The sequence below is a fragment of the Chionomys nivalis genome, chromosome 8 (genome assembly GCF_950005125.1).
Source record: "Chionomys nivalis chromosome 8, mChiNiv1.1, whole genome shotgun sequence".
Taxonomy (NCBI): domain Eukaryota; kingdom Metazoa; phylum Chordata; class Mammalia; order Rodentia; family Cricetidae; genus Chionomys; species Chionomys nivalis.
The window spans coordinates 92,021,439-92,093,527 of record NC_080093.1 but is presented as its reverse complement, the minus strand read 5'-3'; the positions used below and the strand labels follow the sequence as shown (position 1 = coordinate 92,093,527).

Sequence of the window (72,089 nt, the reverse complement as noted above, 5' to 3'; positions counted from 1 at the left end):
CTCTAATTATTATGTGCTCTAGAGACAGACACAGCATCTGGAAGAAATCCTTTGTGTTTGGAAGGGGTTTTAAACTTTTGTCTTCTAAAGGGTCTTCAAAAGATGCAGTTTTTGTTTTGTAGCAAGCAAAATTAAAAGATTTTGGTAAGCATTTAGACTGGCTTAGCTGAAAAGATAATGAATTTTATTCTGCCTGACAGGCTCTCTGGGGGTTACACCTAGAGAGTTTTCTTTTCTTATTTTTCTATTTTATTTCTTTGTATTTAGTGCTGTATCCCTATTTCTCCATTGTATTCTTTTTTTTTTGTCATCTGGGAGAATTCCTCTATGCTTGGACTTCTTTGAAATTCGTCTCACACCACTAACTAACTGTGCTTTCTCATGGCCCTAAATCATATCTGCCCTCAAGGTAACCAAGGTAACCCAAACACCATTCTTCAAGATTCCACCCCCAGGGTTTGTTCCAATACTGAATGACTGACTTCATGTTATCAAGAATAGCCTGCCTTTCTTTCCTATCTAAAATGCACCAGGGGTTTCTCATTCTGGCTAGCCTCTCCATAAATGGTAACTCATGCCATTCCATACATTTTCCTTCATAATTTACCCATATTCTACCAAATCTCCTATCATGGGCTCTTTCTGTTCTAGGGTATCTATAAATTCCCCTAGAGAGCGAGCTGGAGTTTTAATCATAACATTAATGGCCTGAATCAAAGGAGGGAACTAACGCATCAGTTCCTCCGTATTCAAGGAGCTGTTGGAAATGCTTCCTGGTTCCTTGAACAGATTAAGTTTTTGTAAAGAGAAAAATAGAACAGAAGCAGAGTCAATGCAAGAAACCATCGCCAGGAACAAAGTGAACGAGATCGTTGAGGCTGATCAGGCACCTCAACTCGAGCAGACTGCCAGGGAACCGCCGGGGGCCAAGCTCCAGGAAGCACGAGCCCCTCATTTTGAGACGGCCACCACCTGAGAGGCATTTTGTCACACAGGCGGGACAGCCGTGGATGTGGCACAAACAAGATTGCTGGGCAAAAGTTGGGAGCATGGAGGTGAGGTAGGAGTGGGGTAGGGGTTGGAAGAAGGGGAAAGGGGGAGAGAGAAGAGAGAAAGGAAAGACTGGAGTGAGCTTTGCAGAGTGGGAAGGTGGAGATGGAGGAAGGGCGGATATAGGAGCAGGGAAGAAGATATCTACATTAAGGGAGCCATTCCAAGGTGTCAATGGGGATGTCCCCAGCTAGGTCCTTGGGCAGCAGAGGAGAGGGTGCCTGAACTGGTCTTGCCCCACTGTCACACTGATGATTATCTCAAATATCACCATAAAATCTTCTTCTAGTGATGGAGGGAGATAGAGACAGAGACCCTCATCAGAACAACAGACTGAGCTCCTAAGGTCCAGTTGAAGAGTAGAAGGAGGAAGAAGATGAGCAAGGGAGTTAGGACCATGAGGGGTTGGTCCACCCACTGAGACATTGTGCCTGTTCTAATGGGAGCTCATCAAATCCAGCTGGACCGGGACTGAATGAGCATGCAATCAAACTGGACTCTGAATGTGGCTGAAAATGGGGGCTGACTGAGAAGTCATTGATAAAGGCACTGGGATTTGTTTATACTGCATGTAACGGCTTTTCTGGAGCCTAGTCTATTTGGATGCAAAGCTTTCTAGGCCTGGATGTAGGGGGGAGGGCCTTGGACTTCCCACAGGGCAGGGTTCCCTGCCTTTCTTAAGGAGGGAGGGGAAGGGAGATGGGGGAGTGGGGGAGCTGGAGGGGAATGGGAGGAGGGGAGGAAGTGTAAATTTTTGAATGGAAAAATAAAATAAAATAAACCAAAATACACACACACATACACGCATATGTGTATATGAACATATACATAATATAGTAGCTTCCCAACTTTACTAAGCATATTAATGAAGGAGCTATACCCTCAAAAAATGTTTAATTCCCAAATATTTTCTCTTTTATAGTTCAGGACTATGGCCACACCCAGTGCAAATGCCTATGCAAATCAGGTATGGTTTATGCAAAACAACTCTGAAGTTGGAACTACATGGGATTCATTTACCTGAAGGCATATCCATTTCCCAAGGTGTCTTAAGCTTGGGTTTTCATTGTAACAGAAATGTAAAAACATATCAGATAAAGAAAGAATGAGTAGACCTGTCATTAGAAGACTTTGCTTCTATCTTTGGCATGACTTCAGATGAGGGACTGTGGAATTCAACCCTGGTTTACTAGATATCAGAATAGGAAATCAAAGTGCCCAGAGGCAGCATTCCTTTCAGGAGGATATTTTTTTTTGTCAAGATTATTGGGTACATACTGGTTTAAGCCCTTAGGATCTTATCATCTCTACACTCAAGACCGCTTGACTTATGGCTTCCATTTGCTAACATTTTGTAATTTAGATATATGAATATAATGATGAACACATACATTCTTAAAATAAAAACATGCTCACATCTATGATATACTGTATTTATCCTATTGAGTTTATGGTCAAATTGGAGAATATTTGCCCATTTTGACCACAGTTTAAGTCTACTGTTTTTCCTAATACACACTCAGGAAACAGAGGCAGAAAGATTTCTATCTGTTCTCTGCAAGCCTGGCCCACATAAAGAGTTCAGGCCTAGCCAGGGATATCTGGTGAGACCCTATGTGTGAGAGAGGAGGGAGAGAAAGAAGGAGAGTAGGGTAAGGGTATGGGTGAGTAGGAAGTAAAGATGGGCAGGGAGAAGAGAAGAAAAGAAAGATTGGGAAGAGTAGGGGACGTGGAGGTAGAGATCAGGGGAGTAGGTATGGGAAAGGATTGATGTAAAAATGGAAGAGGGTAGGCAGGGGAGAGGGAAGGGGAGAGGCAGGGTGAGTGGGATGAGGACAAGGTAATGGGGAATCTATGTCAGTCAATGTTCTTTAAGAGGTGGGACCAGGTTAGGGAATGATCATTGGGTACCGGGTGAAAAACGCTGGGCCACCCAAGGTTCACTTTCTCTCTGTACTACACAGTTGAGCTTGGACTTCTTGTTCTTGTTTTGTGTGTTTGCCCCTTATAATAATAATAAAGAAAAATATAATTTGTTTATCTTAGAATTAGCCTGGTATTTTTTGACCCTTATTATTTCAACAGTTGGCACCAAATCATTCAGCTTGGGTCCCCCATGGCTTCAGCCAGCCACCACCAGGCTTGTCATGGTGAATTTGGGCATTTGGGTAGCATCCCTGAGTGTCAGCCCTGAGTAGCCATTCTGTAAAAGCCTCTGGTCTAGGCAGCATCTTGGAGCTGCTTAGGGGGTCCCCAAACACCTGCGCCACCATTGAATTACATGACTGACTGCGGCAGGGTGGCTTGTAAATCCAGCTTTCCTGGCACACCACAGAAACTCAGGCGGGGTGTGGGCTTTCCCGGGGATCTTTGTTGACATTGCTGCCTTGCCATCCCTGCATGCTGCTGACTAGTCAGGGATCTCTGTGGAAGGCACAGTCTGTGATATACACTGAATAACTGCTTTTAATTTGGGCATATTTTTCAGTATCTAATATGCTAAAACCTATTTGAACTGATCCAGTAATGGTTATTGCACCTACTCTGACTCATTACAGGTGAGATGTATAGGATGTATAATTATCAAACTTATAATTTATGAGGTCAAGATGGCAGATAATTTAACAATACAAGAGTTCTACAAAGGGATTAGCTTTGTCCTTCATATTTTCTCTTTAAAACGTGGGTTTTAAACATGGTAGAATAGGACTTCCGAGAAGGGCTTGTAGACAAGGAATGTCTAGGAATAGTAGCTCCTCTGGTAATGATGAGAATAGAAGGACTCACCCTTCAGGTGTATGCAGCAGGTATGGCAACGGTCAGCATTGGACCAATGAATGTAGGTCAACAAAAGACAGACAAGGCAACCTGATACCATTGGAAAACTCCTTGTGGGGGTGCTCTTGCAGGCTCCTATGTTGAACATAACAATCACTTCCAGTTACTGTAGAGAACATGTCTCACCAGGAAAATTAAAAATCCAGTACCTACAGTAAAAAAAAAACATGCTGGTCTGGGTGATGGAATAGACATGGAGGATGCAGCCCTGCCTTTAAATTGGTTAACTGAAAAACAAATATGGGTTAAACAGTGTCCTCTAACAGAAGAAAACTTGCAGGCTTTAGAATAGCTAGTACAGGAGCAACTAGATGCTCACCATATTGAAGACTCTACCAGCCCTTGGAATTGTTCTGTATTTGTTGTTGAAAAGAAATCTGGAAAATGGAGAATGGTGACAGTGTTGAGGGAGTTCCTTCAGCCAATAGCCACTGAGATACCAGCCCACTGGGGCGTGGTCTCTCTCCCTTTAAAAAAGCGGCCACTTCCCTCCGCTTGCTCTCTGACTTCCGGCTCTGCTTCCGGCAACTAGGTTCCCTTCCTGATTGAGCAGAGGGCTGTTGTCTGTGACGGTGATCTGTAAGTTTTCCCCCTTAAATAAATAACCATTCTATTAATCATAATTCCAAACTGTTATGGGATTGTTTGTGACTTATGCATTCATAACAGATCTTAGAGCTGCAAGGTTATTCAATCTATGGGCGCTCTAAAATCTAGAATTCCTCTGCCTTCTCTGTCACCATAAGGATAGCCTCAAATAGTCATTTTAAAGGATTCTTTCTTCACTCTGTGTTTACAAGAAAGGAATAGAGAAAAATTTGCTTTCATGGTGCCTACTTATAATAATTCTCAGCCTACTAGGAAATACTACTTGACCATCCCCTCACAGGGAATTCTCAATAGCCCTACCCTGACAAATTTCCAATACTTTGTCAGTCAGCCATTGGAAATAATATGCAAGCAATTTACTAAGTCTATAATCTACCATTACATGTATGACATTTTGTTATCTGATTCAAATGCAGATACTTTAGAAAGAATGTTTGAAGAAGTAAAGAAAATTTTGCCTAAATGAGGATTACAAATTGCTCCTCAAAAGATTCAAAGAAAAAATTATGTCCATTACCTAGGTTACAAAATAGGTTTACAAAAAATTAAAACACAAAAGACACAAATTAGGAGAGACCAGTTGTGGACACTTAATGACCTTCAAAGATTGTTAGATTTTTCCATCTATGGCTGGCTGTTGGGATAACATCTGATCTAATAATTCATATTTAAAAAACTTATATGGTGACAAAGACTTAAATAGTCCCAGAGAATTAACAGCTGAAGTGGAAAAGGAATTGGCAATCATTGAGGAAAAATTACAGGAGGAACATGTGGATAGGGTGAATCCAAGTATTAATTATAGTCTAGTCCAACTGCCTTCCAGAATTTCTTCTACAGGAATTTTGAAGCAGAAGGAAGATATTATCTTAGAATGCATCTTTTTTTACTGTATAAACCAAGTAAAAAATTAAAAATTTATGTGGAAAAAGTATTTGAATTAATTATAAAAGGAAAATTGAGACTTTGTCAACTAGCAGGTATTGGCCCAGCAGAACCAAACCTTTTAACTATTGATGAAATAAAAAATGTTTTGGGAAGACAATGAACCGTGGCAAAGAGCTTGTACTAATTTGTGGAGAGAAATTAATAACAATAATTCCAAAAGCGATAGACTTAATAAGAGAACTACTTGAATTCTTCCCCAAATTGTATGTGACGCTCCACCTGGAGCTTGTACATTCTATACTGCTGCAAATAAATCAGGGAAGGCAAATTACAAATCAGAAAAATTAAGTAAGGTGGAACAAAGACCTTATAATTCTGTTCAGAAGGCACAGTTATATGCTATTCTCCTGGTGCTAAGGGATTTTAAAGAACCTCTCAGTATAGTTACTAATTCAGAAAGAGTTGTCTTACATATTGAAACCACTGAATTTATACCAGGTGATACAGAATTGACTTCATTGTTCATTCAGGTGTAAGACACAATCAAGAGTATGCTTTGTTTCATATGCATAATGCACACCCAATCCCATATGGATCTGCCAGATCCTCTAGCACAAGGTAATGCAGAAATTGATGGATTATTGATTAGAAGTGTGCTGAAGGCCTCAAAATTTCGTGGAAAACATAATGTCAAAAGCAAAGGTTTAAAGAAAGAGGTTCCTATTACATGGCAACAAGCTAATGAGATTATAAAGAGATGTCCTACTTGCTCTTTCTATAACCAAATATTATTACCCGCAGGGAGTAACCCAAAGGGTACTCAAAGGAATGAGATCTGGCAGATGGATGTGTTCCATTTTACAGATTTTGTAAAATTAAAATCTATGTACCACACCATAGAAACTTCTTCAGGTTTTCAATGGGCAAGAGTCTTGAGCTCAGAAAAGGCTGATTCAATAATCACACATTTATTAGAAGTTATGGCCATCATGGATATTCCTGCAGAAATAAAGACAGACAATGGTCCAGCATATGTATCTAAGAAAATAGAATAGTTTTTTTTGCTTATTATAATATAAAGCATATTACAGTATACCAAATAATCCTACAGGTCAGGCTATTTTAGAATGTCAAAATGAACTATAAATGATATACTGAACAAACAGAAAAGAATGGAAAATACCTCCAGAAATAGATTGCATAATTGTAGATGGAGCTGTGGGCAGGCCTGCTTTTCATCCCTCCAGGCTCCCGCACGGCTAGCTTAATACCTGAAATAACAACACATAAATTGTATTCTTTTAAACACTGCCTGGCCCATTAGTTTCAGCCTCTTATTGGCTAATTCTCACATCTTGACTAACCCATTTCTAATAATCTGTGTGGCACCATGAGGTGATGGCTTACCAGGAAAGATTCAGCAAGTCTGACCTAGCAGCTGGCTCCATTGCATCTGCCTGACTCTGCTTCTTTCTCCCAGCATTCTGTTCTGTTTACTCTGCCTGCCTAATTTTCTATCCTATCAAAGAGCCAAGGCAGTTTCTTTATGAACCAATGAAAGTAACACATAACAGAAGACTCTCCCATATCACATAATCCTCATTAATCTTGAATTTTCTTAATGATAATGAGAAAGAAAAAACAGCAGCAGAGATAACTTGGATAATAGTAAGAACTTCTGAATTAAATAAGCTGGTATATTTCAAGAATGTATTCACCTCACAATGGAAACCAGGAGATGTGCTACGTTAGGGAAGGGGTTTTGCTCTTTTCCAAAGGAGAAGAAAAGCCATGGATAACATCAAAATTAATAAGGATTTGGTTTGAAAAAGAGAAACTTCTTGAGAAAGAGAAATGATGGTTCATCCACAAAGGTGACATCCATACAGGTTGTAAGGAAATCATATAGGTTGGGGCAGGGTTCTATTCTTGTCTTTACAGGAAAATATACATCTTCAAAAATTCATGAAACCCTGGATGTTTGGATACAGAAAGAGGGAAAATAACTTTCCAGTAAGGATCACCAAGAAAAAGAAATATGACTTATGAGGACAGGCAATCAAAATATGTACATATACATACATACATACATATACACACATATGCACACACACACACACACACATATATGGAGTTGGACAAGGAAGGGCTCTGTCCTTCTTTAAATCCAAGCATGTGGTTAAAAGAAAAATTTGGAGTTTCTGTCTCATGTCGGGAGTCATCTTGTATGTGAGAAAAAGAAGAAAGAATTTGGAAAAAAATTATCTTTTTCCATGCCTATTTATTCTATATTATATTTTTCATTGAATATATGTCTATATGAATAATATTTAAGTTTCCCACAATGAACAGTAGATTTTCCTACAGATCCTTTTCCTGCAGTAATCTTTGAAGGTTCCAGGAAGAAGATGGGACCCTACAGCAACAACTCTACCTGGTTGAGATGACATCATGATGCTGATAGTGCTACTATAAGACCGGTTTTTAGGTACTAGCTGCTGAAATGGTGCACCTTCTCACAACGTTCTGGCCAGAACTCTGTAGGCCCATATTTTTACATTGAATGGCAGTCAGATTTCCAGATCATACTTTGTACCTGCCACACAGGAGGTGGTCACCTCCTTAACAAAGGGTCAGGATATGCTAATGTTGTTCTGCTCCCTTATTCATAATTTGGAGGAAGCCTGAAAAGAGATATTAATTTGACCTACATGACAGAGCTGGCATAGGTAGATGTGGACATGCCGATAACCATTCACCTGGTTACCTAGGAAATAGAATGCTAATCAATCTCCCCCTCAGTTTATGTTTTGGTATATGAGGCTGTTTGGAGAATAAACACAGAGGAATTTCAGGATGTGAACTCAGAATCTCATGAGGGATCACTGAGAATCTCCCTCCCGATAAAGCCATGTGAGATGTGTCTTTAATCCCACACCTCCCCTCTGGTTCAGAGAAATAATTTAGGGTCCAGGCTGGCACCAGACCCAGACATAATGGTGCCCGGATGTGGAGCTGATCCTCGAACCCCCAAAAACATGGAAGAAGTGACCCGACGTACAGAGGAGAACATGAGGAACCCGTGAGAAAAAAAAAAAATGTACCACAGTTGGAAACGTGAGCAATGGGTGTATGAGTGTTCAGAAATAGAGACTAGAATTTAGAGAAGTATAGAGAAGTGGAAAGTTTAAATCGGGAGTAAAAATCAGTAATATATATATATATATATATATTATAAAGGAAAGAGTATTCATATATATATATATATATATATATATATACATGTTGATAGCTGAAGGAAGTTAAAAAGTGGAGCAGAAACAAAGGCAGAATATTTAGAACCTGTAAGCGATATGATCGCAGAGATGAGCTTTTTCACTACCAAACAGGTAGGAAAATTAAAGGAAATGTAGCTTTTTCACTAGCAATCATCTAGGATACAGCTGAGATCACAGCAGTTACACGCATATGCTCTGTAGCTGAGTTTGACTGGCCCACAGTAGCCGGCTGAATCTAATCCTGTGAGGACCCAGAAGGAAAGCAGGAGTAAGTTTTGAGTCCAAATTTTACCACGCAGTCAGGAGCCCAGAGTCAGTCAATAGAACAGAGGAGAGGGTTCAGAAATTCTCCTAATTTTATGATTACAAGTTAAAATAAAAAAGAGAGTTAAAAATCAGTGGCATGTCCTACCCCTTGCCGTGTGGCCCAGCTTCAGCTAGAAGCTGGACAGGCAAGTTTGCAGAAAAGGTAGCCTCGGGGAACTGCAGCTTCAGGACAATTAAAAATAAATAAGCAGGTTAAATATGCTTCCTCTTTACATTTCACAATTTTGCTTCTTTGCCAAAAATCTGTAGTTAGTAGGTGTGTGGATTGATATCAGTTCCTTTGATCCTCATGTCTATTTTCAATCTGTCTTCAGTACTATGGCTCTGTAGTGAAGGGATTGTGATGCATTCAGAAGTTCCTTGATTGTACAGTATTTTAAGATTGTTTAGGCTAACCTGAGTTTTCTTTCTACTTATGAAATTGTTCTTTCAAGGTCTGTAAAGAATTTTACTACAATTTTAATGGGCATTTGCATTGAATCTGTAGGTTGCTTTCAGTAAGATTGTCATTTTTGTTGTGTTGGTTCTACCTTCACGAGAGAATAGGAGATCTTTCCATTTTCTGATGCCTTAAATTTCTTTCTTCAAGATTTAAAGTTCTTATCATACAGGTTTTTCCATTTGTTTGGTTAAAGTTACTCCAAAATATCCAAAATATCTTATGGTATTTATGGCTATTGTAAAGGATGATGTCTCTCATTTATCATATGTATAGAAGAGGTGCATTTTGGGTTGTTTTCAGATTCTGTCTATGGCAAAATAATTCTGCTGTGAACATAGTTGAGCACATGTCCTTATGGTTTGGTTGACCATCTTTCTTTGTATAGACCCCAAACTGGTATTATTGAATTTTAAGTTATGAGTGTTGCCTAATTTTCTGAAAAATCACCATACTAAGATCCAAAGTAGCTGTGCCAATTTGCACTCCCTCCAGCTATGAGGGAGTTTTTACTTTACACCACATTCTCGTCAGCATAAGTTGTCATAAGTGTTTTTAATCTTGGTCATTCTTACAGGGATAAGATGAAATATCATAGTTTTGATTTGTATTTTTTCTGATGGCTAAGGATGTTGAGCATTTTTAAAGTATCTTTCAGTCATTTTAAGTTCATCTGCTGAGAGTTTTCAGTTTAGGTCTGTACCATATATTTTTATTGGATTATTTGTTCTTTTGATGACTAATTTCCTGAGCTCTTTGTATGTTTTTGGAGTGGATAAGTAAAGATTTTCCCCATTCTATAGGCTGATTTTGTGTCTTGTTAACTATGTTCTTTGATATACAGAAGCTTTTAAGTTCAGGAGATCTCATTTATTGTTTCTCTCAATGTCTGTACCACTAAGGCTGTGTTTGAGATGTACCAATGTCTTCAAATGTACTTTTAACTTTTTCTTCTGTGAGGTTCAATGTGGTTGGTTTTATGTTGAGGTCTTTGATTTATTTGGATTTCATTTTTGTGCATAGAGATAAATATGGATCTGTTTTCATTCTTCTACATGTTGATGTCTAATTAGGCTAGCATCATTAGTTGAATATGCTTTCTTTTTTGATTTTATTAGCAGTTGACAGTCTTGCAAGTTATAAGGAAGATAGCTACAAACTTTTAATTAGATATTCAATGGCTAAAGCCCTAATTATAGTATTCTTGTCGGAGATCTTAAGCCACTAAGTAAAATTGTTAAAGGGAGCAATGAACCTATTTTTAGTTGAGAGCTTATAGAAGCTGCCAAACAGGTATTCAAGCAGGTGGAGTATAGATCAGGTAGAATATACAATAATCATCAAGTACAGTATATTAATTATGATTCAGCTATGGCAAGTGTGTATGTTAAGTACAAAACTTATTCTATAGCAGTTTTATGAAAAAAACAGAATGCACCTTTGAATTTTTGCCAGTTAAGATATTAAAATCTTAATTTAAAGCAGTAACTTGTCTAATACAAAAAAGGGATGGAATCTAGGAGATATTTTAGCAGAGTACTGACTATGATCAATGTTTCTTATTCTAAGCAATAAATTAATTGATAATTTTAAGATAGTGATTCTTGGACAATAGTGTTTGCTCGATTTAAAGGTCAGAGTAATAATCTTTTCCTGGATGATTGTTGCTGCAATTTGCAGAACTGTATTTTGCTAATGTTATAGCTAAAGATCCATTAAAGGATGTTATGCAGAATTTTTCAAATGGCTCTTCCAATAGAAGAACTGCATATATGGTTAATAATGAAAAAGAATTTTGGAGCGTGATATAGCTCCTTGAAAACAACTAAGAGGATAAAAGTTGCAGGTAGATGTTGGAGGAGAGAGTTGTTTGTTGGTTCCTGGCAGCCTGGCTAGTTTAGCCCTAACATAATCACACAGAAACAGTATTAATTAAATCACTGCTTGGTCCATTAGCTCTAGCTTTTTATTAGCTAACTCTTATATATTAATTTAACCTATTTCTATTAATCTGTGTATTGCCATGTGGCAGTGGCTTACTGGCAAAGTTTCAACATGTCTGACTCTGGCAGCAGCTCCATGGCGTCCCTCAGACTCCGCCCTTCTTTCTCTCAGCATACAGCCTAACATTCCTTGACTAGTTCTGTTCTTCCCTGCAGTTTTTTATTAATTAACCAATAAAAGCAACACACAGACAGAAGGACCTCCTATACCACACAGATCTGCTACAGACAGATCTGGCATGATGGCACCAAGGTGACCTTTGTTAAGGCAAGATGAAAAAGCCCTTGCAATGAATTATGAAAAGGTCCAGCCTATATAAATTTGGGGTCCAGGATGTGTTTTCTTTTTTCACAGAGAGAAAATAAAGTTGGATGAGAAGACTGCATATACAGTAAAGGAGTGGCAGACCTGATGACATCATAGCTGCAAAGGTACCCATATAGGAGTTGGAGAAAGGAGTTGAAGAGGAGTCCTTGGTCCAGTTTTCCCTGCCCCCACGGAGAGGAGTACCTGATCCATGGACCACCACTTTGCACTGTAGGGTGCTGTGCTGCACTGAAGGACAGATGCTGAGCTGCCTCCAAACATCCCAGACACAGACACAGATGCCCTGCTGAGATGACCTGCTGCATGATGACCACAAGTATTGGCAGTTTACATCCTGTTTGCTTTGGAGATGAACTAGAAATGCAGACTGAAAATCTGACTGTTTTAATCTTTGGGACACAGAACTCATTTTCATTAAAATATTGGACCTGAGAACTAAGACCCAAGCTTTCCCCCTTACAGAAAGAAAGACTCAAAATATGAATGACTAAAACCCCTCTTCACTTAAGAAGGCTGTCTCAGGGTTTAACTGCTGTTCAGAGACTGGAGCTGGTATTTGATAACAGCAATATCATTGTACTCTCATCCATCAGAAAAGCTTTTCTTGTCTTTTGATTAATATGGATTTAAGAAAATTGTGACATGTTTAATTGTGGATTGTTAATTCCCATCCTAGATTTACTGTCCTGATAATGTTTATAACTGTTTATAAGATGTTAAGAAAATTTTGATGTGCTCTACAAATGTTTGGATTTAATTGTGGATTTATTATTGATTATGGTATTGACATGATAATGTTTGTAACTGCTTATAAGATGTTGAGAAAGGTTGACATACCCTGTAAATGTTTGAACTTAATGCATATGTTAAGTATTTTAGATTTTGATACAATGTAAAAGATTTAAGAGGTGCTCTAAACTAGCCGAAGAAAGACTATAGCTTTATGATTATTCATAAAACATGATTGGATTAAAATCTGTTCTGCCTTCAAGACCTGCTAGGACAATGGTGGGTCAGAATTGTAGGGGTGGACAACTAACAACTGGTCTAACCTGTGGTCCATGCCAAGAGGAGCCCATGCACAACACTGCATGGATAACCAGAAACCAGAGACTAGATAACCCAAGACCTAAGGTCAAATCAAACACAACTGACAAAACAAACAAACAAATATATAAATGGTGATTTGAATAAATAAACAAGTAGATAAATAAATGATTTATATTCAGTTTTTCTGCTGTATTTAGTTCCTACCCTTTTCTCTTGTAACTGATGGGAGAAGATGCAGAGAACCAAAGCCAAGCCTGACATTAGACAGAGCTCAGGGAATCTTGCAGAAGAGCAGAAGGAATGACTGTAGGAGGAAGAGATCATGGTCCACGGAATCAACTAAGCAAGGCTCAAAGGGAGCAAACAGAGAATGAAGCAGAATCAAGAAGCCTCCATGGGTGTGAGCTGCATATATGTTACCCCTGCATATATGCTATGGCTGTTTAGCTCTGTGATTTTTGAGAGACTCCTAACAGTGGGAGTGGGGGGTCTCTGACTCTTTTGCCTGACCTTGGGTCCCTTCTCCTCCTACTGTGTTGCCTCATTCAGACTTGATATGAGGGTTTGACTTGGTCTTACTGTGTCTTGTTATGCACTGTTAGGTTGATATCCTTGGGAGGCGTGTTCTTTTCTGGAGGGAAATAAAGGAGGATTGGATGTGGGGGAGAGGTGATGTGTGAGAGTAACAGGGGAAAGAGGAAGGAGAGGAGACTCTAGCCTGGGTGTATTGTATGAGAGAAGAGGTAGGTAGGAAAGTATGAAAAAAGGGAGGGAAGGAGAGGAAGGAGGGAGGGAGGGAGGGAGGGAGGGAAGGAGAGGAGGGAGGGAGGAAGGAAGAGAGGGAGGGAGGGAGGGAGGGAGGGAGGGAGGGAGGGAGGGAGGGAGGGAGAAAAGATGACTTAAGTGAAATGCTGTCACTCTCACACGGGAATTTAATCAGTGAGCTATTGATCCGACCTATGAAGAAAAAACTTACCACCCTAATTAAGTCAATTAAGCAAGCTTTATTAACTCTGCCTAGGACTGACTCTACAATATGAGATTTGAAAATACAGACAGTGTTAACATTTCAGGTCCTCTCCTAGGGAAAAATATAAAATGGGGATTTTGCAACATAAGAAATTTGCAGAATTTTACAGAAACAGATTTGACTGTTTGACAAACCGTCTTGGCAGAACACCTGGTGTTACTGGGTGGAGCATGTGTGAATTAAACCTGAGTTTTGTAGCAAAAGAAACAAATTATTCTGACCTTATAAGAAAAATGACTTTTTCCACTAATATGGAATCAGGTTGTGCGAACAGGATGCCATATTTATACAAAAACAATCCTAAATTTATCTCTTCCTTCCTTTCTTTTTTCCTTTCTTTCTTTTTTCTCTATGTAGCCTTTGCAGTCCTAGAACTAGCTCTGTAGCCCAGGCTGTTCTGCAACTCACAGAGATCCTCCTGCTTCTGCCACTTAAGTGCTGCTGGATTAAAGGTGTGTGCCACCTAAAGTCTCTAACCACACTTTTTAAGCAAAATCTGATAAAGGAATCACACCTGAGGTCCAGCTTTCTCACATTGGTCCATCAAGCAGGTTCTCTGAGCTGGAGAATCCAGTGCCTACACTGGACAGGATGCTACTTTCAGGAGGCTAGCTGAAACCATACAGTGACCATAGTCCTTTTGTGTGGTGCAGTCAAGGTCACTTGATCAAAGATGTTATCTAATCCCCCAAAAGACTGTTGTTTACTTTTAGAATGTCCACATTGAAAAAAAAAAAAAAAAACCCTGAACGTATATTCTGTTTCCTGAATAAGGAAGGGACCTCACATTTGAGGCACTTTACCAGGCATATTAATATAGCAGTTATACCTTCATACCCTCAACAAATTCTCTAATTATTGACAAAAAACATTTTAAGAAGCCCCGAGGCCCCTGCTATAAAACTACTGTGCAGGTGATTCAGTTACCCACCTAATCCCATCCTGTTGACGCCATAACACTGGATTTCATTCCCTGTTGAAGCAATAAAACCAGATTACTGTTTTTCTAGTCCTAAGCAGAGTAAATGCTTCTAATATTCTTCAGTATTGATTTGCATCAAGGCCAAAAAGAAAAGACCAACAAACAGTGTGAAGTAACAGGATTTATTTGCTGAAGTACAATGAATAAAAAAGCCCTTCCAGTGTGTTGTATATAGTCGAGCCAAAGAAAGACCTTATAGGAAACAGCTACAAAAAGTACACTGAATAAAAAAGTCCCTCCGGTATCAGATACATAGCAAACCCTAAAGAAAGATTTTTACAAGAAATAGTTAAAGAAGGCAGTTTGGCCAGCACCTTGCAGGCTTAGCAGAAATCCTGCATCAAAGCCTGTGAGTGGTAAATTAGCCTCTGCCCTGATCAGAGTCCCTGATTACCAGTAGAGGCCTCGGGAGATGTCCCCTAGGAACCCAGAAGCTTTCAGGAGTTTAATTCATATTAGGAACCTGGAGAGTTACTTCCACATCCAGTCTTGCTAGAGACTCAGCAAGGCCAGGCAAGGGCACAGAGGAAGGGTGATAATTCACACTTCCTAGGGGCACAGATGCAAGTCTCTTGTTTCCAGGGACTCCTCAAGTTCACGGTGTGTCCACAGGAGCCAGGGTCAGCAATTGGAGTGAGCACTATTAAACAACCAGAGACCTCCACCTTTGCTTGTTCTTCTTGATTCTGGATCTTCCTCCCTGAGGGCCCACGTCTCTCTGAGCAGGCAGGAACCTGGCTGAAGTGCGACATGGGTAATTCTCCTTGTTGGGACCAATCGTGTCCCAGTGCCCTCTGTGTCTGGGCTGGTGAATAACAACCGCATCAGCTGGCAGAGTGGACTCAGTTTTCCTGAGGTTCAGCACAGGTTTCGAGTAGTTGTGTTCCAGAAGTGCTTTCCACTGGTCTAAGGATATTTCTTTGGCTGCAGCGCTCTCCACGGGCCTGTGTGGCTCTGCAGCTCCCACACAAGATCCTCTGTTGAGCTTTCTCTGTCGGTCTTGGCCAACTGTGCCTACCGGCCCAGTGACGCTGTCCTTTTCGAGTTCAGTCTCCCGAACGTAGAGAAGCACATAGGCTGGCTCACTCAGGACAGAAGTCACATCACACCTGGCGACTTTGGAGTCGTCCATCTTATACCACTTCCCATTGCCAGCTCTGACATAACAGAAGTAATGTCCACTGTGGCACGTCAAACCGGCATGGACCAGAACAGCATAGAGTACATAGACCAGTGGTCCTCCATTAGGCTGAGTCATGTATGGCCGCAGGTCAAGGGACTCAGGGTAGCTCACTTTTCTGTCGACTTTGTTGCCCGTGAAAACTGAGAAGCGATTCAAGACCAGCATGAGAACCTTCGGGGCAGTTTGAACCATCAGGGTCTTCGAAGCTGTCGTCTTCCCCTGGCAATGGTCACAGTGGTAGGCATTTTCTCCACACAGCACTTCGGCCTGCACTAAATCCTCCAAGGCTTGCTTCACACTCTGAGCCGCGTGGATATCCAGGGATATGTCCAGGAACGGGTTAAAGGAATCTGAGGTGCCCTGGCAGTGAAGACACTTGATCTGAGATCTCCATGAGCCTCCAAATATCGCGTGGATAGGGGTGCTGTTCTCAGTTGGGGCTCCTGAGTTCTTGCTCCCTCGAAGGCAGGATTCGTGCATGGCATTCAAGGTGAACATCAGAAACTCGTGGGCATCCTCCTGCTTGTGCTTGTGGAAGGCGCCAGTCAGCTTCTTTGAAGGCTGCATGACCTCCCCGGAGTGGCAGAAACTCTGGGTCACATGAGCTTCCATGGCACACATTGAGCAGCCTCCCTGGTGACCGCAGCTCTGAGAGTGCTCCCGGGAGAGCATGTACTTGGCAAGAGGTGGCGTGTGCGTCAGACACTGCAAGGCTGCATTAAGGTAGCAACTGTTTCCAGTGTTCTGGAGACCCGCACCCACGCTGTGGAACCTCTCCCAACTCATTCTGGGCTTGGCCCTGGCAGCCAGCTCTGCTGCCACTAGCCCTTCATCTGGACGCAGGTCTGGGGCAGCAGGAGCTAACATGGCTAAAAGTGCTGAAGGATAAGAACACAAAGATACCTCAGGATCAACAGTGTTGGTCGAGGACGTAGGAGCTGGAAAGGCCTTGCTCTGAGATTCACCTTCTGAGAGCCACTGGGCTGCCTCCATGTCTCCAGATGCCACTTCCAAACACCGTGCTGGGGTCTTCTCAGGGAGAACAAAGGTGATGTGTTTCCTTCTGAAAAGCTCTCCAAATGAGGAAGGCATCCAAAGGCTCAGCTTTTAAATTCAATCCTCTGACCACACCCACTAGTCCCTGCTGAATCAGCCAATCCCCTACAAGCCTCTAATTGCCTAGAGCAATTTAGGGTGTAGTTTATGCAAAGCAGTACTGGAATCTTATCTCTTTGGAGTCCATTTTCCTAGGTGTCTTAAACTTGGGTTTTCCTTGTAACAAAACCATAAAACCTCAGCAGATAAAGCAAGGATGAATAGGCCTACTGTACAAGAGTCTCCTTTATGTTGTCAGTCCCACCAAATGCTAGTGTAGACTACCAACCCGAATTGGTTCTGGACCAATTAAGTAGGCTTTACGTCTGTGCACAACAGGGGCGGTTCTGCCTACTTCACCCACCATCCGCATCTCTGTGTGTGTTTGGGGGGGGGGGTGCTTGCTCAGGAGATCAGCAGCAAATTTTCTTTCCGGACTCCTTTTAGAGGGAAAAAGTCTGTGGGTTTCATGTAGCACAAATTCTAATTGTTCTTAATAAAAACCAAAGTCAGATATTATGGGGTGAAAGGTGAGACATAAGAGAAACCTAGCGGCCAGCCGCTAGAAAGAACTTTTATCTCTACTGTTGCTAAAGGGGCGATCCTGTATTCAGACTGCATCTCTGACTCTATCTCCAGACAGCATCTGTCTCTACCAGACCTCAGACTGCACTGAGCTCCTGTGTCTTTCTGCCTTAGATTCCACTCTCTGCAGTAGGATCAAAAACCCACTGCCATTGTTCTTGAGGTCTCAATAGTCCTCATTGTCTGCTATGTTCAGCGAGTCCGGTTTTATTCCATGATTTTTCAGACCCAGGCCAGCTGGCCTTGGTGAGTTCCCGATAGAACATCCCCATTGTCTCAGTGTGTGGTTGCACCCCTCGCGGTCCTGAGTTCCTTGCTCGTGCTCTCTCTCCTTCTGCTCCTGATTTGGACCTTGAGATTTCAGTCCGGTGCTCCAATGTGGGTCTCTGTCTCTTTCTCCTTTCATCGCCTGATGAAGGTTAATATTCAGGAGGATGCCTGTATGTTTTTCTTTGGGTTCACCTTCTTATTTAGCTTCTCTAAGATCACGAATTATAGGCTCAATGTCCTTTATTTATGGCTAGAAACCAAATATGAGCGAATACATCCCATGTTCCTCTTTTTGGGTCTGACTTACCTCACTCAGGATAGTGTTTTCTATTTCCGTCCATTTGTATGCAAAATTCAAGAAGTCATTGTTTTTTACTGCTGAGTAGTACTCTAATATGTATGTATTCTATACTTTCTTCATCCATTATTCCATTGAAGGGCATCTAGGTTGTTTCCAGGTTCTGGCTATTACAAACAATGCTGCTATAAACATAGTTGAGCCTATAGTTTTGTTGTATGATAAGGCATCTCTTGGGTATATTCCCAAGTGTGATATTGCTGGGTCCAGAGGTAGATTGATCCCGAATTTCCTGAGAAACCGCCACACTGCTTTCCAAAGTGGTTGCACAAGTTTGCATTCCCACCAGCAATGGCTATTGCTCTTACTGGCTTTGTGGGAGCCTAGGCAGTTTGGAAGTTCACCATACTAGACCAAGATGGAGGTGGGTGGTCCTTGGACTTTCCACAGGGCAGGGAACCCTGATTGCTCTTCGGGCAGACGAGGCAGGGGGACTTGATTGGGGGAAGGGGAGGGAAATGGTAGGTGGTGGTGGGGAGGAGGCAGAAATCTTTAATAAATAAAAAAATTTAAAAATAAATAAAAAAATAAAATTATACTAATCAGAAAAAAAAAAGATTCCACTCTCTGCCCAGCCATATCACTCCTGTCTCCATCTCCCTAGTGCTGGGATTAAAGTTGTGGTATCCCAATTCCTGGCTGGGATCACCTTTGTGTGAGCTCCGTTTCTCTTTTAGACAGATTCAATCTCTTGTGAATCTCTCTAATTCAACCAAGGGTGGCCTTGATCCAAATGCCTCTCTTTGCCTAGGATTAATCCTGGGATTAAAGGTGTGTGCCACCTCTCCCTGGGCTTAGTGGTTTAGATCTGCACTCAGCTCTTCAGGCAAGCTTTATTCGTCAAAACACAAACAAAATATCACTACATCTTCAGAGGCTCAAGAGATCATCAGCAACTTAACTTTTTGTTTGTTTGTTGCTGTTGCTTTTTGGGATTTTTTTGTCGTAGTTTTTTCAAGACATGGTTTCTCTGTAGCTTTAGAGTCTGTCGTGGAACTCTCTCTTGTAGACTAGGCTGACCTCAAACTCACATAGATCTGCTTCTCTCTGTCTCCCAAATGATGGGATTAAAGGTGTGTGCAACCACCACTCGGCACAGCTTAACTTTCTAAACTCCTTTTATAAGGTAACGTCTGGGTGTCAGCAGAAGTAAATTTGCCAGCATAGGAACTTTGCAAGTAAAAGAAAAAGAATTAGCATTATGAGACTATTTAACAGGATACCTTGTGAGGGTTTTGTAATTTGAAGTGGGAGAATCAACTTCTGATCTGAATCTTTGGGGTATCAAAACATATCTCTAAAACATGGAAACCTTGGGAGAGGGTTAAAGGGGAGAGGAAAGGCATGGAGGAGAGCAGAGAAAAATGTAGAGCTCAATAAAAATCAATTTAAAAAAACAAAAATATTCATGTCTTTCATCCAGACCTAATCTGGGCAAAAGCTTCTGCTGGTAGCCTATCTCAGGACCAGGAAGAAGGCAGCTCTTGCTCTTTGCCTGCTTGCTCTTGATTTGATAGCAAGTTCATTTATTCCGTGGCAGTAGAGCCCACTTCTTAGAGATTCCGGCATATGTTGAAAACCAGCTAAGAAGTTCAGTCTTCTGTCCTGGGCAACTACTGCATTTTGGACTTTCCGTGTGTGCCAGCTATTGTTGGCTAAGTCAATATTCAGAGTAGCCTGTAAAGTCCGTCACTCTAGAGAACCCTGACAAAATTGCTGCACACTTTGTTCACCCCTTTTACTCAATCACCCAGGATCTCATCCTCTACACTCAAGGTGAAAGACCCCCCGAAGGATGTCTTTTTTTTGGGGAGACCCCCTACCCAAGGACCAGTCGAGACCACTCGTGCGGATGCAAACAGCAAGAGGATTTTTTTATTCAGTCATGACAGGGTCCTTCAGGTTCGGGATATGAAGGACATCCACAGCTGTTACAGCCCATCTTTTAAAGCAAAAAGCCACAGAGACGGGGGGTGGGGGGGGGACACCTGTAACTTATTGGATTGGCTTATTCAAAAAGGCTATTACCAATAATTAGCTGGAGAGTGATTGCCAGATCAGATGAGGTAAAGGGAAACTTCTGAAGATCACTTTGCCCCTTCCCAGGGACTAAGTCAAAACATCAGTAACTGAGTCAACACCTAAGGGTTATCATGCCCCTATTCAGGGAGATGGAAAGTTTCCAACATCTCAGTACGTGCATGCATAGCTGTTATGTCCTTGGTTTCCAGGGGAGGTGGGAAAGTAATGAGAGTCATCAAAAATGGCTTTAAATTTTTTTTAAAGTTTTACATTTTCTTAGGGTTGAGGGGGCTTACAAGTGCATTTAGAGTCTTTCAAAGGTCTTTTAACCTAATGGCTTCTTTGTTAACAATCTGTGATTTACATACTCATGGACCATGGTGAACACATACTTTTTAAAGTAAAAGCATGCTTTAGTGATTCTGGATTTATGTTAAAGACTTCGATTCACTTGGACTTGAGTTTTGTACATGGTGAAAATTATGAATCAATTTGCATTCTTCTACATGCCTACACTCAGTTATACCAGCACTATCTGTTGAAGATGCTTTCTTTTTCCCATTGTATTATCTTTGGCTTCCGTGTTGAAAATCAGCTCTTCTTAGGTGTGTGGATTTACATCTGGTTCTTTGATCTGAATTTTTTATTCCACTTCTCTATTTTCCACCAATATCATGTGGTTTTTATTACTATGGCTCTGGAATAGAGCTTGAAATCAGGGATGGCGATACCTCCAGGAGTTCGTTTATTGTACAGGATAGCTATCTTGGATTTTTGTTTTTCCATAGGAAGTTGAGTGTTGTTTTTTCAAGGTCTGTAAAGAGTCGTATTGCATTTTGATTGCGAAGAATTTTTATATTGCTTTTGGTAAGATGGTCATTTTTACTATGTTAAGTCTACCAATTTATGAGCACAGAATATCTTCCTATCTTCTGATATCTTCTTTAATTTCTTTTTTAAAGACATGAAATTCTTTTCATACAGGTGTTTTGCTTGCTTTGTTAGAGTTACACTGAGATATTTTATATTATTTGAGGCTATTGTAAGTAGTGTTGATGTTTTTATTTCTCTTTCAGCTCATCTATTATTGGAATTTAGAAGGGTATAATTTTTAAAATTAATCTGTATCCAGACATATGGCTAAAGGTATTTATCAGCTGTAGGAATTCCCTGGTAGAAATTTTGGGGTCCCTTATATATAATATCATCTGCCAATAACGATACTTTGACTTTTTCCGTTACAGTTTATATCCCCTTGATTTCCTTTTATTGTCTTATTCGTCTAGGTAGAACTTCAAGTATATATTAAATAGGTATGGAGATAGTGGACAACCTTGACTTCTTCCTGATTTTATTAGAATTGCTTTGAGTCTCTCTCCATTTAATTTGATGTTGGGAATCTGCTTGCTGTATATAGCTTTATTATGTTGCGATATATTCCTTGTATCCTTGATCTCACTAAGACTTTTATCATGAAGGGTTGTTGGATTTTGTCAAATGTTTTTTTTAGCATCTATGGAGATTATTTACTGTTTTTTTTTTCAATTTGTTTATATGATGGATTGCATTGACAAATTATCATATGTTGATACATCCCTGAATCTTTGGGACAAAACCTGCTTGGTCATGGTTGATTACCTTTGTAATGTGTTCTTGGATTTGGGCTGCCAGTATTATATTGAGTATTTTTGTATCTATGTTTATGACTAAAATTGATTTTACTCATAAACATAGATCTGTAATTCTCTCTCTCTCTTTCTCTCTCTCTCTCTCTCTCTCTCTCTCTCTCTCCCTCTCTCTTTCTTGGGTTTTGGGTTTTTGTCTGGTTTGAGTATCGGGGGACTGGGGACTCATCAAAAGAATTTGGCAATGTTACTTCTGTTTTTATTTTGTGGAATAATTTGAAGAATATTGGTATTAGCTCTTTTTTCAATGCCTTATAGAATTCTGAACTAACTTGGTCTGGCCATGAGGTTTCCTTGTTTGTTTTGTTTTTTGGTTTGGAGACTTTTAATGACTGCTTCTATTTCCTTGAGGGGTGTAGGTTGACCTAAATTGTTTATCTTGTCTTGATTTAACTTAGGTGAGTGGTATATATCATGAAACTTGCCTATTTTTTTTTTAAAGTTTGAAGTATGACCAAATGATTCTCTGTAGTTCCTCGGAGTCTACTGTTAATGTTTCCACTTTCCTTTCTGACTTTGTTGATTTGGGTATTCTTTCTCAGCCTTTTAGTTAGTTTGAAAAAGGGTTTATCTATTTGTTGATTTTCTTGAAGAAGCAACTCTCTGTTTCACTGATTCTTTGTATTGTTTTTTGTTGTTGTTGTTTCTTTATTATTGTTTTTAATCCTCATTTTTTTTTCCTGCTGTCTGTCCTCCTAGGTGGGTCTGCTTCTATTTGTTCTAGAACTTTCAGGCATGCTGTTAAGGCACTAGAATGAGATCTCTGAAATTCTTCATGGAATTTGTGCTATGTACTTTTCCTCTTAACACTGCTTTCATTGTGTCCTGTACATTTGGGTTTGTTGTGAATTCATTTCCACTGAATTCTAGAATGTTTTTAACTTCTTTCTTATTTCTTCCTTGACCATGGGTAACTTAGTAGTGAGTTGTTCAGTTTTCATGAGTTACTTTCTGTTGTTGAAATCCAGACTTAATTCTTGGTGATCTAATAAAATACAAAAAAAAATTTGAATATTTTTTTGTATCTGTTGAAACTTGTTTTGTGGCCAAGTGGGTTATTTTGGAGAAGGTTTCATTTAGTGCTGAGGAAAAGGTATCTGTTTTTGTTTGAGTGAAATGTTCTGTAGATATCTGTTAGGTCCACTTGACTCATAACATTTGTTAGTTCCATTATTTCTCTGTTTAGTTACTGTTATGTGTAATTTAAGTCTTGGTAAGTTTCTTTTCAAATGTGGGTGTCATTACATTCAAGGCATAGATTACAGAACTGAGATATCATCTTGGTGAATTTTTTCCTTTGATGGATATGAAAAGCTTTTCTCCATTTTTTTTATTAATTTGGGTTGGAATTCTAGTTTTTTGATATTGGAATAGCTACACCAGATTACTTCTTAGGTCTAATTGATTGGAAAATCTTTTTCCAGCCCTTTACTATGAGGTAATGTTTCTCTTTGATGTTGAACTGTGTTTCTTATATGCAGTAAAATGTTAGATCCTCCTTTTTTTATCTAATCCATTAGCTTGTGTCTCTTTACTGAAGAATTGAGTTCATTGATATTGAGGGATATTAAGGACAAATGATTGTTAACTTTTGTTATTTTATTATTGGTGGTGGTAGTGTATGTGTGTGTTTCCTATTTTGAATTCTGCTGGTAGAAAATTTTCTATTGCCCATGCTTTTGTGGGTATAGTTAGATTCCTTGGGTTGGAGATTTTATTCTAGTACATTCTGTAGGACTGGGTTTGTGGATAGATAATGTTTAAATTTGACCTTGTCATAAAATATCATGTTTTCTCCATCTATGGTGATTGACAGTTTAATTGAGTTTAGTAGTTTGGGCTGACATCTGTGGTCACTTACGTCTACAAGACATCAGTCCAGAATCTTCTGGATTTTAAGGTCTCTGTTGAGAAGTCAGGGTGTTTGTGCCTTGCCAGTTTTAATCTTCTTTCTTTATTCTGTATGTTTAGTGTTTGGGTCATTATATAATGGAGGGATTTTCTTTTCTGATCCCATCTATTTGGCATTCTGTAAGTTTTTTGTACCTTTAAAGGCATATTCTTATTTAGGCTAGAATTTTTTTATACTTTTGTTAAATATATTTTCTGGTGTTTTGAGCTGAATTTATTCTCCTATTCCTATTATTCTTAGGTTTTGTCTTTTCATTATGCCTCAAATTTTCTGGATGTTTAGTGTTAAGAATTTTAGATTCAGCATTTTGTTTTGTTTGTTTTTGTTTTTGTTTTTGACCAATGAATCTGTTTCCTCTATTGTGTCTTCAATGCCTGAGATTTTCCCTTCCATCTCTTGCATTCTGTTGGTGATGCTGGGTTGTGATGTATTCCTGTGGTGTGATGTGTTCCTGTTCGATTACCCAGATTTCCCATTTCCAGGATTCCTTCCATTTTTGTTTTTTCTTTATTGCTTCTATTTCCATCTTCAAGTCTTGAGCAGTTTTCTCTACCAGTTTGTTTGTTTGTTTTTTCTTGGTTATCTCTTAGGGATGTATTAATTTCTTCCATTTTTCTTTTGTCTTTTCCTCAAATTCCTCATATCCTCTTTAAGGACCTCTATCATAATCATAAAGTAATGTTTAAGGTCATTTTCTCATGCTTCAGCTGTGTTGGATGGTTTTTGTCTTGCTGTTGTAAGATACTGGGCTCTGGTGATAACATACTGTCTTTTCTGTTATTGACTGTGTTCTTAAATTGGCATTTAGGCATCTGGATTTGGGATGATTTTAGGTCTAGGTGTCAATTCCTGCATTTGTCTTTGTTAAACAGGTGTTTGTTCTTTGGTTTCTTTTTTCTTTCTGGTCTTCTTGCCTAAATGGCCAAGGATTTTTGTGACAAGCATGTCTTCAGGTTCAGGAGGGTATTCCCTCTGAGGTAGAGAGGCTATGGGTCCCTAGATCCATAGGACTGAAGTCCTCTTCTAAAGTTGTAGGCCAGATGTGGGGGTGCAGAGTGGGGTCCTTGGATCTGATATCACCTCTGGGGTCCCTAGAACAAAGTAGTAGGCCAGAATATGAAACCTAGGGTTGGGGATACAGTCTGGGGCTGTTCAACAGCCTTAAAGTTTAGTGGGTGCAGGGAAGTATCTTTCCTGGGATCCCTAGAACTGTGTGGTCTTTGGTACAGCTGCCAGGAGGCTATGCATCCTAGGGTTGAGGCCAGAGGATCTTTGGCTTCTATTATTTATTATAATTTTGGAAAGCATACCCATTGTATACATCAATGGCTTGTTCCCTAACATCATGTAGTCTTCTGAATGTAATGCTTTGCTTAATCATTCACATATTGATAAATGTTTAACTTGGAGCAATTATAAGTATAGCTTCAATGAATATCTACATATAAATTTTTGCATGATAGATTTTTGTATTTTCTTATAAATTACTTGGAATTGATAGGCTTAGTCATATCACATGCCAATGGGGAAATTTTGTGAAAATAACCTTTTTACAATATCTTTCTCTTATTTTTAATTACTTCATATGATGTACTAGGATTCCAGTTTCTCTTTATATTTTCTAATATTTTGTAAGACTAATAATTTTAATTTTAGACATTTTAATAGATGTGAAATGCCATTTAATTGTAATTTCAGTTTGTATTATCCTGGTGAGTTTTAATGTGTTTATTTGTCACTCATCTCTTTAAGAAGCATCTTTTTGAAATTTGTCAAAATTTTCAAATTTTGGATGTTTGTTTTTTATTGGTCACTTATAAAAAGGTTTTGCACAATTGAGTTTCAAATATATTGTCTGATAAGAGTTCAAAGTCTCTTACTCCAGTGTTGGGTTATTTTTTTCATATTCTTAGTGTCATATTGTAATAAAGAAAATTAAAATATTTTAATTAATCAATATCAGAGTCAGGATTATGAAGGAGAGAGGATGAGTGAAGAGTTTGCTCAGTTGTCTCTCATCAATGCTTAGTGAATCCTTGGCCCATCTTCTAACTATTGTGTGTTCTAGAGACAGACACAGCATCTGGAAGAATCCCTTCATGTTTGGAAGGGGTTTTAAACTCTTTTCTATCTAAAGGGTCTTCAAAAGATGCAGTGTTTGTTTTGTAAGAAGATAATTAAGAAATTTTGATAAGCATTTGGACTGCCTTAGCTGAGAAGAAGATGAATTTCACTCTTTGCCTGACAGTCTCTCTGGGGTTTAGACTTAGAGAGTTTTCTTTTCTTATTTTTATTTGGTATTTCTCTTTATTTAGTACTGTTTCCATATTTCTTCATTGTATTCTTTTTGCCATCTGGGAGAATTCCTATATACTTGGACTTAAAATGAAGACTTCTGCATGTTTGACCCTGGGTAATTGCTGCAGTTGTGCTTTCCCCCCCAAAGATGTGAAAATAGATTACAAAGAGATGTGTCTTATTCTGTTCAATGTTTTCTTTCCCATTGTTATTCAATGACAAGATCTGACATTGCCATGAGGAAATTGGAATTGTGATTGATTTTTTGTTGTTCAGGACTAATGCTATCAATCCTAGTGCATCCATGATAAAGAATGGCATCATCAAACACCTGGAATCAATGGATTCTGCATAAAAGTATTGTGAACTGCTTGATCCTTCAAATAAGGCTCTAGTGTCCATTGTAAAAAACAAACACCATTTGTGATGCGATTATCTCATTCAGATTAGGAACAAATATTTATTACAAAATATTTGGTTGCTTCCATGAATACAAAAACATTGTGAGAGAACCCTTCTTCCTTCTGCCCCCTTCCTTCTTTGGGCACATAACACCACCTAGCTCAGCCTGTCTGGGCGCTGGGGGCGAATCCTCAGGGCAAACAGGCAGGCAGGAGTTCCTTTGTTTCACTGGCCTGCCTGCACCAAGCAAGGTAGGTGCTTTGTTTACGAACTACCAAACAAGCACGGAGATCTGAGCTTGGTACCAGGAGAACCATCATTGGGGTGAGTTTGTGACCCGCGGCAGCAGCCCCGGACAGGGAACTCAGAAGTTCCTCACCCCCCCATCCCTCCTGGGCTCCCTGCAGAGACCCTACTCCCCGCAGACTGCCTCTCTCTTCCTAGCCCACCCAGCTTGCATCCAGAACCCTTTTTCCTTCTGCCCCTTCCTTCTTTGGGCACATAACACCACCTAGCTCAGCCTGTCTGGGCGCTGGGGGCGAATCCTCAGGGCAAACAGGCGGGCGGGAGTTCCTTTGTTTCACTGGCCTGCCTGCACCAAGCAAGGTAGGTGCTTTGTGTAGGAACTACCCAACCAGCACGGAGATCTGAGCTCGGTACCAGGAGAGCCATCATTGGGCACGGAGATCTGATATTGTCACCAGGAGAGACATCACTTGAGCACCAGGAGAACCATCACTGGGGAGTACCATCACTGGGAAGGTACAACAGTAGGCAAGGAGACCTGATCCTGTAAAAGAAGTTCCATAGGAGAGCATTTGGAGGAAGAGATGGGCAGGCACCAATGCAAGAATTCACCCAACAATCTGAAAAATAATATGAAACCACCAGAACCCAGCGACCTCACAACAGGAGGACATGAACACCTTAATCATGAAGAAGTAGAAAAAATTGACTTTATGAAAGTGATTGACGCCCGTAAACAGCATGTAAAAAATGCCCTTATAGAAATGGATGAGAAGTATAACAGATGTTTGAAGAATTGAGTAAATCAGTGAATGATACCCTAGGAGACCAAGGAAAAACAATCAAACAGATAATGGAAACAGTTCAAGTCTTGAAAACTGAAATGGAGGCAAAGAAGAAAACACAAACAGAAGGCTGGCTGGACATGGAAAATCTAGGTAAACAAATAGAGTCTAGAGAAACAAGCATAAGCAACAGAATACAAGAGATAGAAGAAAGAATCTCAGATTCTGAAGATACCATAGAGAAAATAAACACGCTGATCAAAGAAAACAGCAAGGCCAACAAACTCTCATCACAAAACATTCAGGAAATATGGGACACAATAAAAAGACCAAACCTAAGAATAATAGGAGTAGAAGAAGGAGAAGAAGCGCAGCTCAACAGTCCAGAAAATATATTTAATAAAATTATAGAAGAAAACTTTCCCAACCTAAAGAAAGATATACCTGCAAAGGTTCAAGAAGCATACAGAACACCGAATAGGCTGGATCAAAAAAAAACATCCCCTCGCCACATAATAATCAAAACACAAAACATACAGAACAAAGAAAGAATATTAAGAGCTGCAAAGGAAAAAGGCCAAGTTACTTATAAAGGTAAACCTATCAGAATTACACCTGACTTCTCTATGGAAACCATGAAAGCCAGAAGGTCCTGGATAGATGTACTGCAGAAACTAAGAGACTGTGGATGCAAGCCCAGACTACTATACCCAGCCAAACTTTCGTTCACTATAAATGGAGAAAACGAAATTTTCCAGGATAAAAACGAATTTAAACAATACATAGCCACAAATCCAGCCTTACAGAAAGTAATAGAAGGAAAATCACTAACGAAGGAGTCCAACATTGACCACAATATCTCAGACAACTAGAGACCCTTAACCAGCGCAACTCGAAGAAGGGAAACACACAAAATTTACTACTAAAAAAATGACCGGAGTTAACAACCACTGGTCATTAATATCACTTAATGTCAATGGACTCAACTCACATATAAAAAGGCACAGACTAAGAGATTGGATACAAAAACAGGATCCAACATTCTGCTATTTACAAGAAACACACCTCAACCACAAAGACAGACACCTACTCAGAGTAAAGGGTTGGGATAGGGCTTATCAAGTAAATGGACCTAAGAAACAAGCAGGTGTGGCCATACTAATTTCTAACAAAGTTGACTTCAAACTGAAATCAATCAGAAGAGATGAAGAGGGACATTTTCTACTCATAACAGGAACAATTCATCAGGATGAAGTCTCAATCCTGAATATTTATGCCCCTAATATAAAAGCACCCATGTACATAAAAGAAACATTGCTAAAACTCAAGGCAGCAATCAAACCGCACACATTAATAGTAGGAGACTTTAACACTCCTCTCTCACCAATGGACAGGTCAATTAGACAGAAACCTAACAGAGAAATAAGAGAATTAATGGAGGTAATGAATCAAATGGACTTAACAGACATCTATAGAATATTCCACCCAAATAGGAAAGAATATACCTTCTTCTCTGCAGCTCATGGAACCTTCTCGAAAATTGACCACATACTCGGTAACAAAGCAAACATCCACAGTTACAAAAAATATATCTCTAACCACCTGTATCTTATCAGATCACCATGGATTAAAGCTAGAATTCAACAACAATGCTACCCCCAGAAAGCCTACAAACTCATGGAAACTGAACAGTCAACTACTGAACCATACCTGGATTAAGGAAGAAATAAAGAAAGAAATTAAAGTCTTCCTTGAATTCAATGAATATAAAGAAACAACATACTCAAACCTATGGGACACTATGAATGCATTCCTGAGAGGAAAGTTCATAGCACTAAGTGCCCACTTAAAGAAAACAGAGAAAGCAAACATTGGAGACCTAACAGCCCACCTGAACGCTCTAGAAAAAAAGAAGCAGACTCACCTAGAAGGAGTAGAAGACTGGAAATAATCAAACTAAGGGCTGAAATCAACAAAATAGAAACACAGAAAACAATTGAAAGAATCAATGAAACAAAAAGCTGGTTTCTGGAGAAAATCAACAAGATTGATAAACCCCTATCCAAACTAATCAAACGGCAGAGAGAGAATTTGCAAATTAATAAAATCAGAAATGAAAAGGGGGACATAACCATAGACACAGAGGAAATTCAGAGAATCATTAGATCTTACTACAAAAGCCTGTATGCCGCAAAACTGGAAAATGTGAAAGAAATGGACACTTTTTTAGATGAATACCATATACCAAAGTTAAACCAGGACCAGGTAAACAACCTAAATAGACCTGTGAGTCGCGAAGAATTAGAAGCTGTTATCAAAAACCTCCCTTCCAAAAAAAGTCCAGGACCAGATGGTTTCAATGCGGAATTCTACCAGAACTTCCAAGAAGACCTAATACCTATACTCCTAAATGTATTTCACAATATAGAAACAGAAGAGTCATTGCCAAATTCCTTCTATGAAGCTACAGTAACTCTGATACCTAAACCACACAAAGACTCAACCAAGAAAGAGACCTACAGGCCAATCTCACTCATGAACATCGATGCAAAAATCCTCAACAAAATACTGGCAAACCGAATCCAAGAACACATTAGAAAAATTATCCATTATGATCAAGTAGGCTTCATCCCAGAGATGCAAGACTGGTTTAACATACGCAAATCTATCAATGTAATCCATCATATAAATAAACTGAAAGAAAAAAACCATATGATAGTTTCATTGATGCTGAAAAAGCATTTGACAAAATTCAACATCCCTTCATGATAAAAGTCTTGGAGAGATTAGGGATACAAGGGTCATACCTAAATATAATTAAAGCTATTTACAGCAAGCCGACAGCTAACATCAAATGAAATGGAGAGAAACTTGAAGCCATCCCACTAAAATCAGGAACACACCAAGGATGTCCACTCTCTCCGTACCTCTTCAATATAGTCCTTGAAGTTTTAGCAATAGCAATAAGACAACATAAGGGGATCAAGGGAATTCGAATTGGAAAGGAAGAAGTTAAACTTGCGTTATTTGCAGATAATATGATAGTGTACTTAAGCGACCCCAAAAACTCCACCAAAGAACTTCTACAGCTGATAAATACCTTTAGTAATGTGGCAGGATACAAGATCAACTCCAAAAAATCAGTCGCCCTCTTATACACAAAGGATATGGAAGCAGAGAGGGAAATAAGAGAATCATCACCTTTCACGATAGCCACAAACAGCATAAAATATCTTGGGGTAACTCTAACCAAGGAAGTGAAAGATCTATTTGACAAGAACTTTAAGTCTTTGAAGAAAGAAATTGAAGAGGATACCAGAAAATGGAAGGATCTCCCTTGCTCTTGGATTGGGAGGATCAACATAGTAAAAATGGCAATTCTACCAAAGGCAATCTATAGATTCAATGCAATCCCCATCAAGGTCCCATCAAAATTCTTCACAGATCTTGAGAGGACAATAATCAACTTTATATGGAAAAACAAAAAACCCAGGATAACCAAAACAATCTTATACAATAAAGGAACTTCTGGAGGCATTACCATCCCTGACTTCAAACTCTATTACAGAGCTACAGTAATGAAAACAGCGTGGGACTGGCATAAAAACAGAGAAGTTGACCAATGGAATCATATAGAAGACTCGGATTTTAACCCACAAACCTATGAACACCTCATTTTCGATAAAGGCGCTAAAAGTGTACAATGGAAGAAAGAAAGCATCTTCAACAAATGGCACAACTGGATGTCAACCTGTAGAAGAATGAACATAGACCCATATCTATCACCATGCACAAAACTCAAGTCCAAATGGATCAAAGACCTCAATATCAATCTGAACACACTGAACCTGATAGAAGAGAAAATGGGAAGTACCCTACAACATATGGGCACAGGAGATTGCTTCCTATGTATAACCCCAGCAGCACAGACATTAAGGGCAACATTGAATCAATGGGACCTCCTGAAACTGAGAAGCTTCTGTAAAGCAAAGGACACTGTCACTAAGACAAAAAGGCACCCTACTGACTGGGAGAAGATCTTCACCAACCCCGCAACAGACAAAGGTCTGATCTCCAAAATATATAAAGAACTCAAGAAACTAGACGTTAAAATGATAATTAACCCAATTAAAAAATGGGGCACTGAAGTGAACAGAGAATTCTCAACAGAAGAAGTTCAAATGGCCAAAAGATACTTAAGGTCATGCTTAACCTCCTTAGTGATCAGAGAAATGCAAATCAAAACAACTTTGAGATATCATCTTACACCTGTCAGAATGGCTAAAATCAAAAACACCAAACATAGCCTTTGCTGGAGAGGTTGTGGAGAAATGGGTACCCTCATCCATTGCTGGTGGGACTGCAAACTTGTGCAACCACTCTGGATATCAGTGTGGTGGTTTCTCAGAAAAATTGGGATCAACCTACCCCTGGACCCAGCAATACCATTCTTGGGAATATACCCAAGAGATCCCTTATCATATGACAAAAGCATTTGTACAACTATGTTCATAGCAGCATTATTTGTAATAGCCAGAACCTGGAAGCATCCTAGGTGTCCTTCAATGGAAGAATGGATGAAGAAAGTGTGGAATATATACACATTAGAGTACTACTCTGCGGTAAAAAACAATGACTTCTCGAATTTTGCATGCAAATGGATGGAAATAGAAAATACTATCCTAAGTGAGGTAACCCAGACCCAAAAAGAAGATCATGGGATGTACTCTCTCATAGTTGGTTTCTAGCCATGGATAGGGGGCCACTGAGTCTATAATTTGTGGTCCTAAAGAAGCTAAACAAGAGGGCAAACCCAAGGAAAAACATATAGTTATCCTCCTGGTTATGGGAGGTAGACAAGATTTCCGGGCAAAAAATTGGAATCTTGGGGGTGGGGTGCGATGGGGGTAAGGGGAGATGGAGAGAGAAAAGTGTGAAGGAGAGGATGAGGGGAACTTGGGGAAACGGGATGATTGGGGATATAGGAAGGTTGGATAGGGGAGCAGGGAAACTCATATCTTAGTTAAGGGAGCCACCTAAGGGTTGGCAAGAGACTTGAACTTGGAGTGGCTACCAGATGCCCAGGGCAATGTCCCCAGTTAGTTCCTTGGGCACCTGACGATAGGGAACCTGAAATGAACCTATCCTATAGCCATACTGATGAATATCTTGCATATTACCATAGAACCTTCAACTAGCAATGGATGGAGATAGAGACAGAGACCCACAGAGGCCAGTTGGACTGTGACTGAAAAAGCATGGGATAAAACCGGACTCTCTGAACATGGCAGACAATGAGAGCTGACGAGAGGCCAAGGACAATGGCCCAGGGTTTTGATCCTACTTCAGGTTCTGGCTTTGTGGGAGCCTAGACAATTTGGATGTTCACCTTCCTAGATCTGGATGGAGGGTGGAGGACCTTGTACTTTCCACAGGGCAGGGAACTCTGACTGCTCCTGGGACTGGAGAGGGAGGAGAAGAGGAGTGGGGGGAGGGGGAGAGGGGCGGGAGGATGGGGAGGGAAATGGGATGCGGGGAGGAGGCGGAAAATTTTTTTTCAATTAAAAAAAAACATTGTGAGTTTAACAAAATATTCTGTAAAGCAATTGTTCTGTCTAATCTCACTCACACATAAGTTCTCCTCTATTAAGAATATGAAGGACAAAGATCAGAAGACTACAAATCAGCGGCTCACAGTCAAATTTCCTTACGAAAAAATATCACCACACGATCTCGAATCTGCTTGGATCTCACCCCATAAATGAGAGGGTTAAGAGCAGAGGGGATGATGACATATAAATCAGCAAGGAGGGTGTGGATATACTGTTTTTCTTGTAAGCCATTTTTAAAAATCCCTTTATATGTATAATCAGATATCCATCGTATAAAATCTGTCACTCTAGAGAACCCTAACTAAAACAGGTATGTACTCACTTTCACCCCTTCTATTCTTTAATCACCTTCAATATGCTCCTCTCCTCTCATGATTATTTGACCTACAGGCTTCTTTTGGCAACATATTTGTAATTTAAATATATATGTATAATAATGAACACATACATTTTTCAGATAAAAAGATTTTCACATTTATGATTTACGAATATCATCCTATTGATATTGTATTCAAATATGAGAAGAATATTTTCCCATTTCATCCACAATTTATGTCTCCTTTCTTTTTCCCCAATATACTCTTAGGAAGCAGTGCCAGGAAGATTTTTCTGTTTAACAGGCCAGTCTTGATAAACACAAAGTTCTCCAGGCTAGCCAGGGATATGTAGTGAGACCCTGTTTGTGACAGCAAAGGAAGAGGAAGAATGAACCTAAGGGTGAGGGGTTGAGGAGTAGGGAGTAAGGCTGAGGAGGGAGGAAAAGTGAGATAAAGAGGAGCAAGTTGAGGTGATATGGATGGGTGCCACGCCTGCAAGGACATCAGGTTTAAACACTCATACATCTCTCTAGTTGCTGGTAAAAGAAGTCCTTTATTGAACAGCACCACAGAGGTTTTATACCTAACACAGCCAAGTGGACAAATAGGTTTTTATACCTAATCCAGCCAGATGGGTCAACAGGTGAAGACCTCATCACCTGATCCTGGTCAAGACCAGGGCAAAGCATGCTCCGGAAACAGAGTTGGTAAACAACTTTGACACAACTCTCAGAAGCTCAAATCACTAGCAGGGAAGAGCAGCTGGAGGCCAGGACTCCAAACAGTTCCAACATCTCCCCTCTATATTCTTTATAAGACAGAAGACCCTACTGTCTTAGGACATCCTGCCCTCAGGTATTGCCAGTCCATGACTACCACTTATCCTGCATTTGCAGCCAAACTTGTGCAGATTCAGGCTGTGCAGCCATTGCTAGAAGTGCCTGTCGGGTGACACCCTGCTGATTCTGATATTGGAGGTAGAATCAACAGAGGATCCAGACACATAGTCCTAAACCAAGTATGCCCAAGACTGACAGCACCAAGAGCCAGACCAGCGCAGCAACCATCCCTCTACTTTAGCCATACAAGCCAATAATCATTGGCCTGGGCAGACTCAACCTGGGTGGAATTTACGACTTAATTAACATGCACTAACTGGGTGGCAAAATTAACAAAAGCAGCATTCCAAACCCTTCTCATATGATGGTTGAGTTCCATAACAGTAGCAGAAGCATGCAATACAGTGCCAGGAGCAACACACACAACATGATTAACTGTAGAATAGTCCAAAGATAGTCCATTTGCTCCTGAACCAGAGCTGCTTGGTTCAAGGTCAATATGTCCAATTGAATATATCCATTAAGAATATGAATGTCCAAAGCATTGCTGACTCTTTCAGCCAGCTGGTTGACAGTGAAAGCCTCTAAATGCATTTGTAAGCCCCCTCAACCCTAAGAAAATGTAAAATTTAAGAAAAATCTAAAGCCATTTCTGATGACTCTCAGTACTTCCCCACCTCCCCTGGGAACCAAGGACATAACAGCTATGCATGCACGTACTGAGATGTGAAACTTTCCATCTCCCTGAATAGGGGCATGATAACCCTTAGGTGTTGACTCAGTTACTGATGTTTTGACTTAGTCCCTGGGAAGGGGCAAAGTGACCTTCAGAAGTTTCCCTTTACCTCATCTGATCTGGTAATCACTCTCCAGCTAATTATTGGTAATAGCCTTTTAAAATAAGCCAATCCAATAAGTTAAAAAACAACCTACAGGTCCCCCCCCCCCCCCCGTCTCTGTGGCTTTTTGCTTTAAAAGATGGGCTGTAACAGCTGTGGATGTCCTTCATATCCCGAACCTGAGGGACCTTGTCATGACAGAACAAAAAATCCTCTTGCTGTTTGCATCCGCACGAGTGGTCTCGACTGGTCCTTGGGTAAGGGGTCTCTCCAGAAGAAAGACATCCTTCGGGGGGTCTTTCAACAGTCTCAATTGTCTGCACAGTCTGGGAGAGAGCAACTCTGACAGCAGTAGCTGTGGTGGCAGAGATAGCAAGCAATAACGGCAACTGTATACTTCTGACTTCACCACAGCGTTCCCCAGGCCAGGCACTGACTGGGCCAGGGCAAAGTGCCTTCAGAGCAGCCACCTATCAAAGGTCTGCTCCAGCTGCCTTCTGGCTAAAGCTGCACTCGCTCTGGGTTCAAACTGATGCATGGAGCAGAGCAGAACCGAGGGAAGCAGGCTCGCTGCTCCAGAAGTACTGAAGGGGCCCCACTTAAACAATCTTTTGGAAAATTTGGGCATCATCAACCTGTCTGGCTACTTCCTGGTGAGCGGAGGTGCTGCATTCTTGGGACTATTTTACTGTAACATTTTAGGGGGTCCCTCAGGTTATCATTCTCTGTGGAGATAAAAGCAGAACCTCTTTTCCAAAGTATCAAATCCTTAGGCCTGTACTTTAAAGCCAAAATACATTTCTTAGCAGTTCGCAGAATCAAATGTCTTTCTCCAGTTCAGAACACAAAAGACAACACAATCAATATAATAACATACCTCTGTACACATTTTATCTTTTTGAGGCCTTCAATTCACCCTTCCACCTCCTCTTTATTACTTCTCTACTGGCCAATGTTTCAGAGGACGTTTCTCGGAGTGTCTTTGGGGTTGAAAACACACATACTCCTTTTAATCTGACTTGGTTTGTTCCCAGTCTGGAACACTTAAAACTTACTGCTAGCAGTTTTCATCTTGATTCCCCAATACGTCCCCACTGGCCCAGGAAGACCCTGTCCACTTATCCCTCTTTCTTGGATCTTGGTGGGTGGGGCATCCACTTGCCATGCCTGCACAGCCTGGAACTGAAACCTGAGCAAAGGACATCAAGATTAAACACACATACACCTCTCTAGTTGCTGGTAAAAGAAGCCCTTTATTGAACAGCACAATGGATGGTTTATACCTAACACAGCCTGGTGAACCAACAAGTGTTTATACCTAACCCAGCCAGATGGGTCAACAGGTGAAGACCTCATTGCCTGAAGAGCAGCTGGAGGCCAGGACTCCAAAAGGTCCCCACAGATGGGAAGGGCCAGGGGATGCAGATGGAGATATAGAGCGTAAGGAACAGGAAGTGTGATGGGCACAGAGAGGAAATGTAGAGATGTGGGAGGGGCAGAGGAATGGGAGGAGGAGGTGAAGGCAGTCAGAGTGGGGAGGGGAGGGGAGGAAGAAGAAAGAGATGGAGATTCTCTTTCTTTATAAATGGTTGCTTATTTCATGTGTAAATGTGACTTGGTAATGAGACATAAAGCATAAAAGTTCTTTCTTTCAAGTTCCTATGTAGGCTTCCAGCAGAAAGCATGGCTCAAATTAGAGGTTGATTTTCCCAGTTCAAAATATCTGGATTAAACCTTCCTCCCTTGGAAAACTGGATTAGAAGTACATGTCCTATTTAAAGTAATACAAAAATCCCTCATAGGTGCGCACTCCATTTTTTCTTTTCTTTTTTTAAAATTTTTTTTATTAAAAATTTCTGCCTCCTCTTTGCCTCCCATTTCCTTTCCCCTCCCCCCACTCCCCTTCCCTCCCTCTCCAGTCCAAAGAACAATCAGGGTTCCCTGCCCTGTGGGAAGTCCAATGTCCTCCCCCCTCCATCCAGGTCTAGGAAGGTGAGCATCCAAACAGGCTAGGCTCCCACAAAGCCGGTTCATGTATTAGGATCAAAACCCAGTGCCGTTGTCCTTAGCTTCTCAGCAGCCCTCATTGTCTGCCATGTTCAGAGAGTCCAGTTTTATCCCATGCTTTTTCAGTCCCAGTCCAGCTGGCCTTGGTGAGCTCCCATTAGATCAGTCCCACCATCTCAATGAGTGGGTACACCCCTCACGGTCCTAACTTTCTTGCTCATGTTCTCCCTCCTTCTGCTCCTCATTTGGACCTTTGGAGCTCAGCCCGGTGTTCCATTGTGGGTCTCTGTCTCTATCTCCATCCATCGCCAGATGAAGGTTCTATGGTGATATGCAAGATATTCATCAGTATGGCTATAGGATCGGGCCATTTCAGGCTCCCGCTCCTCAGCTGCCCAAGGAACTAACTTGGGACATTTCCCTGGACCCCTGGAAACCCCTCTAGAGTTGTCTCTTGCCAACCCTAAGATGGCTCTTTTAATTAAGATATATACTTCCCTGCTCCCATATCCACCCTTCCTTTATCTCAACCATCCCATTCCCCCCAAGCTCTCCCCATCCTCCCCTTCTCACTTTTTTTCTCCCCATCTCCCCTTTCTCCCATCCCACCCCACCCCCCAGTTCCCAATTTTTGCTTAATTCCAGGTGTAATCTGAAATTAACAACTTAGAATAGCCATCACATGATGGAGGAAGGTCATTGGTTAAATAATAAAGAAACTGCCTGGCCCTCATAGGTTAGAACATAGGTGGGTGGAGTAAACAGAACAAAATGCGGGGAGGAAGAGGAAGTGAGCTCAGATGTCATTTCCTCTCCTCTCTGGGGCAGATGCGATGTCGCTTCTCTATAAAGGAGACGCGATGCAGCTAGCCGCCATGTCAGACATGCTGAATCTTTCCTGGTAAGACTGGTGCTACACAGATTATTAGAGATGAGTTGATCGCGATATGAGAATTAGCCAGTAAGGGCTAGAGCTGATGTGCCAAGCAGTGTTTAAAAGAATACAGTTTGTCCAGGCTACCAGGAGATGGGGCGGCAGGAACGCAGCCCGCAGCTCCCACTACAATCACAGTATTGAAATCATGTTTTCAGAAAAGAAAGAGACTTCTAGAAAAATTAATAGATCACGGAATAGACAGTATGAAGAAAACAACATGAGAGTAGAAAGCATTGAAGAAAGACTGGAAATGATGTAAGTCCAATACTTGTGTTTAAAATTATTAAAAAAAATACTGAGGTGATTTGTGTTTTTCATAAAATAGGGTATCAAGTCCTAGTAGGCTAGGGTCACCTGAATTCACATTTAGAGTATCCCGGATCGATTACTCCAGCAGTCATTTGCCTTTGGCTGAGAGTGAATAAGATTAAGGTTTAGATAGACCACACCAAACAAATGTTACTGTGTGTGTGTGTGTGTGTGTGTGTGTGTGTGTTTCTTTTTTGAGATCCCACAAGATCCCTGGAGGACCATATTGACCTTGAGCTGAAGTCCTGACATTATGACCTTTGCCACCATAGAGCTGGTATTTGTGGCCTGAACCCACAGTGTAGTGCTGTATTATTTGCATTTTGGTAAATATATCTTTCCCGAAGACCAGAGGCAAAGCTAGAGCCACTAGAGGTCAGGCAGTGTTGGCATACACCTTTAAGCCCAGGATTTGGGATTAAAGTCAGATGGATCTTTGTGAGCTCAAGTCCACCCTAGCCTATACAAGATCAATACAGAAACAAAGCAGGTGGTGGTTGCTCAGACTTCTTATCCCAGTCCTAGAGAGTCGCATGCCTTTAATTCCAGCACTCGAGGGAATATAAAATGGGAAGAGAGAGAGGCTTAGTCTGTTTAGTCTGTGGTCGCCCAGCCTTGGTAGAAGTAAGACTTCTCTGGTGGCTTGGTTGCTTTATTTTTCTGGTTTTCAGGTTGAACCCTAATATCTATCTCTGGGTTTTTATTATCTGTGCTACATTACAGCCTGGCCTCAACTCCTGGCATTTGTATGAAGTTTCCTTTAAGAGGTTTAGAAGCAGGTTGAGGGTATCCATTAGGATCTTCTCCAACTATCTAGCCAATGCAAACATGGGATTCCTCTGACTGGAAATAACAGATACACAGTTTCTACCAATGGGTCAGGGTTTAAAACTTTAATCTGAGGCCTCTCAGCATTAATGCTCCCCCCTTCCCTGGGAACCAAGGACCTAACAACTATACATGCACATACTAAAATGTTGGGAAATTTCCATCTCCCTGAGTCCTTGTGAGTGTTTTCCAAATAGAACACAATTATTAGAATTGGAGCAAGATAACCCTTAAGATGTTAACTCAGTTCCTGATGTTTTGACTCAGTCCCTGTGAAAGGGTCAAAGCGACCCTCAGATGTTCCCTCTTACCTCATCTGATCTGGCAAATGCTCTCCAGCCAATTATTGGTAATAGCCATTTAAACAAGCCAATCATAGTAGTTTAAGAACAGCCCCCAGACTCCCCCCCCCCATTTCTGTGGCTTTTTGCTTTAAAAGTAGCCTGTACCAGCTATTCAGGGTCTTTCTGGCTTCTTGAATGCTGAAAGACCCTGTCGCGGCAGAATTAATAAAATCCTCATGTTTTTACATCAACTTTGTGTGAGGGTGGTCTCTTGGGGTGACTCCTCCTCAGTGATTGGACTCCAGGGTCCAACAAGGGAGAAAAAATATATAACAAGTGGGCTGGAGAGATGGCTCAGTTGTTAAGAGCATTGTCTACTCTTCCAAAGGTCCTGAGTTCAATTCCCAGCAACCACATGGTGGCTCACAACCATCTGTAATGACATCTGTTGCCATCTTCTGGCCTACAGATGTACACACAGATAGAATATTGTATACATAATAAATAAATAAATAAATAAATAACAAGTAAGCTCAGAAAATGAGTTTAACGTTAGTAAGTGAAGAGAAGAGTGGAGCATGAAGCAGAGGAAAGTTGGTGGGAACAAAAGAACTGCTGATCTGGAAAAGGAAATGAGCTCAGGATGAGATTCCAGGAGAAGAACACAGTGTATAGCACCTGGCAGGAAACTGTGGCCTACCTAAAAGGAGAGTCAAGCAGGAGATGCCCAACCAGAGAGATGTTGTAAGGTTTGAGACCCACTACTCACTTAAGGATAGAGACATCTATGGTAGTTTAAATGTAATTGGCCCCAGAATCTCATAGGGAGTGGCACTATTAGGAGGTGTGGCTTTGTTGGAGTGGGTATGGCCTTGTTGGAGGAAGTGTCATTGTGAGGGCGTGTTTTGAAGTTTCCTATGCTCAGGATACTGCTGAGTGTGTCAGTCAAGTTCCTATTGCCTGGAAGATGTAGGACTCTCAGCTACCTCTCCAATATTGTCTGCCTGCACACTGCCATGTTCCCCACTATGATGACAATGGATCGAACCTCTAAAACTGTAAGCAATCCTCACTTATTAAATATTTTCTTTATAAAAGTTGCCATGTCATGGTGTCTCTTTACAGCAATAGAAACCTGACTAAAACAACATCACTCTGACAGACCTCACCCAGAGTAGGAGAGCAAATATAAGGTGGTCACAGGAGTGTGCTATACAGCCAGGATAGCCAAACTGTTGAGCTTCCAGTCCAGTGTGAGTCACTGTCTCAAACACATAAGTCACTAAAAATTCAGGAAGAAACAAACCAACATCTTCCAAGGGCTTTCACATGCTGCTGTAAATCTCCAAGTGTCCTCGTCTCACAGGAATGCAGCACATATAAAGACACAGTCACACACAAGCAAAGAGGAGACAGACAAACAGAGGCCAGAAAAGGATAAACACTACAGTTTGATGTTTCAACTAAAGTTATGTATAACCAGGACACCAAAAACAGGAAATTTGGGATGTATACAGAGGTGTACTTGAAAATAGTGAATTTTATAATCATATAAACACATTGCAAACTGGTATGTGTGTCTGCAAACATCTAGCCAAGGACAATTTCTTCAGCTTTCAAGATAAGTTTTAAGTGGTTGTAGTTTTATTACCTAGCTATGCTTCTTCATTATATGTTCAACTCTTCATATATGACCATTGGAACCAATTTTCTATACCTTCAGGAGGATTCCTTACACTTAAATGTACTGTTTAGTTTTCTGTTTCTCTATTAAAATACGATCTCTAGAAGCAATTTTTAGGAAGAGGAGTTTATTTGGGCTTATGGTTCCAGAGGGATGGTAGGTATAGAAGCAAGCAACAGGTTTGAAAGCAAGAATGGGAAGCTGAGAACTCACTTCCTCATTCACAAGAACAAAGGGAAAAAATGATTAGAAGTGGCCAAGGCCTTCAATCTCAAAGTCTGCCCCCAGTGACACCCTTTCTCCACCAAAGATGCACCAACTAAGCCTCCCCAAACTGTGCTATCATTTGGGGACAAAGAGTTTAAAGACGTGAGACTAGGGGACATTTCTCATTCAAACTATCACACCTAGTCACCAAAAACAAAGATATCTCTTATCACTACTTCTGGTAAATACCCACAGCACAGAGATGCTAGCATTACACAAAGGTAAGAAAAAGGTGTTAAAATAGGGAAGAAACATTCTCCCTTTTCACAGACACCATGATGATGGTACATCCAGATAAACCCAAAAAATGTACCCAAATTTATGATGCCAGAAATTTATCAAGGGCACTAAATACATCATGTATACTCTTGGTTGTTTGATTTTAAAATATTTTAGTATCAAGTCAGGCTCTGGTGACACATACCTTTAATCCCAGCACTCAGGAGGCAGAGGCAGGTAGATCTCTGAGTTTGAGGCCTACTTGATCTATAGAGCAAATTCCAGGATGGCGAGGGCTACACAGGGAAAGCTTGTCTCAAAAATATAAATATGTGTGTGTATATTTATACATATATATATATCAGTTTTTGCATGTGATATATTAAAATTAAAAAAGAACATATAAAGTTATAGTCCCTGCTGTAATTAGGAAAAATTACACCCTTAGGAGTTTTAGACTGTGATGGAAGATTAAAAGAGTTTATCAGACTATTCCCAATGGCTCAACTAGTGTCCTTAGCTTCCAGATATAGCTGGTTTTAGGGCATACACACCCATACATTTGGGAAATTACCTTTCCTTGGAGGTTACAGTAAAATGAGACAGAACCAATTGAGTTTTTTCTCCCACTTTCGAACCTCTCATTCTCTCTCTGTTTCTCTCTTTCCCTCTCATGCCTCCATGCAAACGTATGCACACATGTACAAATTCACATACATGGAGAAGGGAAAAGGGAGGATGGAGAAGAATAAGTGAATAACATGTTTCTTCTGCTGCTGCCTCTCCAGGTCTCAATATTGGTTTTATTTTCCTGAATGCTAAAGATGTGAATAAGATTTCACCCTTGGATATTTGGTTTCTTGAGAAACATCACTGATTTTTAGGGTAAGTATCAGATTTCTACATTGGGGTTGTATTTTTATTGTGAAAGAAATGAGGCGAGTTTCAGAGAGTCTTATCTCCTAACATTTGAAAAGTCTCAGTGGACCCTCTTAGAAGGTGACATCCCCACACTACAAGCTCAGTTTTCCCTTTGAATTAAGCATTTGGCTTTTGACTTCTAAAACATAACTCCAGGAGGAGGAGTTATTAGCTCTTGGCTAATCTGCACATACAGACCAACAACAACAGTTATGAGAGAAAGAATATTTATCTTGTGCAAGCAAAGAAAAAAAGAATGATAGAGTTTTATGCCACAACTTTCTATTTTAATACTGTCCTTCTTTTCAGAGAACTGCTTCTGTTTCATAATTACAATATATTTATTATTCCTCAACTCAAAGTGTACCTAGAACTTATCTCCTCAGTCTTTATTGTTTGAAAAAACTATATAAAATTAAATAAAGGATGTGAGGAAAGGAGAATAAATTTCATAAACCTCTAATTTACATAACTATATCCATATGTTTGAATGTCTTGTAGGTCTTTCTCAAACTATCAAAAATACTATGAATTTAAAATTGATAACTGTGAAATAAGAGTCTATTATCTTTCCTTCAATGTCTTTCCTCAAGAACCTGTAACCATTCCCATGATTGCATTTGTTTCATTGTTACTGCTTTCAACCCATACATTTAGGTCAATGTGGCCACTTCTCCAGACCTGTGTTACCTACCTGGATACATCTTATGGCCATGACTTAATTTGATTCTAAAAAAACATGCTATTATATCCAGTGTTTCCCTCTCTTGCTATGTATAATTATTTTGTAAACTCCGATCCTAATATCTATGCTGTTTTGTTACAGAGTATAAAGACATATTGTCTACTTTACAAACAAAATTTTCAATTGGTTACATGACCTGAGAAAAATGGAATCTATGGTTCTGTGAAGTTGTGATACAGATAGAGAATAAAATACTATGCTGTTATGTCATTTGCTTGGTTTATTATAAAAGGCATATTTATTCTCATCCAATTGATTCTAGAGTCTGTTAGACTAGCAAACAATGTAAATCAAATACTGGCTTCTGAAGCTGTACTAGCAGTGACTCATTGTCATCTGTTTTCTTCAGTCCATCAAGTAGACGGACATCCCCATCCCATAGGGTTAGCAAGAAATGTATTACTTATAGTATTTTACTATGCTTTTTTTTTGTTTTAGAGATAGTTCTGTTTTTTTATTTAAAAAAAAATACGTTAGTACAAATAGATTATTTATATTCTAGGTAATTTAATTTTTCTATGCATCGTAATGAAATAGTTGAAGCTAATGCATAGTTGAAATCATTGCCAGAATGACTATAAAATAAAATCTTTGAAAGTGATGTATGAGCCACTGATGTTTGCATATATTTCAGTACAAAACAGGCACCCTGAGGTGGATGAGTAACGTCTGAAATACATCAAATGTTTTGCCAGCCTAGCTGCTACAATAGAGGCCAGTCCATCTATAGTCTGTGGAGTGGATGACACAACCCAGATACAGGGACCAGACTTTACCTTCTGGATACTGAACCCCAAAATCATGAATACAAAATGTATGTACTACATGCAAAAATTTGGGAGAGCACATAAAAAAGCACAAAAAAGACAAATTAGTCATTATGGGGAGGAAAAATATGTTTATTGCATAGTCTGTGATCTTTAGGGAATTACAATTCTGGACTGCTTTACCATGAACTTCCAACACTCATTATGTCACTTCTAAACGGCAGCAGCCTTACTCCTGCGTCATTTCTCCTCAATGGCATTCCTGGTCTGGAAGAGGTGCATTTGTGGATCTCCTTCCCACTGTTCACCATGTATAGCATCGCTCTTACAGGAAACTTTGGGCTCATGTATTTTATCTACTCGGAAGAGGCCTTACACAGACCTATGGACATCTTCCTAGCCCTGCTTTCCTTCACAGATGTGCTCATGTGCAGTAGCACTCTTCCCAACACTCTCTGCATATTGTGGTTCAATCTCAAGGAGATTGACTTTGAGGCCTGCCTGGCCCAGATGTTCTTTGTGCACACTTTCACAGGGATGGAGTCCGGGGTGCTGATGCTCATGGCCCTAGACCGGTACGTGGCCATCTGTTACCCACTGCGCTATGCCACTATCCTCACTAATGTGGTCATTGCCAAGGCAGGGATGCTCACTTTTCTTAGGGGTGTGATTCTCGTTATCCCCTTCACATTCCTCACTAAGCTCCTGCCATACTGCAAGGGTAATGTCATCCCACACACCTACTGTGACCACATGTCTGTCGCTAAAATATCATGTGGCAATGTTCAGATCAACGCCATCTATGGGCTAATGGTTGCCCTTCTGATTGGGGGCTTTGACATCCTGTGTATCACTGTCTCCTACACCATGATCCTACAGGCAGTCATGAGTCTGTCCTCCGCAGACGCTCGACAGAAGGCTTTCAGCACCTGCACTGCCCACATCTGTGCCATCATCATCACCTATGTCCCAGCCTTCTTCACTTTCTTTACACACCGTTTCGGATGGCACACCATCCCTCCCCCTGTACACATCATTATGGCTAATCTCTATCTACTCATGCCTCCCACCATGAACCCTATTGTGTATGGAGTGAAAACCAAGCAGATACGAGACAGTGTCATTAGGTTCTTGTTTAAAGGGAAAGAAAATTCTTCTCATAAAATTTAATGGACACTTTTAAGAAGTCATAGTTCCTTTAACCTGCTTTAGGTTAAAAATCAAACAAACAAAAAGAAACTTTAAAGCCCATGTCTGATGGCAATAAGGACACATACGTGACTCAGATTCTTCTACGTGTTTGGAAGAACTGCAATCATGTTCATAAGTAGAGAACCTGTTTTGTTCAACATCGCTTTCCTTGAGCTCTCTGTGCCTTCCCTGCTTTCAGTCTCCATGGACAAGTATCACTCTCCTGGGCTTATAAATGTTACCGTAGTGCTCAGATCACTAGGCGTAGAGTTGACTGCTTCAAAAATACTGACAACTGGCAATTTTGTGCCTATCGTCAGCAATATTTGTGCTTATTATTCTTCATCTCAACTTTGTGTTCACAAAATCACTTGGAGTTCATTCTTATGTCCTATGTTATCTGCTTTCTAATCCCAAATTTAGCAGCTATATATTCATTTGTAATTCATACACATGCTCACTAAGAAAAGCACTTTTAAGAGATGTAAATCATGGAATAATTACTTATACTGTCTAGAAGCAGGTGTGATAGCAATATTCATCAATATCAAATTAACTGAATACATAAGTTGGGATTAATCAAATATAATCATGAAGGAAAAACATGAAACATGTTTTCATTTGTATAAAACTCAGGAACAGGCAAACTGATTTATGTTATTAGACATTAAGGTCATGTTTGTCTTTGATACCGTCTAAGGAGGGACATGTCTGAGATACTTTAGATTTGGTTTTTGATATGGATGACACATGACAAATTAATAATCTTTTAGTTATGTTGTGAACTTTTTCTTCATACATTCTTTACTTCAATCTGATTTGTGTTTCTAATAACATGAATTGAGCAATACCATGACTGTCTAATCTTTGTAACATTTCTTTTTACCTCCTAGGCTAGCTATGCATGATTTATGAATTGTATATATTTGCTTTTTTCAGAAGAATCTTAAACTTAGCGCAAATTGTATTTGCATATTTGTACAAATTATAATAAAAATGTGGACAAGATCATAGTGAAAACAATTCCTCTGTTCAAAATCTCCTTCATCTAATTCCTACCCTGTGTGCTCTTTTAAAGAGGTTGTGTTCACATGTACGTGCTTGCAGTTTTCTTTCTGATGATTCTTTCCAAGGTGTGCTTGGACTTTAAGTAGATTATTAATCACTATGTTATATACAATGAGGATTTAACTTGCTTATTGCATCTGAACCCATTTTGCTCTTCAGACAGTTTATGAACCATCTGGTCCACAGATGTTGTGTAATGTAATGTGGAAAACACAGAGTTTGTTTGAGTAGGTAATTGTTACCAAGACATCAATGTCAGGAGGCCATATGTTTGACTTTTATGATCTTATGAAAGTTTTGTTTGCTATAATTCTGGGACTCTCTGAATTTATTTAGATTTCAGTTTACTAATTGAAAACTAGTAAACAATTCTTGGATTGGTATCATCATATAACTATTAGTGAGTTGGATTATGAATATTGAATACTTTGCAACCAATCCAGGATTTTGATTTTTTCATTGTTGGTTCAGTATCATTACACTATCTTTTCTGAAATATGTTTTCAAGATCAATTTCTTCAGAGATGTCAGAGAATATGTTTTACTAGTTAAACAATAGACGCATTTGTATGAACTAGGATAGAGCTGATGATTTAAAACATTAAGAAATTACATGATAGATAAGAACAAGTTATATTTAATGTATCTCAGGAGAGGATAATACCATTGCAAAGGTCTTATAGAAAGGAAAAAAAACAACTCACAGCAATAAAAACTCAAAGTAAGTCTGGCTAAATTATGAACATCGTTAATACCAGCTACTCAGGAGGCTAAAACAAGAGAATCCTGTGCCCTAGGACATCCTAGATACATAGTGAGTTCTGGTTTAAAACTCATACAAGAATAACTCAGAACATGTATTAATGTTGTGCCTAGGAAGACAAATATCTGTCTTTTAGAATTGTCATTAAAAGAAACAACTGTTAAAACAAGAGAAGAGTCTATTTAAGCTGCTATAAAATACTTTCTTTTCAATACAGATTTTAGGTTTAAACGATAAGTAACAACTGACATATTTATAGGATACAATGTGATATCACAATTTATGTGTAGTTAAAATATCAAATTGGATTGGTAAGCATATCTATTATCTTATATGTTACTTCTTTCTCGAAATAACACTCAAAATCTTGCCATCTCCCAACTCTACAGTAGAACTACAGATATTATTGTTTATATATATATGGATTTGTATGTGTTGGCTCACCTTGTCTTCTGTTCAAGATGCCCTCATTTTCTGGTAAGCACTATTGTGTTCTCAAACATCTATGAGCTCAGCTATTGAGATGTCGTGGACTGACCTCATTGAGCTGCCATATGTCATTGACCAGCCTCGACAAAAACACCGCTTGCCAGGGTAGAGGTGTGGGGATTTTGAAATATTAGTAAAGAATATGAAGACACATGAAAAATAATAAGAAAAGAAAACATAAAAAGGGAGGGCATTCCAGTGAACACTGAAATCACCCACATTTACTTTTCCATATGTTTTTATACCCAGTACAAATCAGGGGAGAATGTAACAAAAGACTCTATTAACATGGTACAAAGCACAACTCAAACAGTTAAATGCTTTAACACTTTGAGGCATCAAATCATTAGCATTCTGTTGCTTAGGCAGTGAAGCTACCCTCAACCACTATCCTGAAGACAGCCACCTCCCAGGTGACCTCATAATTACAAAAGAAGTAGCAGAAGTACATTTGCATATCCTGACAACTGTATGGGCTATCTTAATGTCAAAGGAATTAAGTAATCACATCCTGAGTTGGGATGTACAACTATACTTGCCAGCCACTTTGAGCAACCTCTAAGTCTCTGATCACCAGAAAAGAAGGAAATAGGCTCAGATTTTGGGGCCTCCACATTTAGATTCTTATGTAGTTGAAATAATACAGTACCTGTCTTTCTGACTGATATACTTCACTCAGCATAATGTCCTTTAAGACCATTTATGATGCTACAGTAAATCATCCTTTAGTAACTGATAAAATACATTCATCACATACATATATCATATTTTCTGAATTTGCCTGTTGATGAACATTTAGTTTGATTTCAATTTCTAGTCAGTGTGTGCTGAAATAGTATAATGTTTCATTCTCAGTATTATACTTTTAACAGACTCCTAGTAACAGACTCCCACGAGATGGGAAAAACAGGGTGTTCTGCCAGGATCTGTTTTGTCCCCTAGGAAAGGAAGCAGAGAGTGGGAAAGGCCACAGGTCTGTTATAGAACAGGACATGGGGCTGGAGGTTTAGATACAGAAGAGCAGAGGGAGAATGAAATCTGAGCTTGCCTACCTGCTTCACTGGCCTACTTGCTTCTGTGGCAGGCTTGGTTGACAGGTTCTCAGAGACTGCCTGCTGAGCTGAGACCTGAGATAAAGCAGTAAGCTAGGGGAAGAACTATGTGTTCCACTATAGACAGATGGGGCCGGGAGGAAAGATAGCCTGCAGCAGGTGGTCTCCTATAGAACCGGGAAGGAAAATGGAGAATTGGACTTGGAAGAGAGGAGGGATAAGTGAAGATCTGCAGTTAGGCTACCTGCTTCCTTGTCTGGAGTCTTAAAATGCATTTTAAATATATAATCTCTGTGTATGTTTCTAATAAAACATTCAAACAACACTGTTTTAAAATTTAAATTTAATTGCTATCAGTCATCGTAATGCATTAAAGAGATTTATATCAGGGTTAGTCTGTGTTACCCTTTATAAATAAGTGTGTATTGAGTATTTACATACTCCTGTAATAACATTCTAATTCATTGAAATCTGTTTTTATTTTTACAAGAAACTAGAGAAAATACATATGTAGAAAATAATTCTGTTACACTTTCCCATTTTATTGAAATAAAAATCGCATATTATAAAGCTAATGTTTTTACATGATTTGAAAGCAGACAGCTAAATGGCTTTCCCTTTGTTCAGACTTCCAAGCAAGCAGTCACTATGTAATTCCTAGAGAGTCCCGAGGAATTCCTAGAAGGAAGCTACATAGCTTGTCATCAGCTTCTCTCACTGTTTCTCAACATTTTTTCCTGAGAACAAACAACTGATTTTCTTATATTTCAGATTGCTTGCTTTAGGCACATACTTTGAGTTTCTCCAAAATCAGGAACAAGACAAGGCTATCCACGCTCCATAGCTACTCAATACATCTTGAAGTTTTAGCTGGAGCAATAAGACAACTAAAAGAAACCAAGTGGATACACTGATGCTATAATGGTGAAAATAACTGACCTCCAAAACTCTATCAGGGCACTCCCATGACTAATAAACACCTTTAGTCAAGTGGCTGGATACAAGATTAACAAAAAAAAAAAAAAAAAAAAAATCAGTAACCATCCTCTATACAAACAATAAGTGGAATGAGAAAGAAATCAAAGAATCAACATCCTTTGCAAGTAGTCTCAATTAATATAAAATATTTTGGTTTAACTCTTACAAAGCAAGTAAATCACCTGCAAGATAAGAACTTAAAGTCTTTGAAGAAAAGAATTAATGAAGATAACAGAAGATGGACAAATCTCCCATGCTTATGTATCAGCATAATAACATAGTAAAAATTACTACCCTATCTAAATCAATATTCAGATTCAGTGCAATCCCCGTTAAAATACCAACACGATTCTTTATAGACCTCAAAAGAACAATACTCAGCTTCGTATGGAAAATCAGAAAATCCAGGATAGCTAAAACAATCCTGTATAATAAAGGAATTTTTGGAGGTATCACCATTCCTGATTTTAAGCTCTACTACAGAGCTATAGGAGTAAAAACCATATGGTATTGACATAAAAGCAGACATGTGGATTTATGGAATCTAATTAAAGTCCAAAATGTAAAGACCCACACAACTATGGACACCTGATTCTTGATAAAGAAGCCAAAATTATAGTATGGAAAAAAGAAAACATCATCAACAAATGGTGCTGGCATAACTAGATGTCAACATGTAGGAAAATGCACATAGATCCACATTTTCCACCCTGCACAAAACTCAAATACAAGTCGACCAAAGTCCTCAATATAAATTCAGATACACTGAAGCTGATAGAAAGGAAAGTGGGAAATAATCTCAAACACATTGGCACAGGAGACAACTTTCCTAATAGGACACCAATAGCACAGGTACTAATATGATAACTAATATATGGGACCTCATGAAATTGAGACATTTCTGTAAGACAATGGACACCATCAATAGAGCAAAATGGCAGCCTACAGAACTGGAAAAGATCTTACCAACCCATCACCAGACAGAAGACTGATTTCCAAAATATATAAAGAAGCCAAGAAACTAAACATCAACAAACCAAATAATCTAATTAAATAATGGGCTACAGATCTCTCTAAACAGTATTCTCAACATTTTTACCTATCAGGGAAATACAAATCAAAATGACTCTGAGATTCCACCTTACACATGTCAGGATGGCTAAGAACAAAGACACAAGTGACAGCCCCTGCTGGAGGCTGGAGAGGATGTGGAGCATGGGGAACACTCTTCAGTTGCTGGTAGGAGTGCAACGTGTGCAGCCACTGTGGAAGTCAGTGTGGCAGTTTCTCAGAAGACTGGGAATCAATCTACAACATGACTCAGCTTTACTGCTCTTGGGCATGTACCCAAAGTATGCTTAATCATACCACAAGGACACTTGCTCAACTATGTTCACAGCAGCTTTCTTTGTAATCGCCAGAACCTGGGAACAACCTAGTAGAGGATGACTCAACTGTTAAAAACAAGGATACCAGGAAACATGAAGGCAAATGGTTAGCACTAGGAAAAAAATCATCCTGAGTGAGGTAACCCAGACACAGTAAGACAAACATAAGTGGATATTAGCTTTAAAATAAAGGATAACTGTTTTACAATCCACCTAGCCAGGGAATCTACATAGCAAAAGAAGTTCGTGGGAGGAATGAAGATCACCCTAGAAAGATGAAATAAAAGAGATTTCTCCATGTGTGGGGAGGGAAGGTGGGGAGGGAAATACGAGTGATCAGGATGGGGAGTATGGAGGGAGAGAGTGCTGAATCTGTAGAAAGCATGGTGCAAGGGAATCTTCCAGGAATCTCTGGTGAGGACCCTAGGTTAGAGTTCTAGCAATGGTGAATAAGTAACCTGAACGGGCCGTTTCCAGTCACCAGATGGTGCCTGGCCCAACTCTCATTAGAGAGGTGGCATCCAGCCATTGATGGAGGCAAATGCAGAGAATCAGAGCCAAGCATCAGGTGGAGTCGGGGAATCTTGCAGAAGAGGAGAAAGGAGTTGTAGGAGTGGGGAGGCTCAAGGACACCATGAAGGTTCACACAATCAACTAACCTGGGCTCACACGGACTCATAGAGACTGAACTGGCAACCAAGGAACCTTCATGGGGCTGATCTAGGCAATCTGCATATATGTTACAGTTGTGTAGCTTGGTACCTTGTGGAACTTCTATCAGTGGAAACAGGGACTGTCTCCAAATCTTTTACTGGTTTTGGGACCCTACTACTCATACTGTTTAGTCTTGCCCAGTATTAGTACATGGGGAGGTGCTTAGTCTTACTGCAACTTGATAAGCAATGGTATACCTGCCATTTCCTGGATGGAGACAGAAGGGGCCAGACTGGGGGTGGGAGAGCAGGGAATGAGGGAAAGGGACTGGGAGGGGAGAATGGGTGGGAGGAGACTATGGCTGGGAAATAAAAGAAACAGAGGAATAAAAAAGCCAAATTTTAAAAAAGTCAACTTTATTCTTCATTTTAAGGTTTATATCATGATGTTATTGGATACATCATTAGACAGTAAAATGATGATGATAATGAAACCGATACTGTTATCACAGGGCTACTCTTTTAATTTAAAAATTATATTTACATCTTTGTGGGAGCAGGCACAAGTGAGGCCCTAGACAACTTGCCTAAGTCATTCACTTTCTTGCACCATGTGAGTCCTGGTAATCAAACTCAGTTCCTCAGGCTTGGCCAGTGTCGTCTTCACCCACTAAACCATCCCACTGGCTCCTTTCCCTTAGAGCCTTCTCAGAATAAACTTTGTTCCATTTTTCCACATTTATAGATCCACATCAAAACATCATTTAAAGGGTACATACATTGTTTACTTTTTAACAAGAAATACTAAAATTTCACACACAAGTTTTTATTCAAAACCTTTGTTTGGGTTATGATCAAAGTATATTGACAGTATTTAATTGCTGTGTCTTGTGGCTATTGTATTTGTTTAATTTCCTGGGAAAATACAAAATTTTGTTTACATTTCCAGAACAGTATAGAGGGATCCTCATATCCATGGGATAGAAAATGCTGTCGGATTTCTTGGGCACTCATGAATGCCTGTCTTAGGAGGTATTTGGTCAGCTCTTGTGGTTCTTTGGGATTATGCCCACTATTTGGTGAAAACATTTTATCAGTTGGTTTTTATGGGATGGTATTTACATATCTTTTTAGGAAAGCTTATATTCAAGACACGTTTTCAGTAAAATAATCACAAGCAGCAAATAGTAGAAGTAACTCATGTCTTTTCCCAAAAATTGAATTAAATACATGGGATGAGCTCTCCAACTTAAAAGAGTAATTGGCAAAGATCTCTGCCAGTATATTCAAAATTATCTGGCTGTTCTAGCCAGGAATAAACTATTGAGATGTGTATCTTGCAAGTTCTTCCCTTGGGTTCTTGAACAAAAATAGCATCATAATGTTTCTCTCTATGCTAAACATTTTCAACTCCTGGAGACTTGAAGTAATATTGTGATTTTTTGTTGTTGTTCTTCTGAATTTTAGTTGATCCCTGATGTTAAATCAAACCTCCTATGTTATTCATAGCATTTTTCTTCTACCACTTGTCATCATGGGAGAATATAAAGAGTAATTGTGCAGAAAGTTAAAAACAAGAATCTCTCACTCGTGGTTACCTTTCAGATCCAGACGAATCACTCTGTATAAGCCTTGTCTGAGTTCTTTGTTCTTGAGTGCATACACCATGGGGTTCAGCGCAGGGGGAATAACATTGTGCAGCACGTTCAGCAGAACTGGGATGAGGGGAACTTTCATTTTGGTACTGTGAGTGATAGATATGACAACAATGACAGTGTAGAAGAAAAAGATTAGGATGAGGTGAGAAGTACAGGTATTTAAGGCCTTAGATGCTGCTTCTGCAGAGTTCAGCTTCAGCACAGACCGAAGAATCAAAGCATATGAAATCATAATCAAACCCAGGTCACCTCCCATTATTGTCCAAGCCAGGATCAGCTGGTTGATGCTGTTGATTTTCCTGTCATCACAGGACAGGCTAGTGACCCCCAAGTTAGAGCACAGGCAGTTCTCAATTTGATTCTGGGAACAGTAATTTCTCTGAGCAGCCAACACAGGAACTGACACGAGAGTCCCACAGTTTCTGAGGACCATAAACACAGTTGCTTTGACAACAAAAGATTCGGTAACTATTGAAGGGTACCTCAGTGGTTTGCAAATCGCTACATACCTATCTATAGCCATGAAGACAAAGATACCTGATTCCATGGCAACAAAGCAATGAATGGCATACATCTGAGCAAAACATTCTGGGAGGCTGATAGTCTTAGCATTGAACCACAAGATGGCTAAAATCTTAGGCATGATGGTGGTTGCCAAGCCCATGTCTACTATAGCCAGAATACCCAGGAAATGATACATAGGCTGGTGTAGTGACACTTTCTTGTAGATTATGGTAATGATAAGTGTGTTGGCTATGAGAGCTAAGACATAGAGCAAAGCCAGGGGCAGGGAAAGCCAGTGCTGCCAGCTGTGGATGCCTGGAAATCCCATCAGAATAAACTCAGACACTTGGAACCTAGAGCTGTTGGAATTGGTCAGATCCTGGAACATCTCTTGCTAAGAAGAAAAAAGGTTAATGTTGTTAGTTTAGACTAGCAATGGGTCATCAGAAAGGAGTTTAACACAGATCATTATATTTAGGAGGATCTGGCGTCTTCATGATTCCCATCATTCTGCTTTTATTAGTCAGACACCTGGTTTAGACAGAGATGTGATTAAATAAGGTCATCTCTGGTAGGAGGAACTTTCTTTTTGTTAACTCAGCCTTTAAGTTCCATAAAAAGACTGTGTTTATGCTATTTCCATACAGACACATGGGGTATTACAGACAATCAGTACCTTGTTCATCACCATCCTTGTAGAGACAACCCAAGCAATAAAGATAATAGGAATGTGAAATCACATCCTGACTTTTCTATCTGGTTTTGCTAATGCGATAACTGTTCTTAATTAATGTGTTTTGGATGAAAGTTTTTGATGCACAGATACTTCTTGCATATAAATTTACATTATGATATATGGATATTTTATTCATACAGTTACTTTTGAATGATAAGATTATGTATATTTTATATAAACAAATTGTGCTGAGACAATGGATTAGACCTATTTATACTAAAGAAACTGATTTAGAAATACGTTATTGTACTTTCTAAACCTAGACATACACTTAGGAATTAGTATAATTTAAAGGCCTGTGATGTCTAAATTCTGTTGATTATGTTTATAAATTGCTTGTTCTACCTGTAACAATTATTTTGGATCTCGGAACAGTCCATGCAAACATACTATAAATCATTGAACATACTTAAAAAAAAATGTGTAGAAAAATGTCTTTATCTCAGAACATATAGATAGATAGATAGATAGATAGATAGATAGATAGATAGATAGATAGATAGATGATAGATTGATAGATTGATAGATGATATATAGATAAGATACATACATACATACATACGCACACACACAACACACACACACACACACACACTTTAGAATTATGGGTGCCACTGTAGCCATCCTGGTGTAACATAATCCTACTGGGAATCTCACACTGAAGTACCAATCTTAAATACAACCCTCCAACCTTTAGGAAAGGTCACCTTCATCCTTGTCAGATCTAATGGGAAGATGCCTGGAGCATTTGTTAAAATTCCTCCTTAGACTAAACTTGCAGATATCACAAGAGGCTACTTAATGCTGTGTAGGGTGGTGGGAAAACCTAATATATCAGATTTCTCACTATTAAGCTTTCCTACCTCTTCCCCAGTTTTTTGCTGGAATGTCACTGGACACTTCACAAGGTAACTTTTTTTGCAAGGAGGAAAGAAATACAAGACAAGCCTGTTCATGAGGGTGGTCTCCAAGACCTCTTCCCAAGTCACGATAAAACCCTAGAACCATACAGGACTAGGTAGAAATGCTTGTGAGGCTGGTCTCTGAGACCTCGTTCCAAGTCACAATAAAACCCTAGAACCATACAGGGTTAGGTAGAAATGCGTGTGAGGGTGGTCTCTGAGACGTCTTCCCAAGTCATCATAAATCCTTAGGACCATACAGGATTAGGCAGAAATGGAAAGTGCTTCAAACTCTGGAGGCAATGATAATTGCTTTCACAGAGGAAAAGACAAATGCCCTTGTGCCTGAGCCCATTATTGATAGCCCATTATTCTCTTAGGTTGATTATTTCCTGCACCCCTCTGTTCTCTGAGGTGCTCTCACCCCTACCACTACATCAAATCTACCTACAGCTCAACAAAACTCATCTCTCTTCTTTGAGAAGATAAAGAAGTACCCTTAAAGGTTTTTATAAGATGGAATTAGAAAAGTGACAAACTAATGGGACTCTGCCTGTTTTGTCATTTTAATATCACAGGAGTGTGAAACTCTGTTATTATACTAAAAAAACCATAAAATAATACAACTTTTAATGTACATATTTAATTTGTATTTATATTTTCAAAATTGAACAAGGTATCATAGTTCTATTGATGTCAAGAAATGTTTACAAATGAATAATTAATGAACTGAGTAGTCAACAAAAGGAAGGAATATAATAAAAATTTAGACTATTAAATTCTTGTCTATATAGAATTTCATTGAAAAGATGAAGATCTCTACCAGCAAACATAAAAAATTGAAAGTATACCTCTTAAATAAGGATAAATAAAAATTTCAATAAAAGTTCTGTTATAAATTAGAGAAATCGTAAGGAAACACTATAATAGTAGAAAAAGAAAACATCAAGAAAAACAAATAGTTTGCTTTGTGCAGTCCCGTCAGTTCTTTACAGTCTAATAGAAGGGCTGATGAGATGACTCATTAGGTAAAGGCACTTGCCCAGAAAGAAACCCAACAACCTGAGTTTGATCCCTGGGACTCCCAAGTTTGAAGGAGAGAACCAGCTCTCACAAATGGTCCCCTGACCTCCATACCATTGCCATGGCAAGTATGTGTCTACAGTGTCTACATGTACAATACACACACATATGCAGGGAGACAGAAAGAGAGGGGAGGGGGGAGAGGGAGAGGGGAAGAGAGAGAGAAGAGGAGAAGATAAATAAATGTTATAATTTATTTAAAGTTAGAGACCTCATATATGGGCATATTTCACATTCACAATATTTAAAATACATATATGTAATAAAAATGTATACAAAAAAGCCCATGTGTACAGCATCCCTAAAAATATTTTGGGAAATGCCACCATACAAATCATTAAAATACTCTGAAAACGTTAATGAGGAGATACCAGTGTCAGTCAGATGTGAGGGACTGAAGGCAAGAACAGTTGGATGATGCTCACTTTTAGGTATCATAGATCAAATATTTGATATAGAGAAATTAAAGAGGAAAGAAAAGGAGGGAGAAAAACAGAGTAGTTACATCACTGTTCTGTCCTGAAGCTAAGACCAAGTATGAGATAATTAGAGCTCGTGCAATCAAATTGCTTTATCTCTATGTTCAACAGTTTTCCACAAGCAAAATAATAGGGCATGCTGAATGTACCTTCCTCAGCTTGTTAGCCCACAGTGTAAATAAAACAGTGGAGAACCTAATTATCACAGTCTGTGAGCTGGTTTTGAAGCGCTGCTGGAAATAATAAACCAGTCTATACAAGGTCCTACAATGTGTACTGTAGACAAGGAAATTAATGCTGATTTTTGATATAAAAAGTCTTTCATTTTAGGTAAAAATTGTCACCACATTCCTTTGGTCAGGCTTATAGATTTTTATTTCGTGAATGTACCACTCCAGAAGCATTTGTTCTCATTGCTTAGTAGTCAACCTTACATTTTTAATTTTTTTTCTTTTCAAAAACTTCATTAAGAAAACCAAGAACTCAGAGCTAGGGAGATGACTCAGTGATGAAGAGCACCATATAGTCTTCTAGAGAACATCAGTCTGATCCCCCAGCACCTACATGACTCACAATCATGTGAAACTCCAGCTCCAGGAGATTTAATGCCTTCTGGTGTCCTCCACGGGCATTGTATGCACATGCTGCATAGACATTCATGCAGTCATACATGTTTCATACACAAAACAAAATAATAAAGTAAAAAGCAAAGCTTTTAAAAATAAATCTAAGAATAAATATCTACACACAGACATACATTTATTAGAACATATGAACATTATAACTTATTGCTGTGCAATTAAGACACACTTTGAATTGAATAGTTAAAATATTTACTACAATGTAACATGCATATTAGAACTGATACATGTTAAAATATAAGTTCATTATCAGAGTGAATATATTTTGTAGCCAAGAAATGCATTCAACTTCTGTCGTGTTACCTGGTCATCATTTTTCTTTTCTTTTCTCCACAATGTAGCAGAGCCAGAATATTAGCAACTAAGACTGTAAATCAGTCTTACCTTTTTTTTATTCTTTTTTAATTAAAATTTCTGCCTGCTTCCCGTTTCCCATTTCCCTCCCCTCCTCCCACATATTGCTCCCTTCCCCCACTCCCCTCCCCCTATCCCCACTCTTCTTCTCCTCCCCCCACTCCATTCTCCCTCCCTCTCGATACTGAAGAGCAGTCCAAATTCACTGCCCTGCGGGAAGATCAAGGTCCTCCCCCTTCTATCTAGGTCCAGGAAGGTGACCATCCAAACAGGCTAAGCTCCCACAAAGCCAGTTCATGTATTAGGCTCGAAACCTAGTGCCATTGTCCTTGGCTTCTCATCAGCCTTCAGTCCGCCATGTTCAGAGAGCACCCACCCACTGTGACAGTGGATCTATTGGGAGCTCACCAAGGCCAGCAGTCTTACCTTTTAAACCTACGTTTTAGTTATATAAATCCAAAAAATCTACATAATAAAGCAGTGTAATAGATAAACTTCTTGCCTATAAAATTGCCACAATATGGACTGGAGAGATGGCTAAGTGGGTAAGAGTGCTTGTTGCTTCTGCAGAGCACCCTGAGTTGGTTTCTAGCACCCACACAGTGGCTTATAACCATCCATAACTCCAGTTCCAGAATCTAGACACACATATGGTATACAAACACACATGTATGAAAAATACTCATACACATAAAATAAGTCTAAAAAACATCTCAATGAAAAGAATCCCAAAGAATAAGCAGATAGACTTTTAGGTTTTCGTAAAACAATAGCAAGTAGAAAAATTGGAAGGAATGTGAATAGCCCTAATCTAGGAAAGGAAGTTATACACCAGAGAGGCTATATGCTATATTCTGAAGCGATTGTTACTCCACATGCAAGCAAGATAAATGTCCTGCTTATTTCTATTGCATTTCCCTCACAGTAATAAATGTAATAGGTAGTATGGGGCTTACTAATATACAAGTAATTTTGGTCTCTTCAATATGATTTTAAATCTCTCAAATGATGCATTATGATAGCAAATAACAGAGTATTAACAATGAAGCAATTTATAAATTTTCAACACAGATATAAAATGCTTTCAGCACTAGATTATTTTCTGAAACAAAGTCATTACTCTATGAGTAAGAAGTTCTATTGATGCAACAGGTTTAAACATAAATATTATTTATGAAAAGATAACTTTGCAAGGATCTATTATTTGTCCTTACTCCAAGCCCCACTGATGGTCAGTTTGTGTCCTTACTTGCCGACCCGGCAACTTGAAAAACTTTTTCTTCTCTCAACATGGTAGTGGGTTCATCTGGTCTACTTAAACATCTAAAGTATTTTTTTAAAAACTCCCTTTGGACCTGAGGCAAGTTAGTTAGATTATCTTTCTGAAAAGCGGTGAGGGTAAGTAAGAGGCAACAGTACTCTGAATATATGGGGAACTCATCACCAGATACTTCTTTTTCTCCTGTGGTAATGTAACATGACTTGTACTGTTTCCAATGATTCCATTTGTTCAGGGAAAACATCAATATTCATATTCCCTATGAAAGGCTACTCTGAATTATCATCCTAGAAATTAGTAAATATACATTGCACAAGAAAAACAAATTAATGTCTTTTAGCTGAATGATTAGAATCAAATCTATTGTTCTGAGATTGAATGCGCTAATCAGTTAGTATATGCTCAAAGCCACTGTAAACTTGAGCAAAGCCTCTCTGCTTACCCTGTGCAATGCCTACTGTCTGGATATCAAAACAGAGAGCTGAGTGCAGTCTGGTCCAAGAAGACAGTCTTGTTCGAAAACCATCTGATGCTGTTCTATATATGTGTTCATCCCTTGACATCTCTGTCCCTTGACAGCTGCACATTTAAACTGACTTAGCCTTAAAGGGAAAATCCAATGTCTTATTTAGAAACTTTAGAGCTAAAAATGCCTGTATAAGGATCAGTACACCCTGCATAGAAGGACTGAGAGTGGGGGATTTCCATTATTGCCACCTGTATGATGCTCATAAACAACTGGATATTCTCATATTCATTCTCAATCGGTACACATGCATGTGTGTGACTTTGTATACACATGGGAAAGGCAAAGTATCTGAATTAAAAGCCATAATTAATATCATTTCACAGATATTCTTTCTGCCAAGGGAATACATATTTTTATTTTACATAAAAAGTCCCAGACTCATACACAATTACATTTTCCTTAATTCATAGATGGTTTCACATATCTGTTTTAATGAATCATATTATTCATTGAGTTTTTAGTAATGTCTAAGCCAGACTAATAACTTTGAGAAAACTACAGGATAACATGACTTGTGATTTTTCAAGAAATTTATTTTTGCTGAATGTGATGGTCCATGCTTTTATTGCCAATACTCAGAAAACAGAGGGGACTAAAGCGTTCAGAGTTTGTGGCCAGCCTGGTTTATACAGCAAGTTATAGTCTACCCAGAACCATAAAAGTGAGATCCTATTTCAAAAAATAATTATTCTAAGTGATATTGAGAATAAATATTAAGACACTATACAGATTTTTAAAGGATATTGCCTATTACGCCCTTAAGATTAATAGTTACAACCAGACATCCTAGTTTTGAAAAAGTAAAGATGTGTGTTTTCTCATTTTTAGTCTCCTTTGACATTCATCTTAAGCACCTTGTATCAGCCTTGTTTTAGCTCTTTGTTCTTGAGGGCATACACCATGAGGTTCAGAGCAGGGGTATAGCATTGTGCAGCACATTCAGCAGAACCTGGGTGGGGGAACTTTTATTTTTGCACTATGAGTGATGGAAAGGACAATAATGTCAGTGTAGAAGAAAAGGATTAGGATGAGGTGAGAGGTTCAAGGACTTAAGGCCTTAGATGCCACTTCTGCAGAGTTCAGAAGAATCAAAGCATATGAAATTATAATCAAACCCAGGTCAACTCCCATGATTGTCCAAGCCAGGTTATCCAGACCAGCTGGTTAAAGCTGCTGATTTCCCTGCAATCACAAGACAGGCTAGTAACCCCCAAGTTAGTACAAAAATAGTGGTTGATTTGATTCTGGGAACAGTAATTTCCCTGAGCAACCAACACAGGACTTGGTAGCTACACAATTTCTGTGGACCATAAGCAAAGTTGCTTTGATCAGAAAAGATTCGGTAAATATTGAAGTGTACTTCAGTGATCAGCAAATTGCTACATACCTATCTATACCCATGCAGACAAAGATGTCTGACTCCATGGCAACAAAAAGAGGACGGTAAAGCATTCAATGAAACTGATGGTCTTGGCACTGAACCACAAGATAACCAAAATCTTCGACATGATGGTAATTGCCAGGCCCATGTTCACAATAGCCAGGATACCTAGGCAATACATAGGCTGGTGCAGTGATGCCTCTTGGCAAATGACAATCACAATAAGTGTGTTGGCAACGAGATCCAAAGCATAGAGCAGAGCCAGAGGCAGGGAGAGCCAGTGCTGCCAGCTAAGAATACCTGGAACTCCCATCAGAATGAACATATCTTGCTAATAAAAAAAATGCCCCCATTCTATTCTTGGTTATCTGTGTGACAGGGTTGGATGCAGACATACCCAGGGTATGAAACTGAGGATAAATTGTGACCTCATCCTTCCATTCTGTTGTCTCGTACACTAATTATTCTTATGATGTAAGAACTTGCTTATATGGCACATTATGTTTTTAATTCATCAAATAACTGGAAATTCTATGGACCATGCTTTCCTTCTATTTCCCAATTGAGAAATAAAATATGAGGTGAAATTATAATTTTTTTATGATCTTCTGTGCATGGTGGAAATAGCTGGATATCACAGTGTGATGGTTGTATTTGAGTTGACTGATGGTTTCTCTGGAGACCTAAAATATGACCCGAAGGGAGACTTTAATGTACAATTTTTTCTTTGCTACAATCTTAGATTGCAGTGTGTTTAGAAGAAAAATATTTCTACATTCTCTACTTATGTATGACGAAATTTTTATTAATAGTATGTATCTTTGGACATGATTAATCAAATACATATTTATCTCGTAATGATAAATAGGCTAGAGTCTGTAATATGAATATAATAATTAAATTTTGTTTGTTTTTATTTTGGGTTTGCTGTGAGTTGAATTTAGGGCCTCCTACTTTCTGGATACTCTACTACTGATTTATATCAAAATCAGTTAACCATTAAAATATTTGTTAGGTGATGCACTTTCACAAATTGTCACACATCCATTTCTGTGAAACTAGATGCATTATTACAAGATGAATGCAGCCAGGCATGGGTGACACAAGCCTTAAACCCCAGCACTCAGGAGGCAGAGATGAGCAGATCTCGGTGTGTTCGAGGCCAGCCTGGTCTACAAGAGGTAGTTCCAGGACTGACTCCAAAGCTACAGAGAAACCTTGTCTAAAAAATCAAAAACAAAACAACAAGTGAATGCACTTGTGTGAGCAGCCCCCACTCTCCTCCACAGCCAGTTTTCTCTTTCCTCCTTGCTAAAGAAAGCCAAGATCTTAAATGCTAATATTGTAATCAATCTTGCCTTTTTAAGCAAAAAACCTTTAAAAAAATCAATCAAATAAACTAAACAGAATTTTATATTTATTTTTCAACTTGAAAACTGTCACAGATCATTATTTATTTAAAAAAAAACTGTCTTTTTTCATTTCACATACCAATCCCAGTACCCTCTCCCTCCTCTCCTCCCATTCCCTCTACCTATACCCCTCAACCCCCATCCATTCCTCAGAGAGGATAAAGCACATTGTTTTGGGAGAAGGTCCAAGGCCCTCCCTACCATATCTAGGCTGAGCAAAGAATCCATCCAAAGAGAACAGTTTCCCTAAAAGCCAATACAAGCAGTAGGGATAAGTTCTAGTGCTACTGCCAATGTCCCCTCAGTCTGCCCCAGCCATATAACCATCACCCACATTCAGAGGGACTAGTTTGGACCAATGCTGGTTTCTTCCCTGTCCTGCTAAAGTTGGTAAGCTTCCATTAGCTCAGGTAAACTGTTTCAGTCCCCATCATGGTCTTGACCTCTTTGCTCATATTCTCACTCCTCCCACTCTTCAACTGTACACTGGGAGCTCAGTCCAGTGCTCTGATGTGGGTCTCTGCCTCTGTTTTCATCAGTTGTTGGGTGAAGGTTTTACGGTGACATTTAAGATATTCATCAGTCTGACTACAGGGCAAGGCCAGTTCAGGCACCCTCTCCTCTATTGCTTAGGGTTTTATCTGGGGTCATCTTTGTGAATTACTGGGAAATTCTCAAGTGCCAGGTTCTTGCTGTCCGCATAGTGGCTCCCTCAATCAAAATATCTCTTTCCTTTGCTCTCATTTCTGTTCTTCCTCCAACTCGACCATCACATTCCCTCAAGTTCTCCTCACCCCTTCCATGCTCCCTTCTGCTTCCTCTTCCACCTTCCCTTTTTCCCTCACCCCCATGTTCCCAACTTTGTCAGGCAATCTTCTCTATTTTCCCTTCCTAGGTGGATCTATGTATATTTCTCTTAGGGTTCACCTTGTTACTCAGTGTCTCTAAAATCATGAACTATAGGCTCAATATCCTTTACTTTACAGCTAGTATCTACTTACGAGTGAGCACATACCGTGTTCATCTTTGTGGGTCTGAGTTACCTCACTCAGGATGGTTTTGTCTAGTTCTATCAATTTTCAGGCGAATTTCAAGATGTCATTGTTTTTTACAGCAGAGTAGTATTCCAATATGTAAATGTACCACATTTTCTTTATTCACTCTTTGATTGAGGGATATCTTGGTTGTTTCCAGTTTCTGGCTATTACAAATAATGCTGCTATTAGCATAGTTGCAGAGATGTCCTTCTAGTATGATTGAGCATCTTTCAGGTATATGTTCAAGAGTAGTATTGCTGTCTCCCAATTTTCTGAAATACCACCATAATGATTTCCAGAGTGGTTGTACAAGTTTGCATCCCACCAGCAATGGATGAGTGTTCCCTTTACACCACATCTTCTCCAGCAAAAGCTATGGTTGCTGATTTTATTTTTAGCTATTCTGACTGGTGTATGATAGTATCTCATAGTCGTTTTAATTTGCATTTACCTGATGACTAAGAAAGCTGAACATTTCCTTAAGTGTCTTTCAGCCATTTGAGATTCTTCTGTTGAGAATTCTCTGCTTAGTTCTGTACCCCATTTTTAATTGGATTATTTGGAATTTTGATGTCTAATTTCTTGAGTTCTTTATATACTTTGGAAATCAGACCTCTGTTTGATGTGTGGGGCTGGTGAAGATCTTTTCCCATTCAGTAGCTGCCTTTTTTTGTCTCATTGACCGTGTCCTTTGCTTTGCAGATGCTTCTTAGTTTCAGGAGGTCTCATTTATTTATTGTTGCTCTCAGTGTCTGTGCTGCTGCTGTTATATTTAGGAAATAGTCTCCTGTGCCCGTGCATTGAAGGCTATTCCCCAATTTCTCTTCTATCAGGTTTTGCATGGTCAGATTTATATTGAGGTCTTTAATCTGTTTGGACTTGATTTTTGTACCTGGGGTTAGATATGGATCTATTTTCATTCTTCTACATGTTGACATCCAGTTATACCAGCACCATTTGTTGAAGATGCTTTCTTTTATCCATTGTATAATTTTAGCTTCTTTGTCAAAAGTCGGGTGTTCATAGGTGTGTGAATTAATAACTGGGTCTTTGATTAATAACTAGGATTCAATTCCATGGGTAAACCTATCTGTTTTAATGCCAATACTAAGTAGTTTTCATTATTGTAGCTCTATAATAGAACTTGATGCCATGGATGGTGATGCTTCCAGAAGTTCCTTTATTGTACAGGACTGTTTTGGTTATCCTGGGGTTTTTGTTTTTCCATATGAAATTGATTATTGCTCCTTTAAAGTTTGTGAAGTATTGTGTTGGGATTTTTATTGGCATTGTATTGAATCTATAGATTGCTTTTGGTAGGATTGCCATTTTCTTATGTTGATCCTACCCATCCAAGAGCATGGGAGATCTTTCCATTTTCTGGTATCTTCAATTTCTTTCTTCAAAAATTTAATGTCTTCCACTTGTTTGGTTACAGTTACTCCAAGATATTTTATGCTGTTTTTGGCCACTGTGAAAGGTGATGTTTCTCTGATTTCTTTCTCAGCCCATTTATCATCTATGTAAGGAAAGACTACTGATTTTTTTGAGTTAATCTTGTATCCTGCTATATTACTGAAGGTGTTTATGAGTTGTAGAAGTTCCTTGGTAGACTTTTTGGGGACATTTATGCAAACTATCATATCATCAGCAAATAGTTAAGGACACTTAAGGAAATGCTCAACATCTTTAGCCATCAGATAAATGCAAATCAAAAGAATTCTGAGATTCCATCTTACACCTGTAAGAATGGCCACGAACAAAAACACTGATGACAACTTATGCTGGAGAGGTTGTGGGGGAAAGGAACACTTATGCATTGAGTATGGGAATGCAAGCTGGTACAACTCCTTTGGATGTCAGTGTGGTGATTTCTCAGAAAATTAGGAAACAACCTACTTCAAGACACAGCAATACCACTTTTGGGTATAAACACAAAGGATGTTCAATCGTGCCACAAGGACATGTACTCAACTATGGTCATAGAAGCCTTGTTTGTCCTAGCCAGAACCTGGAAACCACCTAAATGCCCTTTGACCAAAAAAATGGATAAGGAAAATGTGGTACATTTACACAATGGAGTACTACACAGCAGAAAAAATGGCATCTTGAAATTTATGGGCAAATGGATGGATCTAGAAAACATCATATTGCGTGAGGTAACCCAGACCTAGAAATACAAATATAATACATACTCACTCTAAGTGGTTTTTAGACATAAAGCAAAGAAAAAACCAGCCTATACTTCACAACCTCAGGGAATCTAGACAACAAAGAGGACCAAGAGAGACATATATGGATCTAATTTACATGAGAAATAGAAAAAGACAAGATCTCCTGAGTTAATTTGGGAGCATGGGGACCTTGTGAAAGGGCTGAAGGGGAGGGGAGAAGAAGAGAAGGGAGCAGAGAAAAATATATAGATTAATAAAAACAATTTAAATTAAAAATACAATAAAAAAGAAAGCAAGATAACACTATGGGAGAAGGATATGTAGATAAAGATTTCCATCCTACTGTTTCCTGTAGTATATGATTTCATTTGGATTATGCACATGTCTGTTTGTGAGTATCCATATAGTGAAGGTAACGAGAATAAATGTATTATTTTACATAGCAGTCATGGTAATTATGTGATTTCAGCATTCGGTTAAAGGTCTGTAAGTTATGTATTATAATAGTAACTATTTCAATCATTCACATACAAAGTCTCATCTTTTAGTTCACTTTGTATAACTGTATCTATTTGAAATAATATGGAGACCTGAGAACTCTACAAGTGAGACTAAAAATTTGAAAAAAGCATTAGATAACATTGGATCTGATTTTCATAAGCTTATTTATTTTCAAAGGGATGGACAATAAACATTATCACACTTAGAAGCTGAGCCAAAGTTTAATAAATTAGATATGCTTGGATTTGCAATGTCTGAAGTAGAAATGGCAATGGTGATCACAGCAAAACTAAACAACAAATAACTCTAATTTTATATTCTTTTAAATTTTTAACAAGTTAATGCATGCACTATATATGCCTACTAATTATGAAAATTAAAAGAAAATAAATAAAATGTGTTTAAAAAAAGATATAATTTAAAGGTACCAAATAAATGTCTCTTAAACTATAATTACATATTTTGAGAAAGATTTGGTTAATAACTTCTTAAACCAAAATTTTTATCATTTGTAATTGAATTATATATTAAGCATGTTCAAAAAAAGAGCGCTATTATTCCACAGAAGAAGCAGCCAGGAGTTGCAGCTAGAGGCTTGACCCCAGCTGTATAAGACTATAGTCAATTGCAACCTCCAGGCTGGTACATATAGACACTGAACATGAGAAGAGATGATCTGGAGAGAGACAGTACGGGCTGCAGAGAAGCAAGCGTGAGCTTGGTACGAGCTTGGAACAGCATTGACTGTGAAGGTATAATTCTCCATGAACCCTGAAAATGACTAGCCTGAGAAATTTACAGAAGGCAACACCCCAGTACTACTCAGCTGAGCAGTGTGAAAGCAAGTGTGCTAACCCATACATGCAAATGCTCTAGAAAGAACTGAAGGATACTGGTCAGGTTTGGAGAAGTTCTATGGGATTCTGGGAAAAAAACTGTGCTCTTTAGTGTTCTAGAAAAATCTGTTATGCTCATTTGATTTATGATGTTGTTTGGTTCCAGAGTTTCTCTAATTTTTGTCTGGATGACCTATTTATTGGTGAGAATATATAGTGACATCATCAAGTATCACTGTGTTGGGGTCAACCTGTGATTTTAAATCTAATAGTGTTTCTTTTTATGAAATTGGATGCACCTGTTTGATACATAAATGTTTAGAATTATAATATGCTCTTGATGAATTCTTCCTTTAATGAGGATGAAATGTCTTCTCTATCTCTTCTGAGTAATTTTGATTTAAAGTCTATTTTGTTAGATATTAGAATAGGTACACCACTGTTCCTTTTTCTTATTTGTTTAAAATACATTTTCTACATTTTAGACTGGAAATATCTCCTAACAATCTTTGAAAGTCACTAAGTGTCCACAATTGGTCTCTCCTAATTTGTGCCTTTTGTGTTCTAATTTTCTGCAAACCTCTTTTATAATCTATGTAATTCACAGACTCTCCTCTCTGTATTTTTTTCAGGAGCAATTTGTAATCCCCATTTTGGCAAAAATTTTTTTACTTCTTCAAACATTCTTTCTAAAGTATCCATGTTTGTATCAGATAGCAAAATGTCATTCATGTAATGGTAAATTATAGACTTAGGAAATTGCTTACATATCATTTCCAATGGCTGACTTACAAAGTATTGGCACAATGTGGGGCTAATGTGCATTTCCTGTGGGAGGATAGCCCATCACCTAGTAGGCTGAGAACTATGATAATTAGGCACTGTGAGGGCAAATTTTTCTCTATCCATTTCTGATAAAGCTATAGTGAAGAAACAATCTTTCAAATCAATAATTATAAGAGGTCATACTTTTGGTAATAGCGAAGGCAGAGGAATTCTAGCTTGTAGATGGCCCATAGGTTGAATTACCTTATTGACAGCTCTTAGATCTATCACCATTCTCCATTTGCCAGATTTCTTTTTAACAACAATACAGGAGAATTCCAAGGACTGGTTGATTTTTCAATATGGTGAACATCTAGTTGCTCTTGTACCAGCTGTTCCAAAGCCTGCAACTTATCTTCAGCTAAAGGTCACTGCTTAACCCATATAGGCTTCTCATTTAACCATTTTGAAGGTAGGGCTGTTGGTACCTCTAAAGGTTTGCTAGTTGCTTTATGTTCTTGTGTAGCCTGAATGGCTGGTGACCTTTGTGTAAAGCACCTTATTATAGCCTTCCCAGAATTATGAGTTCCTGGGACTGCAGGAATGTTAACCTTGGCATTCCATTGCTGTAGCAGGTCAAGGCCTCATAAATTTACTGCAATATTAGCCACATATGGCCTCAGCTTCCTTCTTTGACCTTCTGATACAATACAGTCAACCCATCTTGTGCTTTGTTTAACTCTGGATTTTTCAAATTTTCCTGGTGAGACATGTCGTAAACAGGTAAAGAGAATGGCTGGGCCACTTTTGGCTTGAGGGCCTGTGAGAGACTCCTCAAGGAGTTTCCCAATGGTATTGGGTTGCCTTGTCTGTCTTTTGTTGATCTGCATTTATTGGTCCAATGTCTGCCTTTTCCACACCTTCTACATATATCTGAAGGCTGAGTCCTCCTATTCTTTGCATTCCCAGAGGAGATATTATTACTAGGAATTTCTTGTCTACAATCCCTTCTCAGATTCCCTATTCTGCCACAATTAAAACATTTGGAATTTTGATGTCTCCTCCTTACTTTAGAAATTGCTTCTCCTACCCAAGATTCAGTATTGTAATCAAATGTCTCAATATTCATTGTATGTAGGATCTATTCATTCATAGGTTCTGATCTAACCTTTAAAGGCCCAAGTATCTTTTTTGCCTTTTAAGTTGGAATTTTCAAAAGCCAGAGATTCAAAAAGTACTCATCTAGCATCTGGGTCTGTTACTCCTATTTGTACAGCCTTACTTAATCTTGTAAAAAGAGGGTAAAGGGTTCTCTATGTCCCTGTTTAACCCTGGTATGTGATTCAATTCTTTTTCTTGATTCTTCAATCCTGCCTCAAGCATTTAAGGCTGCTTTGTGGCATAGGGAAAAGATTTCTTCATCATGAGGCCTTTTGTCTGCAAGGTCCCTGGCCAGCAAAGGGCCCTGATCCTATGCCAAAAGATCCATCGTAGGGGTCAGTATGTTCCTGACAGGCAGCAGAAGCCCAGGAAATGGAACACAGACATTCCTCAACGCCCTAATCTTTCTGGTCATTCTGCAGGGGCTTCTATCTCTCTTCTTATCCCATCCCAGCTTGCTTGCAGGCACTCCTTCCCTTCTTCAGGGCCAAAGAACCCCACAACTCAGCCTGTTGGGGGCTGGGATGGGGTGGTGAGTACAACTGGGTGAGAGTTCCTTTGTTTCACTAAGCTTGCAGGCAGCAAGCTAGGCCTTTTGTCTCTGAGGTCCCTGGCCAACAAGGGGCCCTGATCCTGTACCAGAAGATCCATCAGAGAGCATTTGAAGGAAGAGATGGGCAGGTGCCAATGCAAGAATTCCTCCAACAATATGAAAAACAACATGATAACATCAGAACCCAGTGAACATACAACAGGAAGACTTGAACACCCTAATCCAGAAGAAGTAGAAAAAATTGACATTATGAAAGTGATAGAATCCCTTAAACAGGATGTGAAAAATTCCCTTAAAGAAATGGATGAGAAGAATAACAAAAAGTTTGAAGAAATGAGTAAATTCATAAAAGATACCCTAGGAAACCAAGAAAAAACAATCAAACAGATAATGGAAACAGTTCAAGATTTAAAAACTGAAATGGAGTCAATGAAGAAAACACAAACTGAGGGCCGGCTGGATATGGAAAATCTAGGTAAACAAACAGAGACGACGGAGACAAGCATAACCAACAGAATACAAGAGAAAGAAAAAGAATCTCAGATGCTGAAGACACCATAGAGAAATAAACGCACTGATAAAAGAAAACAGCAAATCCAACAAATTCTCATCACAAAACATCCAGGAAATCTGGGACACAATAAAAAGACCAAACCTAAGAATAATAGGGGTAGAAGAAGGAGAAGAATTACAGCTCAAAAACCCAGAAAATATATTCAACAAAATTAAAGAAGAAAACTTTCCCAACCTAAAGAAAGATATTCCTATGAAGGTTTAAGAAGCATACAGAACACCAAAAAGACTGGATCACAAAAAAAAAACTTTGTCATATAATAATCAAAATACAAAACATACAGAATAAAGAAAGAATATTAAGAGCTGGAAAGGATAAAGGTCAAGTAACTTATAAAGGTAAACCTATCAGACTTACACCTGACTTACCTATGGAAACCATGAAAGCCAGAAGGTCCTGGATAGATGTGCTGCAGAAACTACGAGACCATGGATGCAAACCCAGACTACTATACCCAGCCAAGCTTTTCTTCACTATCAATGGAGAAAACAAAATATTCCAGGATAAAAACAAAATTAAATAATACGTAGCCACAAATTCAGACTTACAGGAAGTAACAGAAGGAAAATCACAAACCAAGGAATCCAACAATGCCCACAATAATTCAGACATCTAGTGACCCTTCCCCAGCACAACTCAAAGAAGGGAAACACACAAACTCTACCACCAAAAAAAAAAATAAATAAATAACCAGTGTTAACAACCACTGGTCATTAATATCACTTAATATCAATGGACTCAAATCACTGATATAAAGGTACAGACTAAGAGATTGGATGCAAAAACAGGATCCAACATTCTGCTGTTTACAAGAAACACACCTCAATCACAAAGACATATATCTACTCAGAGTAAAGGGCTGAGAAAAGGGTTTTCAATCAAATGAACCTAAGAAACAAGCAGGTGTGGCCATACTAATTTCTAACAAAATTGACTTCAAACTAAAATCAATCAGAAGAGATGGAGAGGGACATTTTATACTCATAACAGGAACAATTCATCAGGATGAAATCTGAGTCCTGAATATCTATGCCCCTAATATAAAAGCACCCACTTATGTAAAAGAAACATTACTAGAACTCAAGGCAGACATCAAACCCCACACACTAATAGTAGGAGACTTCAACACTCCTCTCTCACCAATGGACAGGTCAATCAGACAGAAACCTAACAGAGAAATAAGAGAATTGATGGAGGTAATGAATCAATAGGATTTAACAGACATCTATAGAACATTCTACCCGAATAGGAAAGAATATACTTTCTTCTCTGCAGCTCATGGAACCTTCTCGAAAATTGACCACATACTCGGTATCAAAGCAAACTTCCACAGATACAAAAAAGTATTAATAACCACCTGTGTCTTATCAGATCACCATGGAATAAAGTTACAATTTAACAACAATTTTACACCCAGAAAGCCTACAAACTCATGGAAACTGAACAGTCAACTACTGAACCACCCCTGGGTCAGGGAAGAAATAAAGAAAGAAATTAAAGTCTTCCTTGAATTCAATGAAAATAAAGACACAACATACCCAAACCTATGGGACACTATGAAATCAGTGCCAAGAGGAAAGTTCATAGCTCTAAGTGCCCACAAAAAAAAAGAGAAAGCTCACATTAGAGATTTAATGGCACAGCTGAAAGCTCTAGAAAAAAAAGCAGACTCACCCAGGAGGAGTAGAAGACTGGAAATAATCAAACTGA

General features: G+C 39.2%; 3 protein-coding genes and 1 pseudogene across 3 annotated transcripts; 1 reads left to right on the top strand and 3 right to left on the bottom strand.

Moving 5' to 3' along the window:
• Positions 1 to 15,465: 15,465 nt before the first annotated feature.
• On the bottom strand, positions 15,466 to 16,998 carry LOC130879957 (ubiquitin carboxyl-terminal hydrolase 17-like protein B). The gene has a single exon (XM_057778770.1). It carries the CDS (start codon positions 16,996 to 16,998, stop codon positions 15,466 to 15,468), a length of 1,533 nt encoding a protein of 510 aa, XP_057634753.1.
• Positions 16,999 to 44,442: 27,444 nt separating this feature from the next.
• LOC130880366 (olfactory receptor 52N1) lies at positions 44,443 to 45,408 on the top strand. The gene has a single exon (XM_057779358.1). It carries the CDS (start codon positions 44,443 to 44,445, stop codon positions 45,406 to 45,408), a length of 966 nt encoding a protein of 321 aa, XP_057635341.1.
• Positions 45,409 to 53,404: 7,996 nt separating this feature from the next.
• Positions 53,405 to 54,370, bottom strand: LOC130879956 (putative olfactory receptor 56B2). Its single transcript, XM_057778769.1, has one exon. The coding sequence runs from the start codon at positions 54,368 to 54,370 to the stop codon at positions 53,405 to 53,407; it is 966 nt and encodes a 321-aa protein (XP_057634752.1).
• Positions 54,371 to 60,845: 6,475 nt separating this feature from the next.
• LOC130879954 (putative olfactory receptor 56B2) lies at positions 60,846 to 61,691 on the bottom strand (annotated as a pseudogene).
• Between the last annotated feature and the right edge of the window lie 10,398 nt (positions 61,692 to 72,089).

Excerpts from the sequence above, each read along its gene's own strand:
- LOC130879957 (XM_057778770.1), bottom strand. The coding sequence starts at position 16,998 with ATGGAGGCAGCCCAGTGGCTCTCAGAAGGTGAATCTCAGAGCAAGGCC.
- LOC130880366 (XM_057779358.1), top strand. The coding sequence starts at position 44,443 with ATGTCACTTCTAAACGGCAGCAGCCTTACTCCTGCGTCATTTCTCCTC.
- LOC130879956 (XM_057778769.1), bottom strand. The coding sequence starts at position 54,370 with ATGTTCCAGGATCTGACCAATTCCAACAGCTCTAGGTTCCAAGTGTCT.